This window comes from Wyeomyia smithii, chromosome 1 (genome assembly GCF_029784165.1).
Source record: "Wyeomyia smithii strain HCP4-BCI-WySm-NY-G18 chromosome 1, ASM2978416v1, whole genome shotgun sequence".
Lineage (NCBI taxonomy): Eukaryota > Metazoa > Arthropoda > Insecta > Diptera > Culicidae > Wyeomyia > Wyeomyia smithii.
This window is the reverse complement of record NC_073694.1, coordinates 56,037,736-56,109,824: the sequence shown is the minus strand read 5'-3', so window position 1 is coordinate 56,109,824 and position 72,089 is coordinate 56,037,736. Positions and strand designations below refer to the sequence as shown.

General features: G+C 37.8%; 2 protein-coding genes across 2 annotated transcripts; one reads left to right on the top strand and one right to left on the bottom strand.

The window, feature by feature from the left end:
• Window positions 1-4,769: 4,769 nt before the first annotated feature.
• Window positions 4,770-5,879, bottom strand: LOC129716762 (uncharacterized). Its single transcript, XM_055666602.1, has one exon. It carries the CDS (start codon window positions 5,877-5,879, stop codon window positions 4,770-4,772), a length of 1,110 nt encoding a protein of 369 aa, XP_055522577.1.
• Window positions 5,880-23,181: 17,302 nt separating this feature from the next.
• LOC129733835 (uncharacterized) lies at window positions 23,182-50,132 on the top strand. The gene is made up of 4 exons (XM_055695363.1): window positions 23,182-24,104; window positions 46,682-46,729; window positions 48,355-48,810; window positions 48,890-50,132. The coding sequence occupies exons 1-4, from the start codon at window positions 23,718-23,720 to the stop codon at window positions 49,343-49,345; spliced, it is 1,347 nt and encodes a 448-aa protein (XP_055551338.1). The 5' UTR covers window positions 23,182-23,717; the 3' UTR covers window positions 49,346-50,132.
• The last annotated feature ends 21,957 nt before the right edge of the window (window positions 50,133-72,089 follow it).

Sequence of the window (72,089 nt, the reverse complement as noted above, 5' to 3'; positions counted from 1 at the left end):
AGCAAGCATCATTAATTATACACTTTAACGCTAAGTGACCGGCCTGCCGCTCAAGCTGTCAAAAAGATTTCAAAACATGAGAGCGACCACAACAACGTCGGACGGCACCATCGAGAAGGAAATGAATCCTTGATTGTGGTTAAGCGAGCGAGAGAAAGGAAAAGGGTTGCGCAGTGCAAGAAGAAGCTGGTAACACTGCACAGTTATATCTTAAGGTGTTTCGTATATTAACATTATTCGAAGCGAACTATTTTGGTTTTCGGTTCGTTTATTTCCTTCACAAAAACTGGCAGTGCTTGCGATAACTTGACATTGGAGGAGGGTGAACGGTCATATCATAATGATGAATGCTAATTTATCTGGAATTTTGACCCCATTGAGGGTATTTTTTTCTCTGTTGGTTTGAGCTATCTTTTTCGACAGACACGCCAGATGCATTTTGCGGTGATTTGATTGTCAAAACTATTTCGATTATAGATAGCAGGGATAAAATTGCCGTTATGGTGTTTGGCACTATACACCAGAGCCTCCTACCTGGTCTCGAAACCTACTTGGATGCCTAACAAGCCAGTCCTAACAATCTCGGCTCGGGAGAAACTTTTAGTATCAATAGGATTGTAGCCCCGCAATTCTGCAGTATACTAATAGTTGGCTGCAAAATCTGTGTCCCATACAGTGCCTCAGATTATCAATGTTTATGCACGAGTAGATGAATTGAGTTTTTTCATTGTCAGCACATTTATTTTCTGATGCAACTTAGTAACCAATGCTCATTGCGACATTGCGATTCAATAACAGAACAGAGGAATGATATTCATGGGCTTCGAAAAAGATATTCAGAGAAATTTCAGTGATTATAAATCCCTGTAGTGAAAGTTTGTTCAGATGATGTACACCGCACGGTACAGTATAAATTGTAGAATAAAGTAGTTTTGATTTTCACTATCTTTGATTTACAGGCCTCGTTCAATTTTGGCAACACGTCCAAATTTAATTTTCTTAAATTTCTATAGCCGATCCGAACAGTGTTGTCCAATGCCTACCGGACTGAAGCGAAAATTCAAATCAACGCTTGGATGGTTGCTGGTGGCAACACATCTAAAGTCCAACCATAGCAACATCATTTATGCCCAAAAACTTCCAAATTTGGTTCCATTTACTTGATTAGTTTATAAGCTATGCAGAAATTTCTGTTTCATTTGCATGGGAGCCCCCCCTTCCAGAGCAGGGAGGGGTGTCAAACAACCACAGAAATATTTCTTTCTGTTGTGAACCACCATACGTCAAGTTCAGTTCTATTTGATTGAATAAATCTCGAATTATACAGATATGTGTGTTTCGTTTGTATGAGAGCCCTCTCTTCCAGAGGAATATTTCTTGCTTCCTAATACATTAAAGTGGTAAGTTTGGCTTCATTTGCTTCATTTCATATATGGATCAGACAGACAGACAGACAGACAGAACTCCATTTATATATGTATAGTAGAAGATGACACTGGTCGACAAAAACGAAGAAAAAATTGACGTGGAGCTTAAACTTGAAAGTTATGATATATTTTTTTTCAAGAGTTTTTTTAATTAACACCGTTTTGACGTAGAGCTACGTGTCTCAGGAAGTGCGGCTACATAGGGATGTAAAATAAAAATTTCAAATGCTGATAAATCGGTTAGTTTTCGGATTTTCTTCGTTCTTGCAGCAATCGAATGGAAAATCTTCTAAGAATTTAGAATCTTCAAAAAATGCAGAATATTGTACTATTTAAAATTGTCAAGCCTTGTCAAATCGCAAAATTCGACCTCTGATTGATTGCTTTCCCAAGCACGGTCGACAGAATTATAGACCTGGTCCCAATATAAGAGCCTGTTTCAGCCGAAATTGCTCATATTTCTCCTAGATAGCGACAACAGTCCTTACTTAGCAGCAGCAGTGCAGCGGATAGTAGTAGCAGTTGTGGCAACGGATAACAGCAACACTGCCGCTCATGACAAGTCCGTCCCATTTGCGTTTTCGTGCTGATGAGAAAACAGCAATTGAAAATCATAACGTTTTAGGAGAAATTTTGTACTCGTATGCTTTTTTAATTAAGACTGTCAACAGAATTTGGTACTGCAATGGCAAACAAATACTTTTGCGTTAAAAAACGTGCATAAACATCAAATCTTGATTAAATAATGTAGAAAATTATAAGCTGGGACCCATATGCAATTACTTTAACGATACCTAGCCAGAATGATAGCGAATCAGTCACATAGCCACCTGCGACCGGTGATGAAAAACAAACTACTGCGAATCGATTCCAGTGCACAGAGGGTGCCAGCCAAAATGGTCATCTCGAATTTCAAAAAAAGAAATTGCAGCTCAATCGGACTAAAAATGAGGTGGCGCAAAGCGATTGAAGTTTGGCTTTTTGAAAACCGAAAAATACGTGAAATTTCGGTTTTGGAATTTTTTTTCTGTTGCCAAATGACTTAAAAACGCATGAAACGTCGAGAATTGGTGTCATCTGAAAAAAAAATTTTTTGCAAAAATTCACTCTTTGGGACTTAGTCGTTTTGCCTTTCTCCTAGAAAGGTATAGCAATCACTGGAAAAACCAAAGGTATAAAAGTGGTCCCAAAGGCCGAAAGTCATATACCACACGACCCCTTTCGACGTACTGAGCATTTTCTGTATGTATGTATGTATGTGTGTATGTGTGTGTGTGTGTGTGTGTGTGTGTGTGTGTGTGTGTGTGTGTGTGTGTGTGTGTGTGTGTGTGTGTGTGTGTGTGTGTGTGTGTGTGTGTATGTGCAACTTTTTTTTCTCACTCCCTTTCCTCAGAGATGGCTGGACCGATTTTGATAAAATTAATTGCAAATGAAAGGTCTAGTTGCGCCATAGGTTGCTATTGAATTTCATTGTAATCGGATTTTTAGTTTAGAGGTTATGTATCAAAATGTAAAAATCACGAAACATCAATATCTCAGAAACCACATAACCGATTTCAATAAAACTTGTTTCAAATGACCGGGCTGTCTCCAGAACCCTTAACTTTTAAATTTCGTTATGATTGAACATAAGGTTCAAAAGTTATGTAAAGAAAAGTTATCCTGAGGTTGTTTAAACTCACTCATTTTTCTCAGAGATGGCTCAACCGATTTTCACAAAATTAGTGTCAAATGAAAGGTCTAGTTGCCCCATAGGTTGCTATTGAATTTCATTGCAATCGGATTGTAACTTTGTCCGTTGTTCATAAAAATGTGAAATCACATAATAAAAGTAAACATATTGACTTTCTCCTAACGATCATTGGCTAATTAAAAGGTAGAAAAGTGATCCAAATGACCGAATGTCATATACTACTCGACTCAGTTCGACGAATCGAGCATTTCCTGCATGTATGCATGTATAGGTGTATATGTTTGTGTGTGGGTGTGTACGTGTGTATGTGCACCTTTTTTTCGCACTCACTTTTCTCAGAAATGGTCTGACCGATTTTCTCTATCTTGGTGTCGAATGAAGGGTTTTGCCGTTTAGGTTGCTATTGAATTTCATTGTAATCAAACTTTTAGTTTTGGCGCTGCGTCAGAATGTGAAAAACGCTCTTATATCTCAGAAGCTATGAACATAGTTGAATTCAAATTATTGGGCTTTTAAACCCTTAAACAATGAATTACATGATGTTTAAACATGTGGTTTGAAAGTTATAGAAAGAAACGTAACCCGCAGACTGTTTAAAACTATAGCTACAATCAAAATATGTGGCCTTAACATCATTTAAATTTGATATTGTACTATTTCAATTTTTGCGGCCTTGCTCGGGATTGAAGTTGAAATTAAAAGTCATTTCTATCATTTCACTTTTTTCCTTTCTCCTATTGCTTTTCTCCTAAAAAGGTATAGCAATCACTGCAAAAACTAAAGGTATAAAAGTGCTCAAAAGGGCCGAATGTCGTATATCACTCGACTCAGTTCGAAGAGCTGAGCATTTGATGTATATGTGTGTGTGTATGTGTGTATGTGTGTGTGTATGTCTGTGTGTGTAACGCTCTCCCAATCTCACTCGATTTTCTCAGAGATGGCTGAACCGATTTCAATGAAATCAATTGCAAATGAAAGGTCTAGTTGCCCTGAAGGACCCTATAGAATTATATTGTAATATGATTTCTAGTTTATAGGTTATGTATCAACATGTAAAAATCACGAAACATCAATATCTCAGAAACTACACAACCGATTTGAACAAAATTGGTTTCAAATGAACGGGCTACCTAAAAAACCCTTAACTTTTGAATTTTATGAAGATTAAAGTAAAATTGAGTATATCGGCTTTCCAGTCATCTGCTTATCAAAACGAAAATTTATTTTCTATTTCCGACGTTTCGATTTAATATAAAATCTTTTTCAAGGATTCTACAAATATACAAGTTGTTACAAAAATTCAATAATCAGAAAACAGTCACTTACAGAAAGGATATCGTTTTTTGTCTAATAGCTTTATGTTTTGAGCATCAACGGTCAGAGATTTAATTGTGGCTAGCATTCGTTTACTGTAACCGGGTTGTGAGGACAAAAAATTATAATTATAGGGCAAATTTTTCTAAAAAAAGTATTACCGGTTTTGCATTTGAAATAAAATAAACTTGAACTAAAAAAATATATCACTCTAAGCTGAATTCGTAGTAGCACTTCTCACTGCGTATAACTGTATATTCAAATTGTTAAATTCTAGTTCGGTGAGCTGGTTTGGTGAGATGAACTGTGTGAAAACCACAGTATACTGATGTGGATTATAATTCTGATCTATTGCCTATTTTGGTCTTTAGTGTGTGTAATATTCCTGCGTAAGTCGAACTAAGACAATCGAAATCAGTGCGTTTGTTTACGGTATGCTCGGTGTTCATGATGTGACAAACTTCGAGAATAGGAAGTGCAGACGGTCGGCGATGATGGTCCAGAATTATTGTTTTTTCCAGGTTAAACCGGTGATTGCTGTCTATGCTGTGTTGAAGAAGTGCTGTTTTCTCCTTCAGGTGTGCTATTTCGTGAGTGTTGGTGTCTCTAGTGTGTTCCTGGTTTAGGAGTTGTTCCAGTTTGTTAATGTTCGAACGATGGTTGCTAAGCCTTTTCTTGAGCTGTGTTGTCGTTAGCCCTACATAAGAGGCATCACAATTGCCACACGGAATACGATAAATCACGTTGCGTTGGTTTTCAGCTGCTAATTTGTCTTTCATATTTGTGAACATAGCTCCTACCGTGCGTTCGTTCCGTGTTGCTAAAGTGGTGTTTGGCAAATCTGTTCGAAACAGCTTTGTTAGTCTACTGCGAAGATTCTGAACATAAATCAGTGGCTTATATGTTTTGGGCGAATCTTGCGAGTGTGGTTGGTTGATTGGTAATGATCGTTCGTTGATTCTGTTGGTATATCGGTTTCTTAGATGGGTGGGATAGTGGTTAATTTTCAGATGTCTATCGATGATTGTTTTAACTTCCTTTGGTGATAAATTAGTGCTAAAATCTTTCACACGTCGCATAAAGTTAGTGACAACATTGTTTTTCATGTGCAATGGGTGGGTAGAGAAATAATCTAAAAACCGTCCTGATGCCATCGGTTTGGCATACCATTCGGTTTTAACGGTCTGATCAGGCTGTCGAACTAAAACCATATCCAGAAACGGGAGTCTCTTGTTGTTCTCGATTTCGCAGGTGAATTGAATGTTGCTGTTGTACTCGTTGAATGTGGAAAGAACGTCGTTCACTTTGTCCTTCGGAAGGGCCAGGCATAAGTCGTCAACGTACTTCCTCAAGACAGGAATCGGAAAATCAAGTTTAGCAATAACGGAGTCTAAAAGCGCTTCCATGACTAAATCGGCAACAGTGTGGGACAAAGGGTTGCCCATCGCTGTTCCGAAGACTTGCCGGAAGTGTTTTCCACGGTATGAAAAATAACTACATTCCAAACAAAATGTGGTTGCTTCCAGAAATAGATCCAGATTAATGTTTGTATTCAGCTTAATATCTGTCCAGCGTTCAATGATTGTGTGTGTGACTAGTTCTCGGGGAATGCATGTAAATAGTGATACAACATCGAATGAAACCAAGATATGATCTTCAGGTAGTTGAACGGAGTTAATAAAACGGCAAAAGGAGAAAGAGTCTGATACGTTATAGCGGCTGTTGATCGATGCCTGTAGTATGCGGCCAATGAATTTGGATAGCATATATGACGGCGCGTTTATGTTGGGCACAACTGGTCGAAGTGGGAGATTCGGTTTGTGTGATTTGGGGAGTCCGTAAATTCGTGGGCTTTGGGCTGTCTGGGTGGAAAGTTGGTTTGCTGTTTTCTTGTCTATTAGTCCGAGGTTGTGCAGCCTTTTTACTTTTTAGCTTAGCAACCACCGTTCGAACATTAACAAACTGGAACAACTCCTAAACCAGGAACACACTAGAGACACCAACACTCACGAAATAGCACACCTGAAGGAGAAAACAGCACTTCTTCAACACAGCATAGACAGCAATCACCGGTTTAACCTGGAAAAAACAATAATTCTGGACCATCATCGCCGACCGTCTGCACTTCCTATTCTCGAAGTTTGTCACATCATGAACACCGAGCATACCGTAAACAAACGCACTGATGTCGATTGTCTTAGTTCGACTTACGCAGGAATATTACACACACTAAAGACCAAAATAGGCAATAGATCAGAATTATAATCCACATCAGTATACTGTGGTTTTCACACAGTTCATCTCACCAAACCAGCTCACCGAACTAGAATTTAACAATTTGAATATACAGTTATACGCAGTGAGAAGTGCTACTACGAATTCAGCTTAGAGTGATATATTTTTTTAGTTCAAGTTTATTTTATTTCAAATGCAAAACCGGTAATACTTTTTTTAGAAAAATTTGCCCTATAATTATAATTTTTTGTCCTCACAACCCGGTTACAGTAAACGAATGCTAGCCACAATTAAATCTCTGACCGTTGATGCTCAAAACATAAAGCTATTAGACAAAAAACGATATCCTTTCTGTAAGTGACTGTTTTCTGATTATTGAATTTTTGTAACAACTTGTATATTTGTAGAATCCTTGAAAAAGATTTTATATTAAATCGAAACGTCGGAAATAGAAAATAAATTTTCGTTTTGATAAGCAGATGACTGGAAAGCCGATATACTCAATTTTACTAAAGCAATTATCAGTCGTAAGTTGTTGAATCTCTTTCAATATGAATATTAAACATGTGGTTCAGAAGTTATGGAAAGAAACGTGTTCTGGAGACTGAAGAGTTTAATCTCACTCATGTTTCTCAGAGATGGCTGGACTGATTTTCATAAAATCAATGGCATTGGAAGGTCTTGTTGCCCTATAAGACACTAATGATTTTTTTTGCAAACGGATTATTACTTTGCTGTTATGTTTAAAAATGTGAAATCTAGCTATGAAAAGAAACACATTCCGAAAACTACTTGGACTCACTCACTTTTCTCAGAGATGGTTGAACCGATTTCCACAGAATTAGTATCAAATGAAAGGTCTAGCTGCCTCATAACACCCTATTGAATTTTGCTGTAATCGGACTGTAACTTCTTCTGTAATGTATCGAAATATGAAAATCACGAAACTTCATTATCTTAGAAACTACACAACCGATTTGAACAATATTGATATTAGGTGAACGGGCTAGTTAAGGGTTAACTGATGAATTATGATTGAACACGTGGTTTCAAAGTTTGGCTGCCCTATACGTTCCCTTTTAATTTGATTGTAATCAAACTTAAGCAACCGTTATATTTGAATTAGTAAAACAACGAAAGTCTATTATCTCAAGTATTAAACGACTTATTTGAACATAACTAGTATCATAGAAAGGAGTCATCTCTCACAATTACAAGTAACAAACTTCATAACAATTTGATACGCTGTTCAAATGTTTTGAAAAGAAAAGAAACTCAAAGACTATTCAACACTATACCTGCTTTGATCAATATATATGGCCTCAACTTGATTTAAATGTGGTATCGTACTATTTGAACGTTCCCGGTATCGCCCGTGATTAAATTGTTCGAAATTAAGAGTCATTTCTTTTATTTCGCTATTTCTTAAGCACTAACATTACGTCAAATTTCATATTTTATACTTCAATTACAACATCAATATTTTAGAACCCAAAGAGTGAATATACCTTTATTAAATTTAAGCATTCATGTAAATCTATTTTTACAAATAATAAGTTTGAATGAGAAAGGCTGAGTCTGACCGCTAGGTGGATTAATTTAGGTTTTTTTGATTGGCATAGTGTATCTGGCAAAGTTGTAAATAATAACTTCATTCCTCCAAAAAAATGTACCCTGTGAAAAAAAAAATTAAAAACATATTTTTTTTATGATTTCTCCATGTAAAACTAGGTGTGTGTAGACAAAGTTTCAGCCTGGAACTCCGTACATTCGAATAGTTGTGACTTTGGAAAAGTTTCATATTATTAGCTAATAAACAACTTTGTAAAAGAAACCATCCTCCTAAATTGAAAGACTGAAGAAAAAAAATAGTACTAGTTTAGTACACGTTTAGTACAAATATTTTCATACAGAAATATTCTTTGATGATTCTCATGAACATTGCCGAAAACACTATCTCAAAAAACCAACACGATCGGGAGTTATTAATTTTGTTCCGCTAGATTGAATTCCTGGACCACTGTGCAGTGCTAGGCTTGCGTTTGGAACAAATCCGTCAATCTACAAATGGCCTTCTCTCGTGGTTCTACAGAAACATTGAATGATTTGTACTATAGCGAGAACCACACTGTGATTGAATAACTGCGCCATTCACTTGTTTCGCTAGCTGATACTATGGTTAAATTCAAAATCACTTCAGGTCGAGGAACTTGTTCAAAATTTTTTTGAGAGCGCTCACGTTGATTGTGGGGCAGCTTCTACACATCAGTGAAAACAAATATGATGGAAACCCTACTATTAGAAGACTTTTATTCCCTTGTAGAAACAGCTAAGAAGTGTTTCAAAGTATTCGATATGACTATTGACGCGGTCTTCAAAGCGAAATTCACCGTTTCTCAATATGTGTTGAATAATTGTTACCAAAGGCCCACATTGATAAAATACGAAGAGTAGTATTTATTTAAGCATGCTTTAACTTACATTACCTTGAGTAGTAACATATCTAATGATGATGGACAAATGAAATTTTCTTCACCGTTAACCCTGGAAAGATAGTCTGCGTCAATTTAACTCCTCGCTTTTAGTGACACTGCCCTCTTCTTTTTAAAATAGTGCGAATCCGTGCTCGTTTTTCAAAAAACTGAACTATGGTATTTATTATACATTATGGTGGGGAATCGTTATATGGAAAAAACGAAAGCCAGAACCAAGTTTTTTTTTTGTTCTATTTGGGGCCCCAAATAATTCTGAATTTATTGGAAGTCGATTGGTTTTGTCTCCGCTTGGCGCATTGCATTATAAATTTATATGGAGATCTGTATGGAAAAACCAACTTTTTGCATTTACCATTCTAAACAGCTCAAAATGGCTCAAATCATAGGTTTCATGACTTCAAATGGTAGGTTTTTTGATGCCTAATAACTTGGCCGAAGACACTAAAGAGCTAGGGTGTGTCAAAAAAAACTAGAGCTGTTTAAAGTTGAGCATGTCGAAATTTATGTTGCAAATATTTTTTTTTCTGCCAGCACTGCCAGTGTACCGGCGACAGTCAGATTTCCATCAAAAGTAACCTCTGAAACACTTTGTAGATTCTATTTACGCCTAGAATATTGACCTAAATTTGTTTGCTTGGTCCAGCTGAGTGTATAAACTCGTTACGACAGGTTACTTTTGATGGGAATCCTACTGACGCCGGTATATAGGTAATGTTGGCAGAAAACAAGATTTTCTGCATTTAAACCGACATACTCAACTTTGAACAACTATAAACAATTATCGAATGAATAAAAAGAGACTACCGAACAAATATACAAATAAAATAAAAAATCAAAGAAGCTAAGAAAAAATCACTGAAGGGGAACTGGAACAGAATTTTTCGATACTTGAAGACACAGATTTCATTTCATCATTCTGACTAATACCAAGTTTCCTAATAAAAAACTTTTCTAGAATATTAGCTAGTTATGTAATGTCCCACGCAAGCAGGCACAATCACAACCAGCTGTCCACTCAACATCATAGATCACACGCACACGCGCTGTCTTTTCCCTTCCAATCTGTGTCAGCAGAGAAAATCAATTATGAATATTGAACCATTCTCCCAGCCACCAATAAACAGAATCCGATATGTTTAATTACCATCATCACCATAACAGTTAGCTGCCATTACTTTCTCCCATGCCGGAACCATCCGCCATCGATCCCAAATCATATCGCCGTGCAACAGAGAGACGACGAGAAAGAATTATTGTCTGCTTTCTTTCGTCTTTCGGTTCCCTGTTGTGCCCCGTGCCCATCCGCTGCCGTCTGTCTCCGGCTCGACACCATTGTCATAAATCTGCTGTGTCGTACATAAACGGTGTCTACGATTGGGCTCGATGTTCTGTCCCCATAATCCATAACGAGAGATATGTCTGCCGCATGAAAGCTCGTAAAAAATAACTATTCTCCTTCCACTGGCCATATCTTTATCACTCGTCTTCTTTTAATGAGCTGTACTAAAAACTAAACCGTCGTGTTCCCGCAAGAATGGTGTAGTTGTATTTTGGGGCTCAATCCAAAAACGGATTTGAGCCAAAAATCCAATCGGGACAAAATAGTACCGAGCTTACGTAGGTACCTACTCTTCATCGCGTTCCGCCTTAACAGTTCTGAGTGATGCTCGTGACGCGAGAAAGTTTTTTTTATGTATCTGTCAACCGCTGGCTGGATAGGTCCCCGCAAGCAAGACAGATTTTACGCTGTATCATCAATCAAAAAGTTCGTTTCAGCGATTGTAGCAGTGAAGGAGAGGTATGGAGGTGAAGAACGGATGGCGGGATCTTTAGAAGTTTGTTTTCGTAGGCAAGGCTTTCCAGAAGGATTAGCGACACGTAAACATAAACATAAAAAGTATTTGCTGGCTTACAGCACAGCATTTTCGGTTGAGCTGAACCAAACTAAGCTTGAAATTATGACAAAACATTGGTTTACTTTCGGTCGATCGATGAAGAGTGGAAACAACGCTCAAAGTTTTCGCGTTATGTCAAAACTTCATAACTGCCAGACTGCATACATAGACTAGGAACTCTTCTAATAATTTCATATAATATATGAAAGGAACTGTCTATCCAACATGCCTCCAACTGCTTTCAAAAAATTTTCCTTAAATTTTGATTTATCTAAGCCTAGCTTAGTGTAAACTGGTAAGATTGCTACTCATATATCACAACGAATCAACTGAATGGGGCTGGGAGTGACCGATCATTCTCGTTGTACAAGTTTAAGTGACTCAATTCATTTTGAAGCCAACTCCTTGAAATCAGGTTGGAAAAAGAAACTTTTGTTATTTGAAAACCGTTGTACCCAGTGCATCTCCACCAAGGTCACAGAAAAAAGATTCTTCTTAGCAGAGTCTCGAGGTACGATGCTGATCTAACAAGTCAGTCGTCGTACGTTCGACTCTCGGCTCAGGAGAAGACTGTTAGTGTCAGTTAGATCAAAGTGAGCGTCAGCTCGGCTTCAATTTTGTATAAAAAGAAGAAGGGTCATCAATACAAATATTTTTTGCCGGTCTCTATTCAGCTCTTTCCGATTTATTCTCTGTTCAGCATTCAGTTTAAGCCAGCAATGAAAATATTGCTGAGGTCACGCATAACACTCTTTGACCAAGCGTCAAATATTTGTCACTTTTTGACAGATAAAAATTTGGTCAAAGATAATTGTTTGTCACTCTCCAATTTTTAAGTGTGGCAAACAACAATCATAATGTCAAATAATTTTGACCATTATGACAAAAGGTCAAATATTTGACCATCGATCAAAGAGTGTAATACAGGCTTTAGAACTACTACTACTACTTTGTTTGTCTATGCGTAGCCAGACAGCGCTTCAAGTGCTCTTCGGCGCTCTTAGCACACAATATTAAAATCGATCAAATTTCGATATTTTTTCAATCTCTCTCGAGTGCGACTTGAAAACAGCCATGCGATTTGAAGCAACCATCTTTAGTCTTCGAATAAAAACCTAAATTTATCCACCTAGCGGTCAGACCCAGCCTTTCTCATCCAAACTTATTATTTGTAAAAATAGATTTACATGGAAGCTTCAATACAATAAAAGTATATACACCCTTTGTGTTCTAAAATATTGATGTTGTAACTTGAAGTATAACATATAAAATTTGACGTAATTTTAGTGCTTAAGAAATAGCGAAATAAAATAAATGACTCTTAATTTCGAACAATTTCATCACGAGGGATACGGGGAACGTTCAAATAGTACGAAACCACATTTAAATTATGTTCCTTTTCGTTCCTTAACTTTTGAACCATATATCAAGTAGTCATTAGTTAGTTATTTGTAAGTTTGAGAGATAACTCGTTCGTATGACACTAGTTATGTTAAATAAGTCGTGTGATCTTTGAGATAATAGACTTTCGTTGTTTTAACAATTTAATACATAACGGTTGCTTAAGTTCGATTATAATCAAATGAAAAGGGAACGTATAGGGCAGCCAAACTTTGAAACCACGTGTTCAATCATAATTCATCAGTCAACCCTTAACTAGCCCGTTCATCTTATATCAATATTGTTCAAATCGGTTGTGTGGTTTCTAAGATAATGAAGTTTCGTGATTTTCACATTTCGATACATTACAGACGAAGTTACAGTCCGAATATAGCAAAATTCAATACGGTGTTACGAGGCAGCCAGACCATTCATTTGTCACTAATTTTGTGGAAATCGGTTCAACCATCTCTGAAAAAAGTGAGGGAGTTTATGTAGTCTTCGGAATATGTTCTTTTCATAGCTGGATTTCACATTTTTAAATATAACAGGCAAAGTAATAATCCGTTTGCAAAAAAAATCGATAGGGTCTTATGGGGCAACAAGACCTTCCATATGACAATGATTTTTTTTCTAAATCGGTTCAGCCATATCTGAGAAACATGAGTGAGATTAAGCAGTCTCCAAAACACGTTTCTTTTCATAACTTCTGAACCACAAGTTCAATCTTCATAAAATTCAAAAGTTAAGGGTTTTTAGGGAACCCATTCATTTGAAATTTATTTTGTTCAAATCGGTTGTGTATTTTCTGAGATATTGATGTTTCGTGATTTTTACATTTTGATACATAACCTCTAAGCTAGAAATCCGATTACAATAAAATTCAATAGGGTCTCATGGGGCAAATAGACCTTTCATTTGCAATTAATTTCATGAAAATCGGTCCAGCCATTTCTGAGAAAATCGAGTGAGATTGGGAGAGCGTTACACACACATTCATAAAATGCTCAGCTCGTTGAACTGCGTCGAGTGATATACGATATTCGGCCCTTTTAAGCACATTTATACCTTCAGTTTTTTCGGTGATTGCTATAACTTTCTAGGAGAAAGGCAAAACTAGTTTACGTCTAGGGTTAAAAGTCGACTACATTTACATAAAAAATAACTTCATGATAATCAATTTATGTGAGAAATTTGTTCTCTGACTTTCCCTATAAATTTATTTAAATTAAAGCTTTTGAATCACATGCTTAATCAATATAAAAATTATTAGTTAACCCCCAACTAGCCCGTTCATTTGATACCAAAATTTTTCAAATCGGTTGTGTAGTTTCTGAGGTACTGAAGTTTTGTGATTTTCACATTTTGATACATTACAGACAAAGTTACAGTCTGATTACAACGAAATTCCACCGGGTGTTATGAGGCAGCTAGACCTTCAATTTGACACTAAATCGGTAGAAATCGGTTCAGTCATCTTTGAGGAAAGTGAGTGAGTTTAAGTAGTCTTCGGAATATGTTTCGTTTCATAGTTAGATTTCACATTTTTTAATATAACAGGCAAAGTAATAGTCCGATTGCAAAAAATTTCAATAGGGTCTTATGGGGCAACAAGACCTTCCATATGACACTGATTTTGTGGAAATCGGTCCAGCCATCTCTGAGAAACATGAGTGAGATTAAACAGTCTCCAGAACACGTTTCTTCAAATAACTTTTGAACCACATGTCCAATCTTCATGAAATTCAAAAGTTAAGGGTTTTTTAGGTAGCCCGTTCATTTAAAATAAATTTTGTTCAAATCGGTTTAGCAGTTTCCGAGATAATAAGGATTCGTGATTTTTACATTTTGATACATAACCTCTAAACTAAAAATCCGAATACATTGAAATTCAATACGGTCTTATGGGGCAACTAGACCTTTCATTTGCAATTAATTTCATGAAAGTCGGTCCAACCATCTCTGAGAAAATCGAGTGAGATTGGGAGAACGTTACACACACACATACACACACGCATACGCACACACACACACACATACAGAAAATGCTCAGCTCGTCGAACTGAGTCGAGTGATATATGACATTCGGCCCTTTTGAGCACTTTTATACCTTTAGTTTTTGCAGTGATTGCTATACCTTTCTAGGAGAAAGGCAAAAATGATATTTCTCGCGTAACTATTCAAAATGACCTAAGTAACATTGAGAAACTCTCTTTGTTCACTTTTTCTTTGATTAATAACTAAGCTATTTTTAATTTTACTTTTTCCAACTTAACCCCCCTCCTCCCCTCCAGTAACGCAGACTCAACCCCCTTCCCCCCTCCCCTCACCTTCATGCCTTACGTAATTTGTGTACGATGACTAAGTTTAGTTTGCGAATACACAAGAAGCAGAATGGGATCCTGAGTGATAAATGCACTTTTTGAACAGCAGAAATTTCCTCATTATTCCAAACATATATTGAAAGATTTTTCCAAATAAAACTAAGTTCTCTGATAGTTCTAGGTTTTCCAGGTACTAATCGTCGAATGATCTCAAAATAAAGTAAAAAATAACAAGGGTTGTGTGCAAAGCAGGGATATTACGGATGTGGTTTTTCAGACATCTGCAGATGCGGATGCGGATGCGGATGTGGATATGTGATTACGGATGCAGATGTATAGGGGGATATCAGAAAAACGACTTGTTTGATTGAAATGGTGTCTTCAGCAAAGTTATAGGGAATAAAACTTTCTGAGATATTTATTGTTTTGTGCCAATTTGGAAAATTTGATACAGAAAAACAATTTTTTTACAATGTAAATTTTTTTTCTAAAACCGCAATTTTAGTACCCACAACTTTGCTGAAGACACCATTTCAATCAAACAAGTCGTTTCAACGATATAGGAATTTTTATTTATCAGTCGCCATTTTGAATAGGCCGTTTTGAAGCAGCAGTTGCGAGTCTACATGAAGAACTGATATCATAAAACGACTTCTTTATCAAAAAGGAACAACTATGAAAAGTTTCAGCGAAATTGGAAATGGTCGCCAGGATCGATGTTCGAAGTAGTATGGAATGACTCATTGGCCATACATCTTTTCAGTATTAGCGCATTATTTCCAGGGTTAATTTATTTGTGTTGGATAAAAATAATTGTTGTTATTGAAAATGCAACAATCCATGTAATGTAACAAACATCTCTTTGTAGTTCTACGTCAACTTGCGGTCGTGGCTTTGCACACAATCCTTTTGTTAGTTTTTGACTAATGGCAGTGCCGCTGCATCTACCGCTAATGCTGTTACAATCACCACTGCTACTGGTACCCGCTACAACTATCGTTGGTACCCGAAGATATTAAATCATAAATTTTGTATTTAATTTGTCCTCAGAAGGACAATTTGTTGTTTAATTCAATATCGGATATGATACTGATCGCATCAGTGGTAATAAAGCATTCTTCTGATAACGAGGTGGAAAGCTGCTCGGATACTGAAAATTTGACGGCTTGTATATTTGAATGCCAGCATTCCGGAACGTTGTGCGTTGTCAAAATGAGGCAACTTATTATTGCAGGAAGTGCCAGCTGATTTATCAACTACTGATGCTGCCCGCTACCGAAAAAAAGGCAGTTTTTTACTACAGGAAGTGCCGCTGCACCAGCAGACTCTGCTACTGCTGCTGCTAACTGTGGACTGTCGTAGTCGCTGTCCAGAAATAATATGACTAGTTTAGGCTGAGGCAGGCTCTTACAGGGTGTTCAATAAGTTCGAATACACTTTAAAAATGTGTTAGAAAAGAAAATACCAGATATTCTTTTCTGAACAAATCTTTATTGGGGGGAGCTGGGAGTACACGCCCTTTGTACTGTATGACAAGCTTGAGACGGTTTAAAAAAAAAAAAAAAAAACGCAAGCGCACCTGGTCCTTCGGTCGGTCGTCTCTGATCATGGAAATAAGCTTTTTAAATTAGTTCATAGTACTTATATGATTGCTTTGCTGGGCCAGCATGTAAAAATTCAGGAGATTTAGGTTCGGGGAGCTAAAGGACCGCAAAATTTTATTGAGAAAATCATTTTAATTTTCCCGACACCACCCTTGGACCATATTCACCGTGTGGACAGATGCACCGTCCTGTTGAAGGACGTAATGATCCTTCCCGTTGTGGTTTCTACTTGCCGGGGCCACAACTTTCTCCAGATCATCGGACTTATCGTACGCGGCGTTGATTTTCACGTTATTCTCTCGATAAACACGTGGGAGCTTCCCACGTTTGGCTCCGGCCCTCCGACGTGACGCTTTGGAACTGCGGGATATTTATGTGGGTCGGAGGATGCTGGCCAACGTCGGCGCCCACAGATGCTCAGACAAACAGACGTACCATCCCATACAAAATTCTATGAAAATTGTCCGACTAACTTGTGCGACACCTACTGGTCATATTCCGCAAAAGATAAACTTTTAGCCTTTTATTTGTTTTTTTGGCAGCATGACAGCTGTCAACTGAGTTCAAAGTGAAAAAGCACACCAGCGCCACCATCGCTGCAGCGGGAATATTTCGCATAACTGAAATTCATACGAATTGACCGTTATTTTGATCCATGAAAATAAATGTCGTGGTACGTCTGTTTGTCTATGACAGATGCTCATTTTCATCATTTCATCAGAAAATTCTAACTCCTATTCTGTGTGCCGCTAACTGCTTTACTACGACGTCGCGGTACTCTGTTATTGTAATAATATTATTTATTAGTCAGCAAGTCGACACCCAGTATATAAAGCTAAAAAGCAAAGCAAAGCAAAGCTTAGATGCTGCATTCCGATTCGGAATTCGCCCTTCTGTTTATTATACACAGACTTCGCAGCTGTTTAGTGTACAGGGCAATTGCGGGGCTAGCAATACGGTCATACTGACAATAGCAGTTTCTCCCGAGCTGAGACTAGAACCCACGACGACTGGCTTGTTAGACTTACATCGTACATTGAGATCAACTGGGAGATATGAGGCCAAAACTAACACCAATACCAATACACAGAACGCACATGGTGCGGACCTACACAACGATGAAAGGTTGTATTCGAACTTATTGAACACCCTGTTTATAGCTTAGCTTAGCTTAGTTCTGACTGTACATATCAATGGTTGCTACTCCGTGATGGGCCCGAGCCACTCAAGATGCACAATGAATCAACTGAAAGAACGACTGGGAGTGGTAATTCCTTCTCACTGTGCATCATTCAATGACCCGATTTTTTATAGACCAAAAACGGCGCCGGCCACGTCCTTACGTCAGGTGGGGATATCGTCGGTTTCGCGCGACACCGGCACAACTCAAAAGTTTTCCATGTTGCAGTCAAATGATACCAAATCTGATTAACGTTTACTTCGCAGAGACTTGTTTCAAAATCCACAAAAAAAACTAAGTCATAAGTCGATGTGTCTTTGGAAGTTTTTAACTTGTTCATAGTTTCTTGGAGACGATAAAGGTAATTTTAAACGCCAACTTTTCAATCCCGTTTCTCTTGGAACGCTGAACTTCTAGTTATGCCAGTACCGCACGGCGCCATCAATAAGGAAGGAATGTTAGAATGTAGTCTTTGCTTTGTTAGAGACCGAGTATACCTCTGCATCCCTACAAAGACCACGGAAGGGAGTTTTTGTTAGTGGGGTGGGTTTTTGATCAGGATTCACTTTGATAAGTGATATGACCATGATTTAATTGGATTAATGTAACAATATAGATATAATGATATACTTATAATGAAAGATTAATGAATATGAATTCTAAAATACAATAAGAAGTAATATGGCATGTGAAGAAGATCTCGGTTGGCTGCCTTGCATAGCTGAAATATCCAAATTTTTAATGCAGAAAACGCAAAAGAAATATTAAAAAGAGATTCGAAAAACATATGAAGATGATCCGTCATGTTGTGCTAAAATAAAATAGATGAACTTATATTAGACTAATTCATGAAAATTCTATAGAAGTAATTGTGCTGCTTTCGGCGGCTGAAAACATTAATTGAAATAAATTATTACAACAACATTGCATCGCAACTATTCACCATATAAAGTCATCTAAACATTGAAGATATGATCATGTATAATGTGAGATTCTTAAAAATGAATAATAAAATACAACAAGAGGCATATGAAGAAAATCTCGGTTGACTGCCTTCCATAGCTGTAATTTTCAAATTTTTAAAGTGAAAAACGCAAAAAATTATTAAAACGGATTCGAAAAACATATGAAAAATGTCCGTTATATTGTATTCCCAAGAAGAGTGATGGACTTTTCAGACTATTTATCAATAGTTGTTGTTGTGCTCCTTTCAGCGGCTGAAAACATGAATTGAAATAGGTTATTACAAAAACATTGCCGCGCTTGCGCAGATGTCTCGCTCTTTACTACGACTATTCATCGCGTAAAATCATCTAAACAAATCATTCACACGTTCACGCATTTATCACAACCACGAACGTTATCGGCAAAAAGTTGAAAAATTGGAGTACCGTGATGTAACGATTCACAGTTTGAGCGAAACAGAAACGACCTTACACGGCTATAGACTATTTTACGAGACGTTTCAGAACTCAATTCCTGAATAACATTTTCACAGAAAACATGGAACAGCAAAAACCGTGTATCCTACTCTAGCAGTTCGTAAAGTGGTAAAATGGAATTGCCTATGAGTGACAAATATGCAGGTCGTAACTTTTTCATGTACACCTCGCGCTTTTCGATTCGCTAACAGACGGCGCTGCGAGCGTACTTTATTCGTCGGTGTTTTTTTGTGCGTCTCGAATAACCGACTCGAAAACAAACAACAAATTTTTAAAATAAAATGTTACTTAGCTTGCTTAGAATGTCCTGGTGACTTCTTTTTCCACTGTTCCGGTAACCAGCAGAACTTAATTTGTAAAATTCACTGAATATACCAATATTATTTGGGGGGAAACAGCTTAAATTAGCTCAATTTCACGTAGAGATAACACACGCACAACACTTAGCGGGCCTTGTTGCCAGTCCTTCTCCGATCTTATTGAACACCCTGTTTATATGCTAAATAGTACATTCCCGATTTACTACACTGTTATTAAATGCCACGATTACTTCAAGTGTTTTTGCACTTGACTCGATTCGTCACGTCATACTGCAAATTGAAGTGATTTAGTGTTGATTTCACAATGATTAACACTTTCTAATGAAATGATCTTGCGTTGAAAACTGTTCAATGGAAATCACCATCATATTATAATGAATATCTCTTGAATTTGCACCACTGTTCAAATCAATTGAATTACAGCTGCGATTCCAATTGACAAACGTCAAAAACATAAAACGGAACAAAAATAGTCACGATGGCGGAAGGCGCAAGCAGCACATTTTCCCCGGAGATTAAAAATTTGTTTGGAAGTAAGTTCTATTGAATCTTTGATATTAATACAATAATAATAATACAACTCTTTTACAGATCCTGAATTCGAATACACCGCCACAGCGACAGTGGTCATTTTAAATTTTAAACTAAACAGAAACCTTTTATATTTATTGTGATTAGCAGATAATATCCAAATGACCAACATTTTGTATCTCAAACATAAGAATATCAAAAAAGATGAACATAACAACAGAAAATCAAGTGATTTGCTGTTGATTTCACCGTTCTTTGCATTAACATGTTTCGAAGGATTTTCTTTTCACTTTGAAATGGTCGGCAAGTAGTGCGAATTCAACAGCAAATCACTTCACTTCGACGTGAAATTTTTTTACAGTGTAGGTATATAATTCTGTTGACTGGACCAATCAGAAGTCGAACTTTCTGAGAGACGTAGCTCTACGTCAAAATCTTCCAAAGACCAGAAAGGTCCAAATAAAATAGTACCATATTAGTCACACAATTGTTGATGTATTAACCTATTAATAACCTTTTTAGTTCTCATAAAAAAATGAGCTTATTGAGATAAACATTGTATAATTTTTTTTGTTGACCTTTTTCTTGATTTTTTTCACTGCTTATTTTTTATAAAGAGACAACATTATTATCAGCAACTTTGTTGGAAATGTCACACTGATCAAATAAACCAATCCGGCTCTAAAAATACTGTCAGATTTTTTGAGGCGGAATATACAAACCTCGTAAAAAAGCGTTATTTCAAAAATTCGCATAAAAACAGCGTTTATTAAATAACTTGCGTAAAGTAAAACAACCAAGAAAGGTTCAAGAATAAAAAAACCAAGACGCTCTACGACCAGTATTTATAATTGTCTTCTTTGACGGTCATACTGGACTCTTCGGAGGGCGAAGGGTTTTTTTTTGACTAAGTCTTTTACTCAATAAACACTTAGACGTTTTTGGTTCCCAACCAGCATTAGTTCGTAAATCCGCGTATAAAACCTCGTTAAAAATTTGAAAGTAAACATTAGAAGAATAAATTCCAAAAATCAACAACCTTTTAACATAAACGCAAATAAAATATTGATTTTTTGCTAACTATTTGATGATGATCACATTGATTTAAAATAATTTTCTTTTTGCCGAATGTTTTCGGATCCCGAATGCTTTACCCGGTCCGGGTGGTTCCATTCCGGACTTCCGACTGGACCTAGTGTCTTCGTAAAAGTTATAGGCAATAAAAGAGCGGTCCCAAATAAAATATATTCACTTTAAAACATTTGCTTTTTTGTGCCAGATTTCAAAAATTGTCACAAAGTAATAAATACAGTACTGTTTCGATTTTATCACGGTCAAAAAAACATCTTCTCAGTTTTTTTTTGCTAGATTTCAATGCTATTCAACAAAAAATACTAACCTCCATCGTTCCTTCGAATTCACAGCCTCGCTAGATTCTCAGGAAAGTGTTTTTTGACCGTAATAAAATCGAAACGGCATTATATTTAAAAAAAAACCTATTTTGAAAATCAATTTTCTTTACACTTTGAAGATAACTATGTTTACTACAATCTGTCGAATATTAGTGATAGTCAAATAAGAAACAAAATAGTTCAATTTCATAAAAAAAACTTTTTTTTTAACCAAAATGATTTGTTTGATATGTGTTAGGTTTACAGTAAAGTTGAAGATAGTATGTAGATCGTTTCTGAAAAAATATACACCGTCAAAAAAAAAATTCTTAATGGGATGGAGTTAGAAGAAAAATTAAAAACTGAATATTTCCAAAAGTACGAAAACCCGTTGTTTTGTTTACAAACACCATGCATTTTTAGCTGAAAATTTATGCTTCTTCGAACATGGTAGAATAAAAAATAAAAATGTTATGATTTTTTGAATAAGTTTATTGCCAAATGTTTTTTACATTGAACATTTTTTGGAAGGACAAAGTTATTGTGTGCAACTTTGCCGAGGACTATATACTGATAAAAAAACCGTTTAGACGCTACAAATATTTTTATCATTAATAGACATTCGGCGCAGGATATTATTCCATAACTTGATGGTCCGGGTTTTGTACTTGCATTAATCTAGCTTCTGAATTGAATTGCATCAGGGTCAAAAAATAAAAAGAAAAAATGGGATTATGGCACTATTATAATATGCTATTACAACATTAGAAGGATAACAAGGCTGAATAATATCTATAGACTGTTGGACTTTTGCACGAAGGGAAGAAAGGTGGTGGTTGGAACTTCAAAATATGAAAAATGCCTCGAAAATTTCAGAGTAATGCTCATGCTGAAATTTATGAAATTACTCACTGCACTGAATTTCGTAATCCTTTCAACTGTTAGTTTGTTCTGCCGGTTATAATTGCGCTGCATTATTTTCATAGTTTTGAACTGATAGGAGGACTTTGAAATTTATACTTCATCGGGTCAACTGTGAGAGTTTTGGTTCAATTCGGTAACCCTCAGAAAACCATCAAACTGTTATGCATTGTCGCTTTATTTTCGTGTTCACAAATTGGAGATGGTTTTAATGAAAGTGGCTTGCAAGGAGAAAGCCTTCGAACGGTTGCTCTGCTGTTGGATTATGCCTTCTCACCCGGGACATCAGGACATTCACTTTTCTAGTGGGACTTCGATCGTTGGAAAAATCGGTCATTCTCATAATAAACACGAAGCAAAGCTTGTCAGAATTAAATAAACATTGAAAACAATAGTATGTTTATATCCCAGCAATTTTCCATCGGTTAGTTTGCTATAATATTTTAGCTCTCAGCATTCGAGCAGTTGCGCTGTGTAAAATACATGAATGAAGCAAGTGTGAAACGGAATAGTGGAAAATGTTTACACTTTTGCTAGTATGGCGTCAGCTTCGCGAGGCAAATGGAGAGATTATGCTCCAACATATTTTCTCTTCGCTACTCAACACAACAAAAACAACTACGTATATTGTACCGTTTTGATGCAGTGCTCGGACGGGAGTTTAGAGTGCTGGGCTTATTCCATTATCTATTGAGCGGATTTTCTCATTCTCTCTCTCTCGCTCTCACTCTATTTTATCTTTTCTACACACCAAGCTCGCTCGAGAGCAGGTTTGATGAAAAGCTAAACGTTTCATGGGGTGCATGAAGAATTGAAGAATGGAACAACATAAAGTGACTGGTCCGACCGAATGGAAGCATTCGAAAAGGAAATAAGTTGATAGGTGTGCAAGTGTGTGTGCATGCTGTCAATGTGAAGGGACGATGACGGCGAGAGGATGGTGTGTAGTGTAAGAGACAGAGAGCGCACCGGGAGTAGGCAGCGGCTATGAAGAGGATCTTCGAAATGCATACTTGGTAGCTGGTCGCACCAGGGGCAGTTTAGTTCTATTCGAACGGTCTTCGGGGACGGTACTGCTAGTTTTGAGCGCGCTGAATTCGCTGAAAAAAGTGCGACGGCAGAAGCATAACTGAAAGTGTACACACACATTATTCTCGAGCCCGTGTACCCGTGTGGCGTGTATGTTGGAACATAAGAAGTGCAGCAAATTATGAGTTGAAGTTGTTGAATTATAATAAAGAGGAGGAGTACTGTTCCAAGCGTGACGGCGAAGACGTCGACAACGGCGACAATCGGGTGCGTGTGCTCCGTGTGTGATGAGAAGAAGTCGTGCCCAAGCGAAACGCAGGAGAGTGTCGAGAAAATATGATAAAGTGAAGTTGTTCCAAACCAAAAATATTGAATTGAAAAGCTTTTAGCTTACATCAGATAGCATGATCTAAGTGTATGTAGTGTACGTAAGAAATATATCTATAAAGAAAGGCGTCAGTGATATTGGCAGAAAGTTCCTAGCAAATAAAAAAAAATCTCAAACGCAAAATAAGCGAAAACCTACAAAAGTCATCATGTCCTCCAAGAGTAGTTACTGCCCGTGGGCACTCGAGTCCGTGCCGGGCCTCTTACTAGTGCTGCTGCTGAGCACTTCTGTGGCTAGTGAAGCCCATCGATTGGTGCAGCTGAAGGCGGACGAGAGTAATCTGAATGCGGCCGAGGCATCAAGTGCTGATAAAATTTCGCCCGCTCCAGATGTTTCCAGTCCGCCCCATCGATTCCACGCCATTTTCCGAGGCGGATCCCAGTCAACGGTGGTGGAGGCAGCGTCCGCCGATGCCATCAGGAAAATGCTGAGATCTGCACCGGCAGTCGCTGGTGCCAACGGAACGGCGGCCAGCGCTAATAATGGCAAAACTCGTGCAACGACAAAACTCTGCCGTGAAGGTTGCCTTGAAAAGGTAATTATAATCTCATTAAACAATATTTGTTCGGCACGGTTCAACGGTGGAGGGTGCTGATCCCGTCTATCCGCTGGCTGGTAGTTGCTGTTTTTTTTCGCCAGTCTGTTACTGGTTGCCGACAAACACGTGCACTATGACAAAAAGCTGGGGCATCCTTAGCGAGCTTGGCAGTTAAGCCCAGCCGTTCCATTCGATTCGAAGTACTTCCACTTGGAGGTTTGACCTTTCCTTGTGCAGGGACGAACGGAAGAACTTGGACCTGTTCCAAGTGGAACTGTTCCAAAATACAAGTAACTGAACTAGCGTGAGCTAGAGAAGGGAAAAAGTAAAGCTGAACAAAAATGGGGGCAGATAAAACGATTTTAGGCGATGAAAAATGGGAAATATGAAACATGGCCCGCCAGGCAGGCAGGTAGATAGAACCTGATCCGGCGAAGAATGCATCTTCACGGCCCGGCTAGAGATAGAGAGAGAGAGTCATGTGGCTAGGGCCCGGGAAGTTGCGTGCGCGGCGGAGGGACCACGGTGAAGTGAAACGCAATCTGCTTGACAGATGATTTATTCCAAAGTGCGTGTTGTGAAGGTTTTCAGTTCTTGCTTCTTTGGCAGATCTGCCCAAAAAGAGCCTGAAGTTGGTGGAAGAAATTGGAAATTGAAGTGCTACCAGAGTGTAGAAAAGTGGAGGTGGTGGGAGAAAGAATAGAAGGATGAGATGGAAAACATGATTTTGCTATTTTTTTTCTCTTACGGATTTCGGTGTCTGTGATGGTAATCCGTGAAACCCGATTTTCGGAGCCATTGTTGATGCTGACGGTGGAAGTGCGCGTAGACAAGGGGCGCAACAGATAAACATATTTTTTTAAGTGCATGAAACGCGTTGCCGCAGTTTTAGTTTTTTTTCCTCTCGTTTTTGATGATGTTGCTTATGTCTTTCGGGAGCCGGGTACAATTGTTTACCGAAGGAAGGAAAAAAATTGGAAGATGATCAGCTTTTGTCCCGAGGATATGAGGAATGAAAACAGGACTGGGCTGCAAAGATCAACTGATAAGACGACGATGGTCTTTTGTTGCGAGACAGGGCTGGGGACAGCTTCGTTCCGTTTGTACTTAGGGTATTGTGTTAATCCTTGAAGCCGACCGTGGTTGTGTCCCAATCCTTAAGGCGTCTGTCGGTTTGGCGAGAGCTTGCCAATTGTTTTTCTTTTACGAACGAAAAAATGCTGGAAGAAAAGTTGGGCGTCGTTCATGTTTTTCGGCATCAAAGTTTTTCGTAGAGTATTGTGGAGTGACTCTTGCATAAAAATTGTTGATTGTTTTTCAACAATAATAACCCATGGTTGCGGTGAAATTTTAAGAGCTTGCAGCTAAGAATTTCGTTGGTAAAGACTTGAACTTCACTTTGTTATTCTGCAACAAAATAAATTCAAATTTGTGGATTTTGATAGTTTTAGAGAAGAGCGTGTATGAAACAATTCTGGTGAAAAATGTAATTGTGGGAGGTTGAGAAAAGACGTCCATTTTACGGTTGATCAACAATTGATCATAACGTTTACGGCACTACTTGTTGGGAAAAAAGTAAAACAAAAGTAAGAACAATGATGTTTCACTACAGATGTGACCATACAGCGACTAAAAAGCCTTTGTGGAAATGATTTTTGACATAATTGACGGATCTACTTAAAAGTAATCGGCTACTGACAAATGGTCTTCAATTTGCTAAATATGTGTAACAAAGGACTTATTAATAGAAGAAAAGTGATAAGAAAACTTGGAAAATGAGTTTCCAATCAGCACTTTATTTACGAATGAAATTGTAGAAACTTATGTTTATATTACCGTATCAGATTTTGTATTGAGGAAAAAAAAAGAAAAAAAGAGAAGAATTTCACTAATAACGGTTCACTTCAGGACAAACTATTCAATAACATTTGTTTCCTGAGTTTTTCTGTAGTATTAATGAAAACAAAAATGAAAACCTTTTTCAAGAAAACTATACATCAATAGATTAGCTACTTGATCATTCAATAATGGCATACGAACTATGTAACTTGTAAAGCAGAGGCATAATGAATTTCATAAATTTTGTAGTATTCACAAAAAATATGTTTATGTTTTCACGAATCAAAAGCAATAAGATCACTCTTGTGACGAAAGTTATTATCTAGTGGCTGGACAATTTTATTTTCATGAAAAGTATTTTTTTAATAATATACGATATTTACCACTATAACAGTAGTGTCTTGCCCCTAGACTATGACAAAAACAACTTTTTCTGCTCTTTCGAGATAATATTATCCTGTCTATGAGTCAGTTTAAACGACCGTGACTAGATTTAGGGTTATTAGGGTGAAACTGGACGGTGGCTTTTTTCCATACAATTTTGAGGTTAGGTTTTTTTTTACTTGACGATTTTGATCGTAAAAATTTCAGCTTCCACCTAACAAATAGTGCTCAAATCGCTACTCTATGCATGCGTCAGAGGAGCAAATAATAGATTAAAGTTTAACACACGTAATTTTAATGCTTTTTTAATAAAAATTATTCTACACTCGGGCTAAATTCAAGCACGGAGTTTCATCTTGACGGTATTTATCAACACAGTCGCTGAAAATGATTTGATGAGGTTAAAATTGTTCTAACCATCAATTTACCTGTGAACTTGAGTTCGATTTCATCATTCAGAGCAAAAGTCTGAGTTTCAATCATCATGTATCGTCAGCATTTTCTTGTGTTCTCTCTTTTTCTTTCCGTAGTTGAGTCTCAGAAAATAATCTGGTATTAATACAAGATTATCTTGTTGAAAGCTTATTATCAGTTAAGTTTCATCAAAATCAAAACTTGAATTAGATTGCTGCTGACACTGACAGTTGTTCTACTTGTAGTGAAATGTCTAAAATTGGGCTGACCGCCGTGACTTTCGTTAGATAATTGCGCAACTCATTTTATTGTGAATTGCACTTCACGTGCTAATTCTTGCATGGAAAAAGGTTTGTGCGTAAGCGTGAGAGTTACTAGAGTGTCTTCTATTTTATGAATGATAGTGCCGATAAACCATTTCTTGGGTACGAGGGTGGTCCGATAAGTACTGAGTGGCGATTTTTTTCTCTACATAGTCTCGTTTTGCTCGATACAGTTGATCCAGTGATGTTTCAGCTTTTCGATACATTTGATCCACTTACTTACAATTTATACCCATTTAATAAATACTATCTCTAGAGATTTGAAAGTAAGTCTACCTGGCGGTGAAAACTTCCTCATTCAATTCAAATTTCTGTACAGTGAGTAACTTTTTCAAGTTTGGAAATAAAACCCTACTCGACCAATTTTCATTGTAAGAGCCGCACATAAGAGTTCCAGAAAATTTATAAACTCTGCCAAGAATATTTGAAACAAACAATGGAGAAGCCAACGGAGGATAAAAATAATAAACCTATTGCTGTTCACTTATGACGTCATGTGTAAAACTATGACTAAAATTTCATATTTTTCATTATAACTTTTTGAATTGATTTTTTACATTTTTCAATCCTCCTACAAAAAAGTGCAATTTTCATGGGCCCATATTTGTGCTGAAAATTGTAAAACACTGCCTTCAAATATAACAAAGTTATCTAAAAAAGAACGATGTTTATACGAAATAATTTTCTTTATTGGAACAATTGAAAAGACTCTAGTAAACAAATGATTATGCATTTCTTTCGAAGTAGAACAGATTTTCTTCCCGAAAAATAATAAGTTATCTACGTACTTTTGCTTACGAATGAGTTATTTAAAGTTCAATTAGGCGTTGAAAAACCGATAATGGACAAAAAACTTTTTCATTTTGAACTATATCGAGGAAAAATGTTCAGCTAAAATGTGTATTGCATGGCTGATAACTTTATAGAAGATATAAAATATGTAGAAAATGTTGGAAAAAAGTTATGATGAGGATAATGATTTGAGTAAACGTCCCATACAAAATTATTCATATCTTTTTAAATATAAAACACAAAGTTACAAAAAAAAGCATCTGCTACAACTTGTTCGGAGACACTGGCTGTCTATCTCATTGTCTCAAGAACATAAATACATCATATCTCTTATAACGGGATTAATCACTGAATCGTTCATTTTGACAGAAGCGCAATAAAATGCATAGAACCTTTGCCAAATAAAATATGTCGCTAAAGTCAAATGTGAGGTCGTTATTAATTCGGTGCACGAAATGAAATAATTCTTCCTGTCGGCACAGTAGAGCCCCGTAATCGATTTGCCCTTTTCCAGGTAGTCAATGTATGTAGATCACACCGTGTGAATCATAGGAAACGGCCATCACTTTTCCGGTTGCTGCAACAGTCTTCGCCTTCTTCGAAACAAGTTCTCCGGGTGAAGTCCACTGTTTGATATGCTACTTGGTCTCTGGTGTGAACCCGTGGATCCATCCTTCATCGATGGTGACAAAACGTCGCATAAACTTCAGCAGATTTACGCAAACGCGGAACCCATTGCGCCGACAGGTTTCTTATGCTCAAAATGTGATGCAGGATATGACCCACGTGGTATTTAGGAATGCCTACTGTCTCAGTTATCACGCGGCTCTTCAATCGGCGGCTTGCCAATACGAAGTCGAAGATTTTTGTCACGTTATCTTCCGTGGTACCGGGGCCCCTGGGCGTGGTTCATCAAAAACTGACGTTTGACCATGTTGTAACTCGTTGAATCAATTTTCGACGGTCGCCATCGAAGGCGAAGGTTGAAATCTACAATACGTTTGAGTGACTTCCTCTGAACAAAAATAGGTCCCTCTTATCAATAAAACTGGCCAGAAGAACGCACGACGAAACTTCTCCAGGGAATTATAATTGGTGATATTTGGCAGGAGGAACGAGGCTCGTTATAGGACAACAGTAAGCGTGTAAAAGGATGATAAAAAATAATAATAAGCATGCCACTGCTTTTGAGAAGTGCTAGTGATATTGCTATTAATAGAAGTGCGGGATACAGCAGACACCCGGGCATATCTCACAATAGATCAACGATTCTGGTCGCAGTGAGGAAGTCCATACACGAAAAAAAAAATCACAAAATTCTTATTTTATATTAAACAGCCGAAAGGGGATTTTGTTCCCCTAGAGATATAGTAAAAACTTTTTTTTTAAGCAATTCAGTATATGTTATAAATAACACAACGATTGTTCTTAAAAAATGTCAATGAATGTCGGCAAAGGGGGCGTGGTCAGCTGTACGATGCAACTTGGTGGAGATGTTCTCACAAGAGTGCTGGACGGAACTGACATTCATCTTCCGGATGTAATTTCGGATCCTCGTGGTCAGCTGCTTGGTGTCCGTGGCCGGCCAATTATTCTTGTACGCACTAGTGTACTGTAAGGAGCCGAGAAACATCTAGATCGGACGGTACTGGGGTAAGTTTCTAGGCTACATACGGTATCTGTTTCCTCGAGGCACACTTACAACGTCTTCTTGGTGCAATGGGAAGACGTTAATTTTCGCCACTACTGGTTTCCGCTCGATGTTTCGGAATGCCAATGCTCACGGGCATATTTTTGTCCCGAAAGTTGTCGACTGTAAACTTTTTTTGTTGACTTTCATGCATTCGAAGAACCGTACAACGCGCTTGCGGAGTGCTTGTTGTTTCGACGCCATCTTTGATCGAACTGACAGCACCCGTGCAAAAAGAAACGAGCGACTCGTATCTAGGAAGCCAGAAAGCAATTCTATCGGAAAGAAATAAAAACTGCGCTCTCTCATTTAATTACAGAAAGGTATTGAAATAATTTTTTATTGAACACCCGTTAAACCTCAGAACGAACAGTTACCTTTTGAGCTGTCGAAATCGCGACGTCATCGTGCAATGAAAATAGCACAAAAAAAGATAACCTTACTTTTTTGACAGTTCAGGAAGGTTTGTTTACCAACTTATCAATTATTCAAGTGAAAAAATCGCAATCAATGCATGAATTTTGATGGCACATTGTTTACTTCATTTTCAATCTGACACATACCGTGTAATGTGCGCTAGAAATTATTATTATTATTGATTATTTACATTCATCTAACATAATTGTCCATATGAGCACTTAAGTACCGCCGTGCGGGGCTTCTTTTGAAACTTTATTCAAGTTTTTCTACTCTATGTAACTATAACTCCTATCATAATAAACGGACTCAATGATTTTTACTTACGTTCAATGTGGACGGGTATGCAACAGTCATAAATTATTTCAGTTGAATTCTTTGAGAAATAAAAATAACTTTCATGTAGCTATTGAAAAGTTGTCTATTGATTCCAGGTGCGGACTACTTTGGACAGTTTAAGGAATCAATTGGATTCTATACAAAAATAATTTAGTAAATTTGTCCCATTCTAGAACCTGAAGAAAAAGAGCACAACATATATGGCATACTCTGCTAAACTAACAATCTTAAACTCAAATCTATTAAAACTGATAGCCGAATATGAAAAATGATTAGTTTTTTGATAAAGTTATCGACTTACCAAAATTAATGGTCAGCAAAAGCAACGACACAAGTTTCAGCAACTATAATTTACTTCTGCACGGTTAATAAAGCTCTTTTGAAGCATATCCAAACCCAGAAAGCGGCAGCGGCTTACGTTAGATCGCTAGTGTTTTTGTGACAATCGTAGTGTGTACCTTAAAAACTTACAGTTCAGTGAGCGTAAACAGTATCTCACCAGCTAGCAAATTTTGAGGAACAGGATGACGATTTTTGTTGAAGAAAAATGAGAATTGTAATGGTCTCAGGTTGCTGCCTTGAGGGACACCGGAGTAGTTAGTTGCTGAACGGCTCAGATTCGAAAGTTCCGAGTTTGATGATCAGTTGTCGATTGGTCAAATATGATCCATTTAGCGACATTGTTTGCCACACCTAGCCGGTTTGTCGAATGCCGACTTTAGTTCAGAGTAGATCGGCTGTGTCGATCTGAGCTCCCTGTTTTATTGACTCTAGACATACAGAAATAAACTGCTTCCCGGGGAAAAAACCCATGCTGGTCTTGCGGTATATATAATTTTGCTGACCGAAACACCACTATGGAAATAGGTGAAATACGGGAGAAACAATAGAGATCAGGAATTATAGACAAACGATAGAATGATTGCTAACAATTTAGATCCAGCACTTGGCGATATTACACCGCTCTAGTTCGGTACATCACGTCCCTTCCCCGCCTCTTTAGAAATACCGCCTGCGCAAGTGAGAGATATGCGGTGAAAACAACAATAAATTTAACAACTGGGTTTCATATGTCAAAAGTATTAGATCTCTTTTCAAAGTGCACTGTTGACTAACTTTTTCAATCGATTCGTGTAATCGGTGGTGACAATAAAAGTCCGAAGGAATAACGAAGCACATCGCGAAAACTGGGAAGGTGTTGAATTTTATGTTTATCATTATTTTGTTAACCAGTAACGTAATGTGAATTTAGAGCATTAGAGCACGTTATTCATTGTACCTAATAGAAATACCCATCAATGTGGTGTTACCTTTCTTGTTCGTTAAGTTCATATTTTGACAGGTTATTTGGCTCACAACATTCACTCCGCCCATCTCTCCCTTTGAATATTTCTAATGGGCTAATACAAGCACGATTGTATGGCTTCATATTTATTATATCCGTTCGTAATATGTTAATCAAATCACCTTTTGGCAGTCCGGCTTATTTCGGAATTGTCAAAACATTTGCTTTGCTGAAAGGTAAATTTGATACTCAAAAATCACTAGAAAACTTTAAGTTGATGTAAGCCAAATTCTCGAGGGGTAGTTTACGTATTATTTATTTATCATTATTACGCTTAATATATGCCATAAAATTATTATAATACGTATTTACGTATTATTATTATTTTATGGCATATTTTAAGCTTCAAAAGCTGGTCGATAGTCGGTTATTTCTTAGGGGCTAGACAGACTAGATATATTGTGAAATGTATACAAAATTCAGTGGCTTGTCCCAAAGTCGTTACAATACTTCTTTTTTCATCAGAAATTACCAGTCGATCTAAAGAACTTATTATAGACAATTTAAACTGCAGTTCATCCACAATTGCGTTCATCTTCACTTGACGTAAACTTTTCGATTTTTCTCCTCACCACCGAACTGAACTGACCAACTCTGTGTAATTCGTTGGCACCACAGCTTTTTTCAAGATTCCCAGTGTGTGTCACTCATTTGCGCTGAAAAACCAATCGCCGTACCATTTGTCAGCCAGCCAGCCAGCCTGGGTTCGCTTGTTCCTAAACCGATCTGTCCCACACCGGATCCAACCGAAACCACAATTGAAAGTATCAGAGACTCTGGCGAAAAATGGGTTTGCGGGTTGGCGGTATCCGTTTGGCCCGTTTGTACCGATCGAATCGAACTAATTCGTATGCTGTTACCACTAATTAATTGGAGTAATTGAAAGCGTACATATCTCTTCCTGCTCTGTGGGTTTTGCCTGCTCGGGATCAACTGTCACAGAGTCTGGCACTAGAAGCAGTCCTCACTGCGAACCAGTTCGCAGGAGAAAGTTTCTCACGATTTTGGTGGAGGTAAGCTGGAGGCGTGTGGGGGTTGTTACACAGGTGAATAATTGAAACTGACGTTGACGTTGGTATTGGCTGGTTGTTGCCAAGAAATTTGCTTCGAGAGTCGTGTGAAACATGAGAAATTGGTGACTATCACCACATACGATTACTCACCCTACGGGGCGGACCGGGCAGATGCAAATGGCTTCATGCGGTGGTCGTATCAGGATTGGATATTGATCGGTTTTCAGGAAGCACGTGCTGGGTGGCGAGTGCAGACATATGCACGCGTGACACTCTGCCATCATCGAGGCGAAGCGAGAGGAGCAAATGTTTTCCGATATGTTAGCTGCCAGATGGTTATCGGTACGTGATGTGTCCGGATTGTGGCTTACTATTTTTCGAAGAAAACGAGCACAAACATCCATGATTGGGATTGTTGCTGCGTTGTCACTTGAAACAATGGCCAACCTCGTCTCTCTTGTCGGTGGCAGTCGGCATTTTCCCAACGCGCTCGGTTAGGGCCATTTCGTTCAATCAGATGGATCATTGCACTAATCAGGATGCAAAACATTGAGATAAATTACCCTTAGCGAGAGCAGTGCACTGATCCACCACGGCCAGTGCCAGATGCCTCCGGCGGCGGTCCCGGATGGGGGAGTTGCCACCAGACTGATGATATTGCAAAAATGAGGATGCCGCAACCAGTCAGCCAGCGGAGAGTAACGCCTGCCACCGTGTGAGTCACGCTTCGTCTGACCGGGCTTTAATAAATATGATTTATTCCGAGTGTGGTCGCCTCGGCTCAGCTGCTATCGTCACGTCGAGGATGCCAGATATAGAGACTAATCTGCGTCATGCAGACTCGCTACATTAGGATACAAAATTTTCTTTTACATGCGCAGATTTGGAGCCAAATGTTACGTTAGAATTTCGTCTTAGATTTCCAATATTTTTATCACGTACTGAAGAAAACGGAGTTCAACCTTCAATTATCGCTTTAGAAGAAGTTACACAGAGTTGCAACCATAAATATAAACTGAATTCGAGTTGAAAGTGTCATCTGAAAAAATAATTTTGCTAGAGTTAGGACTTAAAGCAACTAACAGACTTCTCAAATCTGGCAGCTCTGCCCAATCGCAAATCGACACTGACAGCTGTGGATTCTGGTGCACCCGGTGGACCCAAACGAGGTTGACAAAATGCACTTTCAAACGATTCTTCCTTCAACGGAAAGGTGAAACTAATTGAATCTTCGTTGAATTTCCTTTGCTTGCTTGCTTGCTTGTCATTTACCGTGAAATTAGTCCACCGCTGACGATTGCTGAACTGCTGCGGCGCGTTATTGGTATTCATATTCGTATGCCCATAATAAGCAGTGCCAAATGGATTTCGGTGTCTTTCCGATTCCTGCTCTGCTCTTTGTTGTATTAGGGCATGAGAAACGAAGGTAAATTAATTTTCCACAGATCAAAAGTGTTTGTCTGGGCTGGGTGCGCTTTGTGAATGCTGCCAACTTCAAAGCGATCCGTCAGTCGTCCAGTGTGCGCAACCGGTTCCGATGAAAACCAGAGAGGCACAGAGACTGATTGTGACAGCAACAGGGTGACTGGTTAGTGGATTAGCCCAACCGGTGATACTTGAAAGCAGATCAACAACAGAGCTTGAGCCGTCATTGTTGTTAGACAAAGGGAAAAGTGCGGTAGCATTCAAAGGTTTAACTATCCTTCTGCTGTAAACCCCGAAGCAATCGATTAATTTGCTTACTGCCAAATTCCTGAAACTCCCCGAAAACACAAAGCAAATTACACACCGAGGAGGGGTGCGACGGAGCGCATCTCCTGCATTCACATCACGTTCGCCATGCACAAACGAACGGGGACGAAAGGACGAATCTCGTATCGGAAAGCTGTCAGCATCCGAAACGAATTAAAGCGCAACTTCGACGCTGAATTTGATTGATTCGTAAAGAGCAAACCCCTTCACTCCCCTTCCATCATTCTTCCAAGCCAAGGCCTAATTCATATTCCGCGAACACATTTCTTCTTGGTAGTCCGAAAAAAAAAAAATTACGCCCAAGTCGAAGCAAAAAGAATTTTTCTCTCCAACCTCCGTCTCCACTCGCCTCAGATCGTGTGGCGTGTGGGTGAAGCGTGTTCCATCAGCCATCAATCGGCATCCGTACACAGCATTTGCCGCTGTGTACCAAGCTCACGAGCACGTGGAGCATTTCTCCATTTCCGCACACGGGCACCTCGTGGTGGTGGCAGGTAAACGGAACGGATTAACCCGGTGCGCAGCAGTATCCGGGCAATAGTGGAAATACATGGGAAACGTGCTCGGAATTGCCGAGCACTTTCCGACTGTTTCGGGCTCCGGGTGTTAGTTTTAGCGTAGTCGAGCACTTTCTTGTTTGGTACGGGAATAAATATAAGCAGATTATTAAAACGATTCCCCATTCCCTCACTCCTCAACTTGCTCACGCTGGAAGGTCCAATTTCGTTTCGGCGCGCACTGCCGCTTGCTGTCAATCATAGCAATATTCTATTTCATCATCAAAATTGAACGGCAAAAATGGGGTGCGGACGTGGTCGGAATCCATGAGTGGAGCTGCACAGGGTTGCAGTTCATTGCCTTACCGATGTCGGAGATGCTGATTACGCTAAGGCCGAAGCGAAGCGAACGGAGCGCTTATTCTTGACTGGTTGTGGTGTGAAAAGAAGGGAACTGTTGAGTAAAAGGTGGTGGTGGTGATGCCTCAGGCGTTCCCCGGAAGCTAGTGGTATTCATTTGGGAGAATGGTTTGTTAGACACTGACGGTTCTCGAACAATAACTTTGTTTCGAAGGAACATGAATTCGCGCTAGCGAATGTTTTACCTCTTCAGCGGAAGCTGGAAAGAAATGTGTTAACCATTTGCCTTGTATATAATTACATAATTACAAGTAGAACAGTTGTCAAATGTACCAATATCGTGTATTGGAGTATCGATATAAAAGAAGGAAATTTTCCCACAAAATTTTTTGTGCTCTGTCTGAATGTGGAAAGTGTGAGTAAATAAGAGAATAAAACCTTCAAGTAAATTTATGGTTCCAACGAATTTTTTCATCAAGAAACATTAGGATAAGAAAATGTCGCCTTATGTGTCACTTTTCATTGCTGTTGTAACAGTCATAATAATCCGACATTCACATTGCTGAGTCGATGCTTTTGGATCATTTATTCTGAACTTTTTTCAAGTAAAAATACTGAGACAGCAGATCAGCGCAGAAAAAAGAACAATGAAAATCGGGATAAACAACAAGCTGAACCTAACCTCACAGGCGCATTTTTCTTTTGATATAATACAATCCAATTGTAAGCATTACTGATTGGAATCTTTTTTGATAGCTAGCATGCAATCAAAGCAAAAGTAGCCATGTCGCAAGCTACATAATTTTTTAACTTCTATTGCATCATATTTTTTCCAACCAAAAAATATAGTACCGAATGGAATGGACAAAATGAAAAAATTGCCACCATTAGTCAAACCTTTGAAAAGCTTCAATACATACTTAAAAAATATTTATTAAGATTTATAGTTATTTTACCCAAGTCCATCTAAAAATTAATTTGGCCACTAGAGGGTTAAAGAATATAGCTATTCAACCATTCCTATAAATTTTGGTGCCCCTAGCTAAAACTAGAGGCAAGAATAGGAAATATTATAATAATCCGGAATTGACGTCAGAATGGCACGAATAAAAAACTCCTGATGGCCGGAAAGGGATAGAAAAGATGGCGAATCGAGCTCAGAATGGCGAAAAACGAGCAGGACAAAGAATAGATTAAATTCAGAATGTTCCTAAAAGTCAGAAGAGACCGAAAAAAATATCACAAGTTGAGCTCAGTCAGAATGACGAAAAAACGCCTCTGAAAGCAAGCAAATGGTAAAAACGTTATTCCAAATTAAGTTCCTCATGGTTGCAGAACGTTTCAGAATACCAGAAAAGAGTAAACAAACGTTTCTGATTCTGATAGACAGAAAAAAAAACCTCAATTTAAACTTGAAATAGTAGCAAAACTTTTTAAGCTCCTGAAAAAGCCAAAAAAGTTCCAAAATTGAGCTGAGAATGACAAAAAAACGTTTCTTAATCATACTTTTGTGTAGAAGGATAATTATGTCACAAACTGACTCCCAACTTTTGAATAATTGTAAATGCATGTTTTATTTCATGAATTATCGATGGATGATCATTACCAGAACTTAACATAGTCATTTTCAATTGACAATTATCAGGTTATAGTGACGCTTTGACCCGTCTTTTTGCTTTTGTATCGTTTTCGAGCACTTTGTGAGTCACATGACGCCCAGTCGAAAGCTCTTGCTGTGATTCTGACTACTGAAGGGCTTAAAATTGATACAAACGCTTTTCAATTGAAAGCGGCGATTATCACCATCACTCGCACATGACGATTCTCAATTGAAATTGAAAATGACAATGAGCGCTGACGGAGACAGAAGGCTTCCATACAGAACTTCACGCATATATATGGAGGAAATATTGATCGGAACTTGCATAACGTATTTATTGGATGCCGTTGCCGTTCTAACTACGGCTTGCGGTGTTAGAAAACTACTATCAAACGACGCGATGCGGTGCTAATTTCAATTGAGACGCTGAAGGAAGAGAAGAGTCTCTATATCCGTCACTCTCTCCGTCGATTGAAATAGTCATTAGTTTCATTTGAAATGATCCGAAAGAAGAAAGAGGGAAAGAGAGAAAGAAGTGATTCGTTGACAATAGCCGAATAGAATTAAGTGAAAATGAAACTGTCCGAATCGAAATGACAGCGCGAATACATGAGTTTCATTATTTTGTTTCGAAAATGAAGAGCCACGGTCATTACGGTGTCAACACACTGATAAATGATAGTAACAAGAATTTAGGTTTTAATATATCGTTATTAAGGCTGATACAAATTTCGAATTCTTTTTATGTCCAAGGTTATCAAAGTTAGCAAAGGGGGTGGCAGGAAATAAATAACACCGAGACAAAAAAAAAAGAAATATCTTTGATCAAAGCTTGTGTGCAAGTTATGACGTTTGTAACTTGCACTCAAATAAATGATGAAGAATAACACTTTATTATTATTATTATTTATTTCGTTTGCCTTTTGACGATACTCTTGTTGTCACTGGACTTGTTTGTTGCTAAACTAAGCATTTATGCTGTCGGAAAACCAATAAAATGAACAAAATGGTTCGAGCTTTTTTTTCTTCCCCTTTCAATATTCAAGATTTTTGGAGGGGGGGGAGACATAAAATGAAAAAAAAATTTGTAACGGCCGAATTAAGAAAAACCGACGCACTGATAGAAAAAAATGAGCAATAACACTAAAGGCAAGTAGTCAAATTAACGCAGACTATCTTTCCAGAATTAAAGCCTAATTCCTAATTCTAATATAAGATGATTTCAAATTGGCCCCAAGGTTCAGAAAAGGCCGGAAAAGTATCCCAAATTGAGCTCATAATAGCGAAAATATGATTTTGAAAATCAGAAAAATGACCCTAATTTAAGCTTTAGAAAATGTGTGGAAGCCAAAATAGGATAAAATATTTGAATAATCCGAAATTAAGTTCAGAAAGCATAAAAACTCCTGAAGACCAGAAAAGATTGAAAAAAGAAACGCGAATTAAGCTCAAGAAAGGCCAAGAAGGTTTCTAGGTGTGGAATGACAAAAAAGTACCAATTAATGAAGATTCTATTGCTCCCTAGGTACCAAATTTGTTACAAAAAGAAGCATTTTTCGATGTTACCTTCAATTGATCTTTGAAGGGTATGAAAACCAAATTGACTGCGTAAACTCTTAAAAGGCGTCGTACACAAATTACGTAACGCATGAAGAGCGGGAGGGGGTTGAATCTGCATTACTTATCGTTACGTAGGGTGAAGAGGGGGGGGGGGGGTAAAAGAAATAGTTTCGTAGTTGTGATGTTTGCTCGAAATTGAAAATTTCGGAGGGGGGTCGGGTTGTTCAGCGTTACGTAATTTTAAGGAGGGAGTCATATCGAACGTTACCTGTGGTTAATTAGGGGGAAGGAGGGGGTCTGTAATCTATATTTTCAGCGTTGTTTCTACGACGCCTAAACAGTGGGAAAATCCTAAATTCAATACAGAATGGTGTGCTCTGAAGACCGGAGAATGACAAAAAAAAGAAAAATGTTTCTAAAAGGTCAAAAGAGGCCACAAAAGTATCCACAATTCGACGAAAAAACGTCTCTAGAAGACAGGAAAATGATCTTTCAATTCAATTCAAGCTCGAAATATCAAAATAATTGTCTAGAGGCCAGAATAGGATTAAATATTTTTATAAACCGAAATTTAACTCAGAAAGACATGAAAAAAAAAAAACAATAGAAAGGTTTAGGAAAAAGATCGAGAAATAAACACACGAAAGAGCAAGGAAGTTTCGTAATTCAAACTAAAAATGACAAAAAAGATTTCTTAGAAGCCAGAAAGCGATAAAATATTGAATAGTCCATAGATACCGAAAAAAAAAACATTCAGTGATGAAAATTACTCCTTAAGGTCAGATTATTATCAAATATATGATTGAAATTTGTGACAATACGTGTCGTTACTTGAGTTGAGATCGTATTACTTCCTAGACAACAAATTTGTTACAAGAAGCAGCATTTATCGACAAAGAAGATTCTGATGGACAGAAAAACCCTCAGTTTGAGCTTCAAGTAGCAACAAAACAAACAATTTTCTAAGCGCCAGAAAGGTCAAGAAAGCACCGTAATTGATCTGAGAATGACAAAAAACATTTCTAGAGGTCAAAAAAGCACACAAAAGAAAATACATCCAAATTGACTGCGTAAAACCACTCGAAAATGGTTTACCCTAAAAATCGAAGAAGGAAATGGAAAAAATTATCCCAGTTGGGAAAAATGCTTCTAAAAGGTCAAAAGAAGCTTAAAATGAAAATAAATGAAGCTCAAGATGGCGAAAAAACGTTTCTCAAGGTCGATAAAATGGCCCCAATTTAAGCTCAATGTAGCAAAAAATTCCTGGAAGCAAATAATAAAATATTATAACAAAGCGAAATTGAGCTTGGAAAGGCATGCAAAACTAAACTCCAGAAAGGCTTAGAAAAAAGATAACGCTCCTAAAGACCAGAATCGGACAAAAATAACAGGAGGGTTGTGTGCGAAGCCACGACCGCAAATTGAAGTAGAATACTTTTACAAGAAAGATAACCCGGCTGCTTGCGTGGCAGTCATTTTTTTCTAGTAAATAAACGTTGACTAATCAGATCAATCGAATTTTGCGCTTCAACAAGGATTGATCATTTTCAATAATATAGTAAGTTACTTGTCATACTTGAGGCTTGACAATTTTTTAATTTTGAGATGAAATTTTTTCGGATGTCGTGCTCATAACTGAACGAAAAGATAATTCAGTACGTTCTGAGTCACGGAGATAAAGCAAAATTTATAACTCTCACAAATTTAAAAATGTGAATTAACTCATTAGAAACTATTAACTCTTCAATCAAGTTTTTTTTTTCATCCTGAAAGGGACAATTTGTTGTTCATTTCAGTATCGGATAAGATGCCGATCACATCTTTGCGTTATCACTGACAGTGCGAATAAAGTATTTCTTGTGATAAAATAAACAGTGAAAAGCTGATTTAACACTCAGAACTAGACGGCTCACGTGTTGTCAAAACGAGTCAACTTTTCATTGAATGCATTTACTAGTGCCCACTATCGAACAGAGACTGCATTCCACTAAAGTGCCTCACTGCTTCAGCCGCTATCGATGCTGAGATTCGCTGCAACTAGTGCGCTATCCATAGCCATGTCAGAGTTGTGGACGTTATACGCTGCCATTGGTATCCACTGTTCCTGCATCAGCTGGCCCAGCTGCTATCGTTGCTGGAATCCGCTGCAACTAGTGCGCTCTTCATTGCTACGCAACAGTTGTGGCCGTTTTCTGCCATCGCTGGTATCCACTGCACTACTAGTGCTGCTGCTAAGGGAGGACGACTGCTGAAACAGGCCAAATAGCTTGTTTTAAATTGTAAGATATATGATTCTGTCGACCGTGCTTGGGAAGCAATCATACAACGACCAATCAGAGGTCGAATTTTCGGTTTTGACAAGGCTTGACTGTTTTCAATAGTACAATAGTGTGAATAATAAAATTACAATTATCTTCTTTTGGGAAGAATCTTAAAAAATTTTCCAATCTATTGCTGCAAGAACGAAGGAAATCCATCGAATACTAACCGATTTATTAGCATTTAAAACTGGACATATTTTTCACTTTTTTCGGTTTTAGATTTTCATTTCACATCCCGAACTTCCTGAGAGAAGATTCTACTTAAAAAAATCCTGAGTTAAGCTCAAAAGTGGCGAAAAAGTATGTGTTGTAAGTTGAGTGGAGATCTTATTACTCCCTAAGTAACAAATTTGTTACGAAAGGAGCATTTTTCGATGTTGCTTTTGAAATGATAAAGAAAAAAATTGCGTGTATTTGTTACGACCATTATAAGACAGTCGTGATCTCGTCACATGTGCAAAGTATATAAAAGTATGTATCGTTACTTGACTGGGAGTTATCGTTTTTGGTTTTCAAGTAACACATTTGTTACAAATAGGGAGAATTTTTCATTTTTGTTTTCAAAGTAGCATGTAAAAATTGTATGTGCACAAAAACAAAACAAATCCTGAAGTGAGCTCAAAAAGACGAAAAGAGAATGAGAAACGAACGTCTCTACAGAAAAGTCGACGAATATCCCGAACTGAAATTAGAATGTCGATAAAACAGCTTCGAAGGCCACTGAAAACGAAAGAGAATCATCCAATTAGTTCAGAGTGGCGGAAACTGCTTCATGAGGCCAGATTCCAATTTTTAACAGTATGTGTTGTTACATGAGTGGAGATCTTACAGCTTCCTTGGTGACAAATTTGTTACAAAAAGGAACATATTTCAATACAGCATTCGAAGAAAAAGGTCCTGAGGTGGGTCAGACTAGTAACAAAAGATGTCCGATTGAGTTTAGAGTGGAGAACGAATGTTTCTACAAAAGCAAAGCCTTGGTGCTACATTCCGTATCGTAACTCGACCTTCTGTTTATTATACACAGACTGCGCAGCCAACTGTTATGAGTGTACAGGACAATTGCGGGGCTAGCGCTACGATCCTACTGACACTAACAGTCTCTCCCGAATCGAGACTCGAACCTACGACGACTAGCTTGTTAGGCCAAAATGTTTCTACAAAAAAGGCAAAATATATTCAAAATTAAGCTCAGAATGGCGACAAAACTCCTTCAAAAATCTCAGCAAACAACTATAAGTCTTCCATTTAGCTTGGAATGGCGGAAAACTGTCTCTTAAGGTCAGATTAGAGACTCCGTTATTGACTGTCGTTTTCTGAGTTGCAGTCTTGTCCACTTACTCATCTTTGTGCATTTATCAACACATAAATTGCATCACATCAGTTTTTCAGTAGGCATTGCGATGAGCAAGAAAAAAAGCACAACCTTATTGAGCGATGCTTTTGCGCGTAGGGAGTGTGGAATATAACTACACACATGAGTAGGCGAGCCAAAGCTGCGTGCTGTTGAGTAAATTTACTGTGTCTGGGCTAAATTTATCATAGACCTGCACCGTAATAGTAAAAAAAACTCAGTGAGCATAACACAGTGGGTAAAGCGCAGAGTCTGCCGTAAACGCTACAGAACAAGTTATTGAGGAAACAGCCAGAAAAGTTTCCCCAGCTAGGATTTTCATCATAGTGCCCTTATCAATGAGCAACAAATGTGCGCTATCTACATTCCATCAGTTGCAATTGAAAAAGTCTCTCTGCGAGAGCTTAATTCGTTTACTCTTTACAATACAAGCTTTCTGATGTTGCGTATTGTGCTTTCTCCACACTGTGTGCATTTGCGTTTAGCGCGCGAAAAAAATAATCAACTCATCCGTTTTTTTTCAACATGCTTCAGTGTTCTGTGCAAATTATATGAACCTCTTTGTAACACACGATGAGTATGCCAAGACTGCTGAGTTGAGAGCTTATTGCTTTCAAATTAACAAATTTGTTACAAAAAGGAGCATTTTTTGAAGTTGTTCTTGAAGTGACAAGTAAAATTTTGCATGTAAAAAAAAAGAAAAACCCCTGAGTTGACTTCAAGGGTGGCAAAAAAAGAATCCCAACTGAATCCAAAGCATGCTTGGTTTCGCTCTTTTGCACTTTGAATGCTCATTGGGTTGTATTTTATCAAGGAGGCAGAATTTGAACAAGTCATATATGAAGCACTTGTAGAGATACTCTATCTCTACAATTTGTCCAAACACTGTATTGTTGTAATTGCCATAGGTACAGCGTAAAAGGCAGGCCAAGCTTGTAAAATCGGAAAAGCTGCTTTTTTGGTACCTACGAAAAAAAAAACAACTCTGGCTATGGAACTATAACAATTTCAACATTATAATGTTAAGCCAAATTGAAAAGATAGAGTGTCTCTATAAGTGCTTCATATATGACTTGTTCGATATCTGCCTTCTTGACAAAATATAGCCTAATGAGCATTCAAAGAGCAAAGGAGCGAAACCAAGCCTGGTCCAAAGTAAGGAACGAATGCGTCTGCACTAAAAGGCAAAAAATATCTCAAAATTAGCTCAGAATGGCAATAAAACACCTTCGAAAGTCATATAAAATGACATGTAATCATCCTTTTAACAAAGAATGGTGGAAAACTGCTTCCTAAGGCCAAATTAATGTCGAATATATAATAATAAGTTTGTGACAGTATGTGTTGTTACTTGAGTGGAGATCTTTTTGCCCTCTAGGTAATAAATGTTGTTGCCAAAAGGAGCGTATTTCATCACTGGCCACGCCCATTTTCACCGTAGCTTAATGGTATTGATAAAAGATTTGATGATCCGGTACTTTTTTGATTGGAGATGACCGATTCAGCAACACTTCCGTCAGTACTACGGAATCGGAGGGAATTAGGGGATTAGATTGGATTCGCATCAAGCAAACAATTGTTGCGTCCATTCAGCGTTACCCAAGTTGCATAACGAGGAGGCGGACTATTTTGCAACTCATTTGACTGGGAATGAATGTTGAGTAACAAATTTGTTACAAAAGGGAGATTTTTTTGTTATTGTTTTTGAAGCAACAGGTGCGAAAGCTCAAAAGAGCGATGAAACATCTTCAAATTGCACAGAAAACAGCAAAAAAAATCATCCATTTAGTTCAGAATGCCAGAAGGCCGCTTCTTAAGTTCAGAAAATGTCAAATTTATCATTCCAAATTGAGTTAAGAGTAGCGAAACACCATTTCAGAAGACCATAGAAAAGCAAAATAAAATAATCCCAAATTGGTACTCCCTGCATTCCATTCTGAGTTTTTTTTTTCTAAAGTTTAGATAAAAAAACTCGGAATGGAAAACAGCGCTTCTGAAAGCCGGAAAACGCTCAAAAGAGAATAATATTAGGGTTGCGGAAAAATTGCTTTCAAAGGCCAGAAAATTACATAATAAATTACCCCAAATGCAACTCAGAATGGTTGAAACTAATTTTTAAAAAATCAGAAAAAAAATATGATACTCGAACAAGTCCCAAATTTAAGTAGCGCTCTTGAAAACCGAAGAAATCAGTACGAATCTGGTTGGTAGGTCAACATGTAACATGCTGTTACTTCACTGAAAACAAATGTTATTGCTTTTGAAGTAACAAATTTGTTACAAAAGGGAGAATTTTTCGTTGCTACTTTTCAAGTAACAAGTAAAAATTGTGTGTGTAGAAAAACAAAAAAGATTCTTAGTTGAGCTCAGAATACCGAAAAAAGAATTCCAATTGAGGTTTAAGTTAGGAACGCCTCTACAGAAATGGCAAAAAATATCTCAAATTAAAATAATAAAACACTTGCAAATGTCACAGAAAACTACAAAAATCTATTGATTTGGTTCAAAATGGCGGGAGACTGTTTTTTTGGCCAGAATAATGTCGAATTTATATTTCCAGATTGAATTAGGAGTAGTGACAAAAACACTTCCGAAGGCCAAAGAAGAGCCAAAAATGCTTCCCATTAGGACAAACACTTCGAATTATGCTGGAAGGTCAAAAATAGCCAAAAAAAGTACCTCAGAATAGCATGTAAAACAACATGTAACATGTCCAAAATATACGCCAGTATGTGTTGTTACTTGACTAGGAATGAATGTTATTGATTTACCAGTTACAAATTTGTTACCAAATTTTTCATAATTGCCTTCAAGTAAAGATTTTGCGTGTAGAAAAACCAAAAGGATCTTGAGTTTAGCTAGGAATGCCGAAAAAAGATCCCCAATTAAGTTTAAAGTAAGGAACAAATGCCTCAGCAAACAATAATGGCAAAAATATTCCTAATTGAGCTAATTATGTGATAAAACCTACAAAACAGAAAAAGACAAAAAAAAATTTATCTTCAAATGGCGGAACTGCTTTTTAAAGCCAGAAAATTGTCAAATATATATTTCTAAATTGAATTAAGAGTAGCGACAAAAACACTTTTGGAAATCTAAGAAGCATAAAAATTAATTATTTCAAATTGTTCCCCCAGAATGGTGGCTAAACGATAAGCAATGACTCCAAATTAAGCTTGAAATATTGAAAAATATCCTAAACGTCAGGAAAAAAACTCTGAATCCGCTTCTAGAATTCGAAAAAGCGCTCAAACAAAATTATTCCACACTCATCTCAGAATGGTGAACACAAGGTTCTTACAAGCCAGAAAAAGCTATGATTAAGATCCTAAAACAAATTCAAAACAGCAAAAAACGCTTTTAAAATTTAAAGAAGGACAAGAAAAAAAATTCTCATTGAGAAAAGTGCTTCTGAAACCGGTTCAAATTACGCTGAAAGGTCGAAAGTAGTCAAAAAAGTGTCTTAATTAAACTGAGAAAAGCGGAAAAAACGCTTTCAAAAATCGACCCAAGTTCAAACTCGAAATAGCGAAACAATGACTAGAGGCAAGAATTGGATAGAATAATCATATAATCTCAAATTGAGCTGTTGAATGATATTGGTTTTTAAGTAACAAATTTGTTACTAAAGGGAGACTTTTTATTATCGCTTTCAAAGTGACAAGTACAAATTTTGCGTGTGAAAAAAAGATCCTAAGATAAGTTTAGAATGCCTAAGTGAGAGAGGTGACCTTCAGAATAACGAACCCTGAGAGGAGCAAAAAAATATCCCACATGGTAAAAAACGATAGACAATAAAAATTCAACTTCAGCTTCAAATAGTAAAAAATACTTTATCGGGGGTTAAAAGAAATCGCCTGTAAAGGCCGGAAAAGCGTTCAAAAGAAGCTAGCAAACAACAACAAACATTATTTCAAATTCAACTCAAAAAGGTTAAAACAAGTTTTTGATAAGCCTGGAGAAAGTATGATTCTGAAATTCCAAAATATTGAAAAAAACCCTCGTGAATTAATCCCTTAATGGCAAAAAGGTGCCAGGAAAGGACGAAAAAAAAAGATCTGAAATTGTGTTTAGAATTAAACAATAAATGCTTCTGAAGAAAAAATTATCCCAAGTTGAACTCAAAAGGGCAGAAAAAAATGCTTTTCCAAGGCCTGGTTTTAAAGTTTCACGATTAAAATACGAATAAGCTGGGAACAGCCAGAATGGATACTATTTTTATTGTTGAATTACTAGATTCTATTAGATAAAATTATTTTACTTTGCATTATCCGATTTCTTGTGGATTGAAAGGCCTTTTTGATACAATTTTGAGGTAATTGGGAGAAAATTTTAAGACACTGGTATAATTGAGGACATTTTGAGGAAATTTCAAGATAGTTCCAAGACAGTTGATACAATTTGGTGAAATTCTGAGACAACTTTGGAACAATTTGAGACAATTTTGAGATAGTCTTGGTAGAAGTTAGAGGTTTGAAACAATTTCCTATTGTATTAACACCTTCTAAGACGAAATGAAACAAGTAGACGACAACTCTAACAACTTCTCTTTCTCTTTTTTTTTATCTTTCCAGCGTTCCATCAAGGACATCCTGTGCACCCAGCAGCGAGAATGCGCCATGGTAAGTCATACCTCTTTCGTATATTTCAGTAAAAAATAAACCGATTCGTCTTCTCGTTGTCTCTTCATTTTTTCCTTGGCGTCGTACGACTTTCCAACCTCAGAAGGTCTAGCATATTTGGCACGCATTAGTGCCATTCGATTCGAATGAGTAACCCGGAAGAAAAAAAATCCGGCTGGAGCATATCCTTTTAATCGCAACCAACATGGCGCTTCCCAAGGTCAACCGAGACCAACAGGAAACAGACGGATACACGATTGTTTCCGGTGGCGGTGGCGTTCGTTCCTTCGTTTACCCCATTCCCCCTTCAACCCTGGACTGGACAGAGCATGAAAATTCTGTGTCTGCGTTGGGAGGGCGATTATTGCAAGTGATAAGTGACCATTTTCCGTTTTACTAAGCGTCGGCTGCTTAAGCTCTGGCTGCGAGGTAAACATTGCGACTTGGCCTAAAGACCATCCGAGAAGACGACGCCCGGTCGATTGGACGACAAAAAATTAAACTGGGACCGGAAATTGGTGTGTTTCTACAATTTTCCTGTGTCCGTTCCGAGCGTAGATTCTGCAAAAAGGGGAAGCAATTAAATGTGTTGGTTTAGCTTCCGGGCAGCAGCAGCAGCCGGTGCTGCTGCTGCTTAGAAGTCTAGACGATGGCAATTACAGCACTCATTTTGTGTCCCCCGAGGTGGTGCCGGAATGGCGCTTCTGATGAAGTGAAAATCAGATACCGATTATTTGTAACTTTTTTGTTCGCTCTCCGAATTTCAACCTAACCTAAAAATAAAGAAAAATGGTGGAATATGGTTCGAATCTCCCACACACCGGCGGGCGTCGCTAACTGAAACGTTGCAAGCTAGCGGCCTTCCTCCATCGCTTGTGGCGAGCTCGATAGAGTTGAGGAATGTAAAGTGCACCTGTTGGTTTCTTACCGCTGCCGGCTTTCCGTCGCCGACTTCGGGATGGGAAATATAGGTTATCCTAAAACAGCGAAGTCGGTGAAAAGATCGGTGGTAATTTATAGTCACTGCAGGAGCCAAAACATATCTCGCCGAGGGCCAGGCACAAACTGGATTTTAATTTTGGTAGCCAATAAACAAATCTTGGGCGATGTACGCTGCCGTCACCGTCGCCGCCGCCGCCGCCGCCGCCGCCGCCGCCGCCGAGGGCGGGACGAAATGGAGGGTTTAATAATTTATTAGAAGAACGTCTCCAGTTCGGTCGTCTAAGCTACAGGGTCTAGAGGCTAGAGAACTCAGCAGCAGATTGTGATTACCTTTTTTTTTTCTTTTTCTCCCGTTGCCATACAACATCTGGGAAACAAAAGGCAGAGAGGAGGAATGGTTGAAACAAACGATTATTTGGGAGGGTTTCGAACCAAACGTTCTACCTTGGCTCTATGTCATAAAAATAAATGAGACTATAGAGCTCTAACAAGAAGCACACAGACGGAGCCGGATAAAAATAAACACCGCTAGATAAGGGAAGATTCTTTCGAGCATTACTTGTCAGTGCCCTATTTATGACGGGTCATTCCATAGAAAATCGGTTTCTTTTTCGTCGTTCTTATCTTATTCCTCTCCCACCTCCTTTTGTCAGAAGTTCTCTAACCGGTCCTTCTTTCTAGAGTGCTGGGACGTGTGCAACCGTAACCACCAGATTCGGAAGGAGAACGAGTTAGCCCAGCGGTTGCTGCTGAGCCTGAGCCGAATGGTCCGGAACGAGTCTGTCGTGACGGCGGACATCGAGTGGACTACACCGGAGGAACTGCTGGAACATCAACCACACTCGGTTGTGCCATCACCGCTGGCTGCGAGCGAAAATGTGGAGCGCCTGTCCAGAATTGCCCGGGATGGTGTCAACCCTGGTTCATCCGTGTCAAAGATTATCCAGGCGCTGAGCCAAGCTGTAACCCCCGAAGTTAAGCCCGTAACCACCAGTGAGCAAACCTTCCACCAGTGTCTCGTTTCTTGGGAGATCTCCGGTGGAGGCCTCACCGGTAATCTGCTAACCGAAACTGCCAAAGTTGAGCTCTCGTTATGGCCAAACACCAAGTACCATGTGCACGTTACGTGCCGAAATAAGGTCAGTTCTCAAACCCCCCAAAATCAACTTCATCCAATCTAATCAACTTTCTCTTGCATCCTTCCTCTCAACACCACAGGAAACCGATCAGCTCATCCGATCACCTCCGCTGTTGATCGATACGAGCGAAGCACAGATCATCAGCCTTCAGGGAACCACGTCTAGCACATCCTCCACGACCACCACCACCACCACAACCACGACTACCCTGCGGCCACCGTCCATCAATTCGGTCATCGAAGAGATCGACGTCGTGCAGGCCACTTCCTTCTCCGACGATGGCGACGTCGACGGCGACGACGGTAACAATCAGCGCAGTCGCCATCGGCCCCATCTTTGGCCGCTGTACAGCAGCTCGGTCGATCTGCCGGAAAACTCCAAGGAAATCCTCATCCTCGGTGTGTTCGTGGCGATCCTGGCCTTCGTGCTGATCGTCCTAACGGTCGTCATTCTGGTCCGACGGAAGCAGGACCAAATCGAGGACCGGGAGCTGCTGATCGAGAGCGAAGTCCTGCCGAAGATTCTGCACGTTTGATAGGATACCGCCGGTGATGACGATCGCAACAGCAGCAAGTGTTTTCTGTAAATAGCTGTTCTACTTTTGTTTATTTTTTCGCGCTTTCACTCTACTTAAACGGTTTAATTTTATCTCTAGATACAAACGTGAGAGAACAAAAAAAAACATAACCAGTAGCTTTTTCTTCCCCTCTCCTCCTACCCGTTTCTATTTGTAAATTATTGAGTTGTAGTTTTTAATTAGGCTTTTCACTTTGTTAGTTATTGCGCTGTATTGGCAAAATAATGGCATATGAATCAGTATAAAGTAGCAGCCGTGGTATAAAATTAAACAAAAAAGAAAAATACTAGTCCTTTGTGGGTGTGTGTGCGCGCGTCAGTGAGTGTGTGTGTGTGAGTGCGAGCGTACACGTGTTTGCGTAGAACGGAAGTGATTTACGTGACGACAGATGGTTAGATATGAATACTCAGAGCATAGGAAAGAAATATAGAGATGGTTACAATTAGCCGTGATGTACGTTAGGAGCCAAAAATACCGTGAAATCGATCGGGTGGAGAAGATAACGAGAGGCAGGTTTTATCAAGGTTACTAGTGAAATGTTTGCTCGAGCAGTCTTTGGATGTTTAGTGATTGTACATTACAGAGAAAATAATAATAATAATAAAAGAAAAAGTAAAAACCGAAAGGCATAGAGAGACAGAATAACAAAACGAAAACCAATCATTATCGTGTACATTGTGTAAAAAGACTGAAAATATTGTAAAATAAAATACTTCAGAGTAATGAATCTTGAAAAAATCTCAAACACACTTCGGATGTTGCGTTTTAATTCGATTCATTTGTCGTTTCCGAAACAAAGCCTGTACTCTTTGATGGTTAGTACTCCAGTCGAGATTTGTTGTTTTTGATGTTGTTGTTTTTGTTGCTCTGCTCAGCATTCCTTGAAGCCGCAAAATAAGAATAAAACATCGATCAAGGTATGGTATACTTCAATATATAAAATTTAGACTGCATTGATTGAGATAACTAATGATGAACCTGTTCATGTAATATTTAAATTCCTCTCTAGGTTTGGTTTAGTTTTGCCTCACTTCCATTGATTTATTTTGGAGGCCCTACACAACATTTTTGAATTTCATTCCAAATTTTCGGCATTGATATCTGAGCCTCGGAATTGATACCTTTTGCCTCACTTCCATTGATTTATTTTGGAGGCCCTACACAACATTTTTGAATTTCATCCCAAATTTTCGGCATTGATATCTGAGCCATAAAGGGCCGACTTCGAATTTTCAAAGGCACAAAACTCGGAAAAAAGGTAATGCATCCTGTAGAATCACCACAGGCATCACCATGGCAAACATGAGGATGTATTTGCACAGGTGATGCATTACCGCTTTTCTTACTTTTGTGCCTTTGAAAATTCGAAATCGGCCACAATTATTTTGCAGGTGGAATTCAATTACCTAATTGCACCTTAAGATCCAGATGGATTAATAGGTTCTACGTTTTTTTCCTCTACCGCTTCGTAACACTAACCTTCATTGCTACTCAATGTGACAATTCGTAATCATGAAGCTTTCCCCCTCTCGCTTTCGTGAGCATTACATATATAGGTATACTTTTAATGTCGAATTTGTTTATACGGCAGGACTATCCCGTCCCGGACTACGCTTTGCAGCTGAAAAAGAAAAAAACACTTTCCGAGCAGTTGCAATGGTGTGCGTAATACCAGGGGTAGCTGTCACTTTTGTTTTGGTCATTATCGCCATTGTCTTTTATTGCGTTTGTGCTACTGTACGAAAAATTTGCCAAATTTACTGAAAAATGACAAAATAACAAAATAAAATAAAGAAAATTCAACCTGATGTTTGACACACGAAGAACGATAATCAGAGCAAACCGATTTTGACACATTTTTTCTGATTCTGACACATAGGGGGATTAGGGGCGAAATAGGCACCCCTCTTTTATGCAAAATTACGCATTTTTCAATACAATATGGTATGTGGAACTCTTCCGTATTTACTACAGTATCTGTTAACGTAGAACAAAAGTGGTTTGTCTGCTTAAAATATGGAAATATATTGAAAAAATCAACTTGGTTCCCGGATGTTGGAAAAATTATTATTATTGCGCACTACAAAATAAGCTTCTACGGTCGTTTAAATGGCTCAATCAAGTATGTAGACACATCAATATGACGTATGGGTCGTACCCCAAATTTCACCATCATTAAAGTTTTGATTTTAAGCTATAATTAGTGTTAAAATCTCATGTTAACTTTAACTATTTCGATAGGGGCGAAAGGGTCACCTTTAGGTGGGGTGAAATGAGCACACCTTGTCACATAAACTTACCTGGAATTCATCTCAGTAGACTTGTGAGTTTGTCTGTTTCCATAGTCAGTGTTTGTTGTAGGCAGAATTGGCCACCATAAGGCGCGACGGGACATTCACGAAACAAGCCGCCAAGAATCACGGCATCCCGCGACAAACGTTGGCCCATCAGTTGTACTTCTACACGGTTTCAAGATATGTTCTATAAGAGTGCTCATTATACCCCGTGGGTGCTCATTATGCCCCAGTGGGGTGCTCATTGTGCCCCACACATCGACTGATTGCTAGTTTTTGATGCATGAATCTAATTTGTGTTTTTCATCATTACACGATAAACTTTTCAATTTGTGAATAGTGTACCTTTAATTATAGATAGTTAATTCAAGTTTTGCACTGAAGACAGCTTAAAATTTTTGTCATTTTTAATGCCTAAATCAGCAACCAAGTTAGGGTGCTCATTATGCCCCTATTCCCCCTACGTGTGAATGTGTTGGTGTCTTCAAAACTGCACTCTGTTTCTTGCGCGGACTGTTCGGGACAGAAAAAGGGTAGTCCGGGATAGTCCGGAAAATTTGAAAAAAAAAAACAGTGATAGGACAAAGTGTAGTCCGCGGGATAGCTACACCGCAAAAACGAAAACGACATAAGTGAATTTGCGGGAGTTGTCACATTCTGCCAATATATGTGTATTCTGTTCCAAACACCGAATGATAACTTATGTCGTTTTCGTTTTCGCGGTGTAGCTACACTCAAACGACACTTTTGACACCGAAAATGTTTTATTTGACTTTTCGGACTACCCTTTTTCTGTCTCTCCTTACACTTTTTCTGTCCCTGACGACACCCGAAAAAAGCAGAGTGTACTACAGAAAGTCACCAACACATTCACACGTATGTGTAAAAACTGGTTTGTTTTGGTTTTCGTTCCACGTTGCAAAGTGTCAGATAAATTTTTTTTTACATCGGCACTTCCATCGGTCACAACAGCGATTTTTGATTACCCTTTCTTAAGTTTTAATATTTTAAAGGAAAAAAAATCTCTTCTCTCAGTTAAAATGTGTTTGAATTGTTTGAAAAATTTCACTAAAAGTAGGAAGTTTTTGTTCAGTGTAATCCGCAAAATGCTTCAAAATATTGTACAGCAATGTTGATATTGTGGCGCCATCACTGAATTAAAGTTCGGAAGTTGGACTTCCGACTGTCAGTTCATCAGCGACGTTTTGATAATTTTTATTCAAATGCACAATACAAGTATATTTACAATCAGTTATAAATTCTAGTTCAATATGTAACAAACCAAATACGCATGCAGAGAATGTTCGATAAAGTTTTTACAGTTTTTATAGATTTTTTACCATTTTTTCCATATGCAGCTAACACAAATTCGTAAAAAAAATGTCGAAAACACAGAAGGACAGACTAGTCAAAGTAAAAGATTGACGCATTGTAAAACCATTAAACTACAGCATTTCACTGATCATTATTTTAATAGTAATAGTGTGGTCTACAGGCTGTAAAACGTGAAGATCTGTTATCTGTAATAGAAAAAAAAGAAAGGCCTGTGTCTAAATGCACAAACGCAGGCTTGACGTGGGATAGTAAAACGAATTGTTTCGGCTATTATTCGCACATGATGCATTTCGGGCCAACTCGACTGAGAGGCTGAACTTTCCTTCTTCCATCGAAAACTTTTTCATGTATATGAAAAATTTTAAACATGAAACAGTATTTCATATGAAGATGTTTTTGTTACAAAAACTTTTTTTCTCAGGACTGAATTGTATTATGCAGGATCTCAATTGATTTTTCTCTTTATTTTTAAATGAAAGTTCACACACTAAATACGGGTCGGACTCGATTATCCGGAGTTTTAAAATACATTTCGCTCCGGATAATCGAGCCATTTTTTTATTTAAACTTTTAGTATCTCTCATTTAGAACAGTGAGTTTTCTATTAAAACAAATTGTACACAATGCATGTGCCGACGAAAAAAAAAAAATTTTTTTCTTTAGACTGTTTGTCGGTGTTTGTTATACATATATACGTAATAATAAATTATGTTATATTGATTTTCTCGAAGATGTAAAAAGGAAATAAAACAAAACTCATATTTTTTTTCTATTTCTTGAGTGGCCTATAACGACCTAGACGCTTGATATGGACTATTTTGCGGATTTCAAGACGTTATTAAGTTCGCTTGATGAGTTTTGGTTCAATAATCCGAGAGTATCCGTAACAGAACCAGGACAGGCCTGCTTGTAATTCTAAGTACTGCAATGATCATGACCATTATATTACAGGAATATTTTCCTGCCATATATCTGAAACCGGTTTACCAAAAGCGGTTGTCCTCATTGGCAACAAAAAACCATAATACCTTGCATTTGGAGGTTATTGAGTAAAAATTGGTTGAAGGAACGACGAGAAAGCTGCCAAAAACGAACTGCCTAAGCGTCACGGGGCTTGTAACGTTACAATTATGAACAACCCCGAACCCCCGGAAGACAAAAGTACGTTATAGAAATACTGAAAAAAATACTCCGGATAATCGAACCATTTTCTCCGGATAATCGAGCCCCCGATAATCGAGTATCCGGATAATCGAGTCCGACCTGTAATGTAATTGGAAAACTTATTTCGGAACATCCTGAGATGAATTTTTTTTAATATTTAATATTTATTTTTAAATGAAAGTTCAAATAATTCTCTAGAAGTCATCCATTGACAACTTTTACTTTTATCTCTAAGAGAATATAAATTCTCAGTAGCAATACTAGCTTAGTTATCCAATGTACTTTTTGTTCTCCATCATGTTTTGTTTACCTATATTAACGGCCTGAAGTTTGATATGTTTGAAGTTTGATTGAAAAATTCAATTTTGTTTACCTTGCTTTGCCTTAAGAATAACTAAACGGTCTGGGCATTGGTAAAAATTTGACATATGGTTGCCGTTACAATTGGCACAGCGAAAATTTTTACTCTCCACAATAAAGGCATTTTTGGTCCATATTACAGAATTTAGCAATATCGTTGGCAAATACGTCACTGGTTGATATGCTTTTCATCCCGCCAAATTTTCTATACAACCATGTGTTTTATCAAAAAAATTCAAATTGTTAACCTCAGTGCGGCTAAAATTATTAAAAAACTAATAAGGAAAATCCAGCTCTCGGACTGTTTCGCCTCGTGATTTATGTTTTATAATAATTACTTGGGTAGGGGCTAAGCAAAGTAATGATATACCTCAATTCTTGGTGATTTCAAAACTTTCGTAAGCATTTATGATACCTACTTGCTCCGGTGAGCAAACATTTGAACGCAATCTAACGTCCATTTGGATTCATAATTTTGTATCATTGGCGATAATCTCTCAAAAATTCTCGCGATACGATTGAATGCAAGTGAACTCGAATACAATATATATTATAGTGTTTGAATCATTCAGTCTCCTTCTATGGTATTCTAAATATCAGAAGCGATAAACAATCAGCAGCGTTTCTATGGAAAACTTGTACGCGAGTGAAATAATTGGATGATACATGATGAATCGAAGAACACATTTGCATGAAATATTGCTAGTGAGTGAAACTTTCCATGCTTGGCAATACGTTAAAAATGTGTCTTGTTAGTTAAATACTGAATAAGACGATTACGACCCATAATTGACTCGGTTAATAATCGGCAATCGCCTCTACGCCGGCCAATTTGATAGGTAACTTTAACGTCAGAAACAAACGTTGAAAGTTTCTTTTTCACAACATGAAGTTCAGGAGAAATAGTTACTACAATAGGTGGAACTTTCTCCTTTTATGAAAAATTTACCTTTTGTATAGATTCATTAGCAATAACTTCCATTTCACCGGGTTCTTGCTCAGGCAAAATATCAAATACGTTTTTGCTGCATACACTCGAATTATTCAAGAGAGAGCTCGCTCTTCCTCCTCGTGGTGATGCGCGGTTTCTTTCTTCGCCTTGTAATTTCAGATGCGAAACAAGTTAAAGACAAATTTTGATCAAAAAAAAGTTAGTCTTCATGCAACTGCCAACTGTATTTTTAAAGGAATGGACGACTGGAGTTTACGAAAAACTCGAACAATAGTTTTATTAATAGAACACATTATTTTATAAAGAAAGCAATGCAATCGTTCCACATCAAATATGAAAACAGGAATGTAAATCATCTTTACTTGTAAACATGTGTAAAATACCATATACTTTACGATAATGCAATCAATGATTTAGTTTTGGTGGTCGTGACGAGTAGACGGTGTTTGAACTGCAAGCGTAAAGATTTTCTTATCCATGTCGTACCAGTAAAAGCTTCTTTCCAAATTCTTAAATTTTGAGGCTGCGTTATTCAAATAAAATTCGTTGTTTATTTTTGAACTCTACATTCTGTTTTTCCTCTATATATTTGATCGAGATGTACTCGATTAAAGCCCTGAATGATCAAATATTAGGTTTCTAAAATACAAGATGCTCATACTGATCTTTGAACAGCTACTTTTTTTCGAGCTAAACGAATTCAATTCAATGTGGCATTCCTAGTTGCGTCCTTCATTTCTTCTCGACATTAGGGGCTCCGCAGCCTTCCTCAACCTTATTGATAATCAAACAATGAATACATCAAGTACTAAGGCTAATGTTATTTATCAATCGAGCCCGATTTCTTTTTGAAGGTAATGCCTAAATATGGCATCTTTGTTGTTTTTATAGTATTTTATAACTGACAAAGAAAATTTTTTTATTATGCTAACTTAAATGTTTAAATTAACCTGAATTAAACGCAATGAAACTTATTGTAAATTTTAAAATTTTTGTAAACTCAATAAACTTTTTCACTAAAAACTGTAACTCTTCATCGTTACCTTTTTTCCACAAAATTGTAAATGTAGGTGAGTTGCTTGACAGTTGTCAGACAGCCCGAGCTTGCAATGATGCTGCGTTGTATTCAATGAGTGAACCATCTGAGACAATGCAGACAATTGAATATAGAAGGAAGCTTACTTTCTACCAAATTGTACTCGGTTAAGATCTGTATAGAAGGATACCTTTTCGCGAATTGAAGAAAGTTGACTGTATTTGGATGAACGAAATTCATCAACGAGAAGGGAATAATTTTTCTTTCGAAATTGGGTGCTGCAAATAATTAATCATAATATGTAGTCTCAAAATAAGATATAAAACTATCGTAGTCCTACGTCAACTTTGCGATCGATTTTTGGATACCACCCTCCTACTTCATTCAGTTTGGTCCTTCTGTACGCTGGCAACGTCCTCGCAATCAGGAAAGTAGAGAGAATGGATGTTTGCGAGACCTCCACAAAGATTACAAAAATAGATTTTTGTTAGTTGGAAAGGGTACGTTGGATTAGAATTCACCTTGATGGAATGATGCATTCATATTTGTGATTCCTACCCGTCTCTGTTTAGCTTTTGCTGGAATATTTTCTGTTTAGCAAGCTGATTAGAGAAACACAATTGAATTTATTTATATTCAATACAGGTGAAGACCATCAAACATTAAAAATGCTGTTGGGGCCGCGCACAAGTGTATGTGTTTTATTTAAAAAAAAATCACAAGAAGGTTGTATGCAAAGCCACGACCGCAAGGTTGTAGTAGAATACTTTTACAAGAAAGATAACCTGGCTGCTTGCGTGTCAGTCATTTTTTTCTAGTAAATAAACGTTGACCGTTCATTGGCAGTATTGTAATTTCTTTTTGTCTGATATTTTGAATGAAGTTCATTGGATATTTTTAAATTTTGTGCAAATGAGAAGTTGAAGTGCTTCCGAATTGTAATATGCACATTTAACGACATCATTAAACGGAACAAAGGCTACGGTTATGCAGAACGCGAATGCCGGCGCGATGCGATTCGCCTTACCGTGGTGAAATGTACAGCTCTTTTTAAGGCGAAGTAGAGCTATACATTTCAACAGATTTCGTCTTGCCGAATCGCATCGCGCCGTTATTTGCGTTCTGCATGACCGTAGCCAAACACTAAGCGACGCAGACACGTAATAATAGTCAGAGTATCCATGTAGATGAAGATATTTAACATTGGATTAAAGCGCAAAACGAGAAAATATTAACCCTTCAAATAATCATTTGTGTTCTTCAAATTTCAGTTGTTCAATTTAATATCCGATGAAATGTTTGTTTATTATCTGATGAAGCTCTTATATAGGCCAAATGATGCATTCCCAATTTACTAGGTCCATATCTCTGCCGACCGTGCTTGGGAAAGCGCGGTATAACGACCAATCAGAGGCCGAATTTTGTTTTGACAAGGCTTAAGAGTTTTCAATAGTACAATAGTTCGAATGATAAAATTGCAATTTCATGCATTTGGTAGGAATCTTAGAAGATTTTCTAATCGATTGCTGCAAAAACGAAGGAAATCCATCGAAAACTAACGGATTTATTAGCATTTGAAATTTTTCTCACTTTTTTCAGTTTTAGATTTTCATTTTACATCCCTATGTAGCCGAACTTCCTGAGAGAAGTATTCTAATTCAAAATTAAATCTTCATTTATTCATTTGTTGTCCTTATAAGGACAATTGTTCAATTTATCATAGGATGTAGTGTTTATCTTACATCTCTGTGTTACCTTGATAGTTTGGACTAAGGCGCACGGTCAACACAATGAGAAAGGTGTTTTCACATCGAAAACTAGTCACGGCTTTACTGGAGGAAGTGTTGGCAAATGCATCTACCGCTAATACCACCGCTATCATACGATAGCGCGTCGTTTCATGTGGGGAATATCAACAACGAAAAATGACGCGCGTCTCAGCATAACCCGAACTGTTTCGCCGTGCTGCTCCCATTTACCTTTACATCGGCCTCAGGGAAGTACCGGCTGCATCTGCATCTACCGCTGAGGCTGTCACTATACTGCTATTGGTACCAAAAGCTATTAACTCTTCAAATAAGTGTTTAAGAACAATTGTCCAATTCAAAATCGGATTTACGCAATCGCATCTCTGTAATATTACCGACAATAATATTCTTCTGAACAAACTGATACAACTGTCCCATTAGGCCTCTGCCATAATAGACGCGAACCGATTCGCTCAGCTGTAGGTTAATGTACAGCCATCAGTAGAGCTGTACATTAACCTACGGCCGAGCGAATCGGTTCGCGCCGCTTTTCGCGTCTACTATGGCAGAGGCCTTAGAGAAAGTTGCTGGCTGATGTATTCACTTCATGCAAGCCTGCTGCTGATGCTTCCCGCTACCACACTGAAACAGCATTTTAGTGAAGGGAGTGTCGTTGCATCAGCTGAACCTGCTACTATCGATGCTGATATACCCGCTGCAACAGCTACGCTATGCATAGCCATGCCACAGTTGTGGCCGCTATACGCTGGCCCAACTGCTGAGCACCTGCAACGCTATCCGTAGCCATGCCACAGTTGTGGCCGCCATTGGTATCCGCTGTACCTGCATCTGCTGGCCCTGCTGCTATCGATGGTGAGATCCGCTGAAACTGCTACGCTTATTCACAGCCATGCCACAGTTGTGGCCGCTATCCGCTATCGATGGTACCCACTGCTCGCTCCCGCTGCTGCTAAGGGAGGACTGCTGTCGTCGCTGTTCAGAACTACTATGAGCGGCTTCGACTAAAACAGGCTCTTATATAGGGATGAAAATAGGAATGAATTATTTCAAGTACGTGGTGGAATGACATAACTTGAAAAATATGTGTGACTTCATTCTGGTTCAGAGCGATCATTTGATAAGCTCCACCTCTTTTTTCAGTTTCTAAAGTTTTTCCTCAGTTTCGTAGCACGGATGCACAAAAATGATTTCTTGTCGAGCCGGACCGATAGCACTCTCATTGAAGCAACAAGATAACATGTTTTGTGTCGTGTTGTGTAGCTTGGTTGAAGAAAATGTTCCCGTCCCCATGTCGCATGTAAGCAGATTATTGCGTTCAGTAGACAGTAGATAGTGTATCCAGCGAATAAACACCGATGGTGCTCTCACACACGCAACGGTTTTAACCCGTATCTTATTGCGGTTTGTAACATCAAGCGATTTCGTTTGCTCGCTGTTGCGTGTTGCATCATGTTGCAACTTGGCAGCTGGGAGACGATGAAATTCTGTTTATGCTGATTGATTGAATCGACTTCATATTAGCTCTGCATAGTCGAACTGACTGCTTTTGTGAATGCGTACTAACAGGGCAGTTTATTATTCAATGTCGGTTATGCTGATCGCAGCGTTTGCGCTGCCCCTACAGTGGGGGGGGTTTACTAAATAAAGTGAAAATTAGACAACTACAACAGAATTTGATTGCATCCCGCACAAAATGTCTGCTTGTGTTGATACCAGAAAATTATTAACCTTCAATTATTTTTTATTTGCCTTGAAAAAAGCATGTTGCGGTTCAAAATCGGTTGCTAATTACAACCTTTGAGCTGCCCTAACATTGGGGGAATTAAGATACACGGACAACTCGCACTGTGGAAGCTATTTCACATTCAGTAAATTAGACGGGTGCGACAAATTTAAATTGCTAGGATGCAACACAGAATATTTGCTTGCGTTGACAAAAATTATTAACTTTCAATGACTTGTTTATTTGCCTTCAAAAAGGCATTTTGATTTCGAAAAATTGGATTTCCTGATGGCAATCTTCATGCTGCCCCAACACGGGGGGAATAATGGCTGTCTGGCGACACACGCTGAGAAAAACCGCGCTGCTCCTGAGACGTGGTGACCAACCACAGAGCTAGTGCTGCTGCTGAGAAGGACGACTGCTGTTATCGCTGTCTAGAACTATTATGAGCGGCTCCGGCTGAAACAGGCTCTTATATAGGCCAAATAGCATGTTTTCAATTGCTAGGTATATGATCCTGTCGACCGTGCTTGGGAAGCAAGCATATAACGACCAATCAGAGGTCGAATTTTTCGTTTTGACAAGGCTTGACTATTTTCAATAGTACAATAGTGTGAATAAGAAAATTACAATTATCCTATTTTGGGAAGAATCTTAGAAGATTTTCCGATCTATTGCTGCAAGAACGAAGGAAATCCATCGAATACTAACCGATTTATTAGCATTTGAATTGGACATATTTTTCACTTTTTTCGGTTTTAGATTTTCATTTCACATCCCTATGTAGCCGAACTTCCTGAGAGAAGTATTCTACTTCAAAAAAACAGATTTATTGTATTTTAATTTTTGGATCCGATTTTAACCAGCAAACAATGAAAACGCACACACCTACGTACATGAGTGGCTTGTCTAGTAAATATCAAAAGCATATTGAATTGCTTTTGAGGCCAGGCACATGTGTACGTGGTTTGGGTGATAAAATGCACATTTGTTAATATATTTGCATAGGTAGGTAATTAATATTTAAGCAAACGAAGCAAAACATAGTCACACAAATTTGAATATGCGAAATATTTAACTTGGAAAATATGCCGGTCGCAACCTTTCGATGAGCAGCTCGACTACTTTGCTTGTCTATCCGCAGCTACCGCTCTTCCACGTAATCTACGTGCTCTACGACTCCTTTTACTGTTTTTTTTTTCAGTTAACAGAAAATTCTAAACTTAGAAATTCCACCAATCACACTGCTGAATATAATGAAAATTGATTTGATAACGTACATTTGTAGGCGGCGGTAAAAAAGTCGTATCGAAGAAAAGCGCAATTGCGCGGTAGTAAATCAGTATTTAGTTCACATTTAATAAAAATTTTGTTACATGAATAGTAACATAAGTGTACATAAAAAAACAAGATATAAAAACTCACGTTTAGTGTCCACTCTGTTAAGCTTTTCCAGGCCATCTGTGGTGGCAATATTCGTATTTTTATTTAATCATTTATATAAACAGGGAAACAACAGTTTTTTACTAAAACATCACCTAAAACTAAACATGTACATGGTAATTGGCCTCAATGTCAGTTGCCTTTTTTAGGCATGTGATGTTAATTGTAATAAATAAAAACTGAAATCTTCTACTTAATCAGTACTGATTTGATACAGTATTCAATCTCCTCTCCGAGTGACGAATGAAATATCTATTTTTTAAATCTCTATAATTTAATAAGTTGTAATAATGATAATAGATAAGTTTCTCTTCGAGAGATTCAAATCCATTAACTGGAGGTTATTCTGTCAAATATGAAATAATTTAAAAAATCAATACAATATACCATATTTTGCTGTTTTTTCTATACCCATGGCCTTTACTAGACAGTTAGTATTTTCCCGGCCTGAAATCGAACACTTTTGACTCGTTAAAATGACGTCTATCCTGAAAAAATATAATACTCCTAATTTCTATAATTTTTCGAAATGAGATTTTCAAGCTTGACCGCTTTTAATGATATTTTCAGTCTTCAGTTATTTTTGTTGTAGCTTGAAAGAACCACAACTACTGACGAATAATACAAAATAGGTGTGGGGCAACTTCTGCTGCCCCACCAGGAACTTGTGATAATTCAAGATAAAATTGAGCGGGGGCCTAGTGTGGTTGGTAACGTCTCCGCCAACCACGCTCGACGCCTGGGTTCGAATCCCACCGCCGACATAGGTGTCGATGGTTGTGAGGTGGCGTGATCCACTCACAACCAACCCAACTGGTCTAGATTCAATCCTAGCCGACACCGGGAGATTTTCTGAGGCGAAAAAATCTCTGGGATCACGCCTTCCATCGCATGAGGAAGTAAAGCCGTTGGCGCCGGTCCGTTAATAAACGGGTCGTGAGTTAGGGTCCTGGGTGTGGAGTCGCCTCCCTGGGCGTCGGTGATTGGCCACAACAGTGGCGGAACTAGACCGACGGAAAATAAGCGAGAATAAAAAAAAAAATTTAAGATAATAGGTCACCGGAATTCCTGTACACGCGGTAGGAATTACCGCGCGAAATCTCTGTTACTTCACGAAAACACTGCCTATCCTTATTTCTCTAATGGCCTTTTCTTGGCCTGTATCTACTTTAGAACATTACTTCGTGGGCTTAATCCCAATTAATCTAAATCTACCGAGAGCGGTGAGCCGTGCGCTCCCCACTCTATCTTGTGTACAAACATTTTTCCGGTATATAACCCTCGCGGTGCGGCGACGAGTTACCGGTCGATCAAGTGTCTAACCGCGGGCTTTTGTTTTAATTAATTGTAAAAATGCTTACGGGTGGCGGTTTTCGTCACCCAAGCCAATCGGAAGACTTGGCTTCAACAGTAAGCAAGCTCTGACCTACTTTCATGCACAGCTGAAGGCTGTGCCAACGTCGAAAGAATGTGGTAGGAGACCGGCTTCTTTCCGGGTTTTAAGTATGTCACCTAATGTGACGGAACCCTGTAGGCTTTTACAGGACGCGTGGGGCCGTTACATAGGAATCAATATATGACAACCTCCTTATTTTCTTTGCTACCAGAAGTCATTACAATGTTTTTGTGAAACTTAAATATCGTTATTGTAGAAAAACTATTTTTAAACCAAAAAAGGTGAAACAATTATGATAAACTCCGTTTTCTGATACAGTAAATATTCTCTCAAAAGGAAAACACCAATCGTCGGCCATTTATCAGTATTTTTCTGTGTCGATTTACTCTTGGAAGTAAAACATACAGAGATTTCGCTATGTTTGTCCGAAAACATTCTTTTCCTAGTTGCAGAGATTTTTCAACCTTTAACGAGAAGATATTGGTGTTTACTAAGAAAAGAAAATAGTAGGAGGGTGGTATCCAAGGCACGACCACATGACGTAGGACTACGGTATTTTTTCATATTTCGATGCTTCGGGAAAATCGTCCTTTGCCGATCTTTCGCATGCTTCTGGTAATGGCACTTTTTTCTAATAGGATGTTTTGTGATGAATTAATTATTTCCTAACATTTATTTAGAATTCATATTGTGTGTTCTGCCACAAATGGTGACATACCAACAATATTGCATATACTTTTTGAAATTTTATTTTATTAAAACATTGAAACTGCTTCCGCAATTAAGTGGATATAATTTTAGGAAAATTGTAAACCTATTTGTCAAGAAAAAAAAAGAATATAAAATTGAACCTTAACCTAATCTCACTTCTATCTTATCGACTATAAAGTGAGTTAATCGTTGCAATTGAGGATTGCAACGATTTTTTTCGGAACTTATTGATAATTATGTTTGACGTGATTTCTAATGTTTCCATATTAGTAAACCGCTTCAATATCATTTGCAGAAATTTCAATATCATTTGCAGAAATTTATTCTGAATCCTTTGAAGCATCTTCTTTCTGGTTGTACAACAACTCGTCCAGATGGGGACTGCACATAACATTGCTGGTCTGAATATTTGTTTGTAAATTAACCCTCTCCCGCTCACAAGATTTATCATTAAAATTTGTAGCTTCTCGAGAAAATTCAAGCTGAACACTTTGTACACTAACTAAAATTACTGTCAACTGTAGTCATTTGAAGAAAATGCCCAATGATGCTCTGAGGCTGCATATAAAAGTTTATGGAACAATCGCAAGCACAACAAACTATTTTATATCAAGATATGATGATTATAATTCTTGGTGCTCTAGACCACCATGAGCGGGAAAGGGTTAACAGTTTTTTGCACTTTGTTTGGACATTCTCAATGCTTGTATCGTCACAAAACAGAGATTTCTCACATCCTGATGGTAAATCAGGAAGAACAGAAGTAAAAATATTATATTAGACTGGGCCCCAGATACTTCCTTGAGGCACACCAGCTCTTACAGGCAATCTATCAGATTTACCATTTAAGTAGTTAACCTGAAGGGTGCGGTCAGTCAAATAACTTTCAATCATTTTTGTGGTGTAAAGAGGAAAACGGAAATTGGACATTTTAGCTATCAAACCTTTATGCCAAACACTGTCGAATGCCTTTTCTGTGTCTAGAAGAGCAGGAGCACTGGAATAACCTTCATATTTATTAGAACAAATTATATTAGTTACTCTAAGAAACTATGTATGTCACCGGTACGGTCCACAGTGTACGGAGGCTGGAAGAAACCTCAATTTGTTATGTCAATATTTTTGATGTTCTGTATTCTCCGGATATTCTTCAAACTGTAAATGACCTTTTCCCAAAGTTTTATGACAATCGGTTGAGATATCGTTTTTAATTCGGACTTTGAATGTTGCTATATCAGGCAATTTCGATGAATTTTAATTGGAAATCATAATTTTTAGCTCAACTTCGAACACCTGGAACTTTGTACTTTTTGATTGACTTGCCAAAAATACGGTCAATTTCTCAACCGAGGTAAAACGGGTAAAATATATTGCAGGGAAGCCAAAAAAAATTTAAGGAAGATCGCGCCAAATGACCTATGGTCGAATATCGACCATTTTTGATTCGAATGAAACTTTGCTCACGTATTTGGCTTAGCAAACTGAGCATTTTTCACAGATGGAGAGATTTTTTACACCCATGAGTTACATTCTAAAAGGGCGTATGCCTTTTGGCACAGGTTTTTTTCGAAGCATTGTAGCCCAGAAACCGTTGGTTGTATAGAAAAACTGTCTGAGAATGAGTTGTAGGGAATTAAAAATGCACCCTAAAAAAATATACACTGTACAAAAAAAAATTTTTTTGACCAAAAATTATTAAAAATAAACAATAAATTTCAATTTAAAAAAAAAGAGTTGAATTTTTTTTTTATTTATTTTTAAAGAAGCTTGACGTTAATACACAACTTTTTAAAAAAAGTCCAGGATAGAGATATGAAAAATATTTTTTATTATGGTAGATAAATTTTTTTATAAAAATTCTAATTTAAACATTTTTCAAAATATTTGCATTAAGATGATTTTAAAAGATGCAGAGAGTCATTTTAAATCAAAAAGCCCTTGGTAGTAAACATTCTAAAGGCATCGGTTTTCGAGTTATTTTTAATTTAAGCTCGAAAAATTATTAACGTTTCGGAAAATACACGTTTTTCTTAATTTGTCCATGGTTCTCCAGCAAAAACCATACGTTCATTGGAATGCTTGATCAAAAATATACAATTCATTCTTTGACAACAAAACGATTGGATAAATAACTCAAGCGCTAAACCTTAGCCTACCTACACGTTCCCCTTTGCCGAATGTTTTATAACAAAATATGTTTGTCGTGCAACATTACCTACTTGTTAACTAATAATAACTGTTTGTAAAGTACGCAATCAATAACTACTGGGTTACCTATAATATCTGTTTTCGTATATAAATACGATTGCACTACTTCAGATGTGTTAGTAACAGTTTGCATTTTGTGAAGATGAATAAAGTGAAAATGGAATACACCAAGCCCAAATGCTGTAAACCCTTTCCTGATCATGGGTGCTCATCAAGCTTACGCAAATTAAGCGAAAACGTTATTGCAAAATTAAAAATATTGAACAGTCAAGCTCATTTTAATACGTCTTTATCAATTTGTGATTCGTGTAGTTATTGGAATGATAGTCAAGCCACCATTCATCCCTTCGTTTTTTACTATTCAGAATCTGGAATACTTAAGAATTTCAGCTTCATCATAATATCGGAAGTACTCCATCATGATACTGTTGCGGTTCAGGTGTTCATTACCAAATTAATGAGTTTTTTGAAAACAACAATAGAGATGAAAAAAGCGATATTAATGTCTGATGGAGCTGCCTCACAATATAAAAATAGAAAAAACTTTGCAAGTCTTTGCAAGTTCAAAACAAAATATATCGTCGATGCAGAGTGGCATTCTTTTGCGACTTCTCATGGTAAAGGCCCATGCGATGCAATTGGTGGCATATTAAAACGAATGGCAGGAAATGCAAGTTTAGCTAAAGAACATGAACATCCCATTACAAGCGCAAAAGAATTGTATGATTGGTCTAATCAGAAAAGTAATAAAAATTCATCAAAAATGTCATTTAGTTGGGTATCAATATTTTGAAAAAAAAATCTATAATAATAGCTGCCACACAAAAGTATTACTCTTTTGTTCCGATTTCAGAAAATAAGATACAAACGAAGATGTTTCCAAAAGATGACCAATCATTTACTTTTGATGTATATATTATATGTGAGGTGAAACTAGTTCTGTAAAGTATCTATGTCATAAAAAAATATGTTCCTAAAATAATAAAACTCGAAAATAAATATTTGATCGTTTGATCTCTTTTTTTGAGAACCGTTCGCCCAATCGTTTTGTTGTCAAAGAATGAATTGTATATTTTTGATCAAGCATTCCAATGAACGTGTGGTTTTTGCTGTAGAACCATGGACAAATTATGAAAAACGTGTATTTTCCTAAATAATTTTAATTTTTCGAGCTTAAATTAGAAATAACTCTAAAGCCAATGCCTTTAGAATGTTTACTACCAAGAGCTTTTTGATTCAAAATGACTCTCTGCATCTTTTAAAATCATCAGAATACAAATATTTTGAAAAATGTTTGAATTAGAATTTTCCTAAAAAAATTATTCTACCATACAAAAATTATTTTTTATTTCTCCATCCTGGACTTTTTTTTAAAGTTGCGTGTTAACGTCAAGTTTTTAAAAAGAAAAAAAAAATCAACTCATTTTTATCTTAAATTGGAATTTAATGTTTATTTTTAATTTTTTTTGTCAAAAAATTTTTTTTTGTGCAGTGTATATTTTTTATTTTGCATTTTTGATTCCCTACAACTCATTCTCTGAAAGTTTTTCTATACAACCAACGGTTTCTGGGCTACAATGCTTCGAATGAAACCTATGCCAAAAGGCATACGCCCTTTTAGATTGTAACTCATGGGTGTAAAAAATCTCTCCACCTGTGAAAAATGCTCAGTTTGCTAAGTCAAATTTCGCGTATTTCCAGGCGATTTGAAATGATCTTGCTCATTTCTAATTTCATTTCTACCGTACAATCTTGTGAAACAATTCGAAACAATCGGATAGCCAACAATCAATGGGAAATTAACTGTACTATTCAGATTTTTGGGTCCCGTTTTGCACATCGTTGCTCATAGAGTGATGTTATGAAAATAAAACTATGGAGACTTGGTCAGTTGTAAAATATTCAGTTTCGTATATTTAAGCAAAATGATTGACTGGGAAGTATACATGAAGTTTTTTCCAGTAGTCTTAAGCATTTTTATATAAACTTGGAAACTGCTTTCAGTACTACAAGATGTACAAAGATAGGATAAATTGAATTGATGAGAAAAAAAAATATCGTCTTCTATATTTCCAATGACGTTAAAATAAACTACCGTAAGACCTCATAATTTTCTTTAAAAGAGCTCTAACTTGTCGTAGAAAGATCTTGAATTGGTCAAACGTTTAAAAGCAAAAAATTTTCAAAATAAAATAATTTTAGCACCTATATTCTTCTCGTCGCTTTTATTTCGCTCTTCTCATCTCTCATCCCTTACTAACACGCAGAGAATCCTGAGTAAGAATCCTCAGGATACCGATTAACACGGTGACGGAATCGTGAAAGGAATCGCAAACACGATCCGCAGGATTCCCACTCACGATTCTTATTCAAGAATCCTAGAGCCACATACAGGGCATTCCTGAGGATTCTTTTTTCAGGAGACCTTTTCAAGGACGCTCACGAATCCAATGTGAGGAATCCTAGAGAATCTATGCGAATCGTATGTGTTCGTCCGACTACTCTACTGAATCGAGAGGTGAAATGAAACTACTTTTACTTAAAAAAGAGTAAAATTTTACAGTAAATTTGACAAATTAGAGTAATAAGATGAATATAAGAGCGGTTCCCCCACCAAGTTTTAAGTATGATCGGAGCAAAAAACTATCTGATCATGAAAAAGGCCTAACGGCACTTTAGGCGCGTAAATTGCTATTTTCAACATTTTCGGACATCAGAAACTAGTCCATCACCCCAAAATGTAGTTTCTAATAATTTTGTAACAATATGTAGTTTCTAATCATTTAAAAAAGACTTTCCAGCTCCAGCGTTTTTCTAGTTTTTGTTACAGATCTGCCACTATGCGGTCTTGGAATGAAAATGATTGTAACATGTTCGAATGGTGTCTTTTATATCAAGGTTTTGTCACTTATTTGGGAAGAGGGCGAAGCGCAGCAGAATAGGGAATAGCAAGGAAAGTAAAACATTCTGAAAAGCTGCACCGGCTGAGGTCGATAAATTAACACGAAGAAAGAAAACGAGAGTTCGATTATAAGCTTATTTGCAACGCTTTTACCGCTATCAGCTAAATCTACTTCAATTACCTAACTGAAAGGCATCAAAAGATGAGAGTTGCCGATGATCCTTGTTCTCTGGTTATTTCGGGCCGAATTTCGAGCCGTTTTTGGCCCTTTAGCAGTCATCAAGTACTCCTCATCAGACGCCAGATATACGAGTTGTATACTTTAGTGTCGGCTGTGTTCGGGAATAAAGGTAGTGGTTGGTGTGCTCGGTATGATTTGGACAATCCATGTTATATACCATTTTTTCCAATAGTGTCTCAATCAACTGGTTGTTTTTGTTACGACAACTCAATCATAAAAAAAATTCTGATCGATTGATGTCAATATTTCGATAATCTGTTAATAAATGACTGAAATATAAGCGTTCAAGCCCGAACCACTTTTTCTATGGTTTTGATTTTCGGATTCAGAGACCTAATTCCCAGATAGACGACGTCCTACGCCAAAAATCATTGCTTATTCACAGGAATTTTTCCGAAGTCTGCTAAAAGCGTTCTTGGGAACTAATATAAGAAGAAACATGTTGAATAATGAATCCCTCTAAAAGATTGGATAACATTTATAAAATAAATAGAAGAGTGTCAGAGAAAGTTTGAAGCTTATTGAAGTTTATGACATGAACAATTTTTTTCAATTATTTATTCATGTTTGAACATATTTTCTTTTCAAAAAATGGTCATATATCAATTAAAAGATTACAGGAGCTTTGTAAAACATTCTGAAAATAGAATCACTAAAATAGATTGTTTGAAATTCTAGACAGGTTTATTGAATGTTTTACACATCCGTTTTTGAAAATATAAAAAAAGCAATTAAGGTGAAACGGTGTTGAATCCAAAGATGGCCGGCTTCGAGCCACCGCTTCGAATTTTCAGAAACACAAGACTCGGAAACAGTTATGACATTCCCTGTGAAAACGCTATTTTATATTTGCTTCACCGCAGCAAACATAAAATAGCGTTTCCACAGGTGACGCATTTACTGCTACCGAGTCTTGTGCTTTTAAAAATTCGAAGCGATGGCTCGAAGTCGGCCATTTTTGGATTCAACACCGTTTCACCTTAACTGCTTAGTGGAGAATTATACAGCTTATAGGCAGCCCGAGAAGTAGCCATAAATAATTATAGTTGTCAATAGAATGAATAGAATGAAATGTTACGATTTATATTTAAAAAATATTTTCTCAAAGAGGTGTGGAGAAATAAAATGCCATTGTAACATTTCTTTCATTTGATATGTACAGTCAGAACTAGGCTAAGCTAAGCTAGAATTCTTTTGAAAACGTCGGGTTGAAAGAAAATTGAGAACTAAAATATTGAAAAGTCGTCTATACTATACTTATGACTCTTGATGATCAATTGGTGCGAAAGGAAAGTTAGTTTGTCTAGAATTTACTAAGTAAAATTTGTACAATAGCTTAACTTCGTTCACGACGGTTGAATTTATAAGTTATCACAGTTCGACATAATCCTTATTCGATTAGTGCTTCGAAGCAATCTCGAGTTTTTTTATTGTATTGTTTCATTTGTTATTGTTGATATAACTACGACTACATGACAGCTGACGTCGGGTGATAGCTCTAGAAACAGTTGGTAAATAGTCTTGAGCGCCTGCAAATGCGATAAACACAAAACTTGCAAAAGGGTATATAATGAAGCAAAGTTTCGCACTCACTTTGTATCACCGTTAGCACCATCGTGCCACTACCAAATCCACCACACCGTCAGCCCACCGCGAACCGCGTACTTGTTTCACGCTGCGCCAAACGTCGCACGTCGTCGTGAGCTAAAACTGTTTGGCCTACACATGCGGCGGACGACTCCTCTTCAGTTTTGTTTTTATTTTTTTGTTTAACGCCAAAGAGGCGGAGCAAAAGTACAAAATAATTAGCTGCCAGTTCCCAGGGGGGAGTGTTGGGGAGTGAGATGGTATGCAGAGCGGCGGGTTGCTCATCGTTACCCATCGTTCGTCACAAGTTTGTAGAAAAATAAAAAAGTAGGAATGTGAACAAAAAGGAGTGACGATCCCCAGTCGCATAACGTAGCAAAGTTCCCCCTTTTTAGGATTTTTTTGTTCTACATTCGCAACGAACATTTTCAAGTAGGTATTTTATTCCCCTATTGGAGGACTTGATGACTTGCTGTGTCGGGACAGGAAGTTGGGAAGTTCGGAAATTTGCATGAAACTTCTCGATCATGGATGCCCGGTTTGATGGGAAACCGTACGCTCCTCACCTGATGCCATTTTGTTCGGCTCGGAATCAGACGGAGAACACCATCATCGCTGTTTTCCCCTTTGGTAGTCTAAACTGCCTGCCAGCCTGCCTGTCTTATTGCCAATCGACCATTTCGCTCCTCCGGCAGACACCCGGCCGGGTGGAAAAGGATCCATCTGAACTGTGCTGCATACCGGGGCGAGGGAAAGTGCATCTTTGCTGGCGAATATTACCCACACTCGAGAGGAAGAGGTGTAAGTGGGGGCTTTTATTGTTCTACATACGTACGTACGTACGTACGTACTATATATGCAGATATGTGCCATTATTATCGAAGGAGAACCGCCTGCCTGTAATATGATACTTTTTAATGGCTCTTAACTACGTGTAAACAGCTTGACCTAACCTTTTCCGATCGGCTGCTGCTGCTGTTGCTGCTGCCACGATGAGGAGAGGGACAGGAAAATCAGCAAAATGGAAATAACATGAGTTTTCCGCTGCTGTCACCGGTTCGACTCCACACGGACGGGGTTGTATTATTTTGTAGATTTGTACCTTCGTTGCCATTTCCGGACCCGCAGGTTGGGCTGGGCTTAGCAATGTCGTCGGCGAGGGGTGAGACGGTGGTGGCCAGTAACCAGTAACCAGAGGGTAGTAGGCAGGAGGCAAAGTAAACAGCGATTCCATTCGAATGAAGGCGCTGTTTGATATGGTTGTACTCATTGTTCTCCGGTTGTACAAATATATATATATTCAGCTCAATGCTCTAGCAATAGCTGGCGAACGGCGAACGCAGCCCCGGATAGCGAAAGAAGAGCGCGTCCCGCATTACCCATGATGGTGGAGGCGGAGACGGTTCTTCCTCCCGGTGTGTACGTAAGTAGCATGATCCCTCTGAACGAAAGGGTTTTTCTTTTACCATGTTTTTTTTCGTGGCACCAGCAGCATTGAATGGCAAACGACGGAACGAATGAACGGTTGGTGGATTTTGGAAGGATTTGAAGTGATTTGGAAACATGCAGAAAACCTTGTGT

What these genes read in the sequence shown, in the direction of transcription:
- LOC129733835 (XM_055695363.1), top strand. Translation starts at nt 23,718, where the DNA reads ATGTCCTCCAAGAGTAGTTACTGCCCGTGGGCACTCGAGTCCGTGCCG. An exon ending in GTGAAGGTTGCCTTGAAAAG is followed by an intron (nt 24,105 to 46,681) that starts GTAATTATAATC and finishes TTATCTTTCCAG; the next exon opens with CGTTCCATCAAGGACATCCT. An exon ending in AGCAGCGAGAATGCGCCATG is followed by an intron (nt 46,730 to 48,354) that starts GTAAGTCATACC and finishes TTCTTTCTAGAG; the next exon opens with TGCTGGGACGTGTGCAACCG.
- LOC129716762 (XM_055666602.1), bottom strand. Translation starts at nt 5,879, where the DNA reads ATGGGCAACCCTTTGTCCCACACTGTTGCCGATTTAGTCATGGAAGCG.